Below are 52,315 nucleotides of genomic sequence, written 5' to 3' on the forward strand. Positions count from 1 at the left end.
TGTTGAAAATTCATGGTGTGCTTTAGACGATTTCTCTTTTCAATACTTACAATTAGAGATGGATTAAATATACATATATGAGCATTTTAATAGCCATTAAAATTATAAGGGTAAAATACAAAGACCCCCCTATAATGTGGAGTCTGTGACAAAGACCCCCCCACCCCCGTACTCTGTTTTGCGACAAAGACCCCTCCGTACTATGACCATGAGACAAAGACCCCCTTCTGTTAGCCTTCCGTTGAAGTCCACATTACAATATGTTTTAATCCCCATACTACCCTTGTAATAACTATTCAAAGAAAAAAACACTGTTCATCTTCCCCAACCTCATGATTCATGAACAGCAACAACGGCGGTAGCTGTTGCAGGGACGATGGACTTTCGAAGTCCTCCCTCTCCCCCGATCTCTCTTCTTCCCCTTCCCCTTTCTTCTTCCTGATTTCCCCTGTTTTTCGTTCCTTGCAGATGGAGAGAGAGAGAGAGAGAGAGAATAAACTAATAATTTGGGACCCTCCTTGATTGTGGTTTTGAAACCTTGGACCTCTTAAATGCTTTGCAGAGGGCCTTCTGGTGGGGGCACAAAAGAGGAAACATGAATATTCACTGGATTAAATGGATTGCTCTATTGTAAAAGCAAACTTGCAGGTTGTTTGGGATTCAGGCATCCAAAGTTTTTTAACAGAGCTTTGTCAACAAAACATGCTTGGAGGATTTTGAGAAATCCTGAGTTCTTATTGGCTAAGGTGTGTAAGGCAAGGTATTTCAACAATGGCGATTTTCAAGGGGAAGAGATTTTAATAAAAGGAGGGATGTGGAGAGTTGGGGATGGAAATTCTATCGATGTTTGGTATGACCAATGGATTCCTTCGATCACTGCCAAACTTCAAGGTAGGTATGGATAAACTGGCTAACTGCCCTATATCCAAAGTCTCAGATTTAATTAAGAACCAGCCCAGGTGTTGAAATATGAGAGTTCTTAGAGAATGGTTTCGGTCCTATATTCTGGCAAAGAGAATTGTGGGCTAGGAGAATGTGCACTGTCTACAAAACAAATGTGGAGTCTATAGAACATGCTCTGCTTTTGTGTCCCTTGGCCAAGAAATTTGGTTTGTCTCCTGTCTTGGGCTTAGACCTGATCTGAAGTCTTGGAGCCTAAAAGATTGGATCCTCAAGTGGATCAATGACAGTTCAATTTCCAGACCTCATTGCAAGGAAATTATTTCTCTGTTTATGAATACTTGTTGGTCTATTTGGATTAGAAGAAATAAGTTTGTTTTTGAAGGTGAAACTATTGATATAAGTGTTGTTATTGATCATGCTACCAGGTTAATGCACGAAGTCTTAACCCACTGTCCAGACCATCGTCAACCTCAAACGGCCACCTGTAGAAGTATCTGTGATCGACAAAATTACTCTATATCTCAAGTACATGAATGACTCTATATCTGGATTGGTGGTAGTTTTTGTTAGAATCAGTATGCTGGATGCGGCATTTTGCTTTACTCAGCTAGGGGATCCTTCTGTCTGTGCCCCCACGAGAAGGCCCTCTGGAGGCCAATGTCAAGAAAGCATCTGCAGCGACTGATCTCCAGCGCCTAGAGGTAATTGCTTCTCAACTGCTTTGCTCACTTTTCTTAATTTCTTGAGCAACTATATGCGCTGCTTGACAGTATTTTTCTCCAAATAGTTATTATAAGGGTAGTATCGAGATTAAAAAATATTGCAACGCGGACTTGAACAGAAGGCTAACTAAAGGGGTCTTTGTCACATATCCATAGGGATTTTTGTAATTTATTCAAATTACAATAAAATAACTTTCATACACCCTTTTAAGAAATAGCCAAATAGTAATTTACTCCAACCAAACTTCCGCTCTACATCCACACACTTTTATAATTTTATATATAAAATAGATTTGGTCGTTATGGTGAAGCAAACAGTTTCTCTAATTCTCTCTCTATCTCTTTGTGTCGTTCTTTTCTTGTTCTCTACACATTTACAGAGTTTTCATGGCGACGAAGCTATCTACATTCTTTTTCGGTGCTGACTGCCATGGACTGAATGGCAACAAGTTTAATACACGGCTGGCAGTTCGTTCTCTTCGCTTGCTGCCAATCTACTGCAAGATGCGACCAAGGAATTTGAGGTATTCGTTTCTTTATACTTTGTTGTTTGATTTGTCATTCGGTTCTCATCCATCTTTTCTATTCAAGACATGAAGATACGATTCAATCATGTCAGTTTTCACTCATTTTGGCTTGCTTTAGCTTGAATCTTGAGTTTCATTGAGCTTGGAATTCTTGTTTCTTGACGTTTTAATATTCTTTCTTCTTTAGTTTTTTAGAATTCCTATTTTTGGAATTCCTGAAAATGCTGAACGTAATAAGAAATTGTACTATTTATTTTCAGTTGTTTGATTTTTCGTTGATTTCTCTTGAATCTTTTCTATTCAACGAATGAACATATGGTTCAATCTTTTTGTTTTTCACTCATGTTGACTTGTCTAACTTGAATCTTGAGTTTTGTTGGGCTATGCTGTGTTGTAGTTAAAGGTGTTGAACGAAATAAGAGACTATACTGTGTTGTTTGATTTGCCATTTGGTTCTCTTCCATCTTTTCTATTTAAGAAATGGAGATACGATTCAATCGTGTCGGCTTTCACTCATTTTTTTTCTTGTTTTAGCTTGGATCTTGAGTTTCATTGAGATTGGAATTCTTGTTTCTTGAAGTTTTACTATTCTTTCTTTTTTTTTTTTTTTTGGAATTCCTGAGTTCTGTTGGGCTCGGAATTTCTGTTTCTTGAAACTTCACTAGTCTTTCTTTATAAAGTTTTTGGAATTCATGAAAATCCTGAATGTAATGGGAAACTATATTATTTTTCTCTGCTTGATTTTTTTGGAAGAAAAACGTCATTCATTACTGACTATCTGCTTGATTTATCATTAAGTTCTTTTCAACCTTTTCTATTTAACAAACGAAATATGGTCTAATTTTGTTGTTTCCACTGTTGGCTTGTTTAGCTTGAATCTTGAGTTTAGTTGAGCTTGGAAATCCTGTTTCTTTAAAGTTTACTAGTCCATTATGCTTTACTTGGTTTGAGAATAATTCGTATTTAATTAAATTGACAAATGAAAAGAGAAACTGGTAGTTATCAAGTAATCTTTAGAAAGGCTGCTCTTATGAAATCGAGATCATAATATATTTCATTCTTTCCCCTACCAGATGTATGGTTGATATGAAATCTCTCATTTCACTTTGTTACTATTAATGTCGCACAGGCTGACGAGCTGTGGATTTGACTGGGATTATCTGGTTGTGATGTTGTTTCTGATCTATCCTATTCTATTCTTATAATCTGTGTACCTTTAATGCTGATCTTTGTTAGGTACTGCCTAACTCAGGGACTCTTTCAAGGGAGTCTGCCTCCTTAATGTGTGTGTGTGAGAGAGAGAGAGAGAGATTGTATTCCCAAATCGATAAATCCCCTCCGAGCTTCCTTTCCTTATTTATATACTGGTTACAATTCTGTTATACCTGCCTCTCCATTGTCCAGTTTGTTAGTTAGTTTGTTCTAGTGGTTGGCTGTTAGTTGCATTCTTTAAAGGCTGGCGTGGCCTTTTCTTGTACACTTGTATTTCCTTTATTTGTGTCTCAACAGTCCCTCCTCCCTTGAAAGTGACATTGCCCTCAAGGTCAAGATGTGGAAATCTATTCTGTAAATCCAAGTAAGGTTCCCAGGTTGCATCCTCAATTGGGAGACCTGACCATACCACCAATGCCTCTGGTTCGATGTGATTTCCTTTGCGTATCCACCTGAAATCTGTTCCTTAGGTTCTTGGAAGATCATTAAGAACTTCTGAAGTAGCTGCTGTAGTTGTGTGCGACCTTCTTCGGATCTGCTTCCTTGGGCTAGAATGGAGCCGTTCTCGTGGAAGTCTATCTGCATTAAAATGATGTGGGCTGGGTCTGCTGCCTGTTTCCTTAGGGAGGCGAGACTAATAGGTCCTGGACCCTTGGACAGCTGCCCTTGAATATGCAGCTGTGAGCTGCCCACTTGAAAATCCATGGTGAGACGTGCCCAATTACATATCACGAGCCCTAGTTGCCTTAACCATTGGACTCCAAAAACTACATATCCTCCACTGATTTCCAGGGGGTGCAGATCTACCTCGAACTCATGCCCTTGTATCTTCGTCTTTAAGTCTGTGCACGTACTGTCGCATACCAGGTTGCTCCCATTAGCTACGTGCACTCGGAAGGCTGTACATGGTTGGACCGGAACCCCTAGTTGTCTGACCAATGTTTGGGTAATGAAATTGAGAGTGTTGCCACTGTCTATCAGAACTGACACATGGCGCCCTTGTACCAATCCGGTTACTCTCATAGTTTGAGAAGAAGCAAGACCGGTCAAGGCTTGTAGGTATACTTCCGGGTATTCCTTTGTCCATTGCCCCCATTCTTGGTTGTCCATTGGCTCTTCAATGTCTGTTGATTGCTCGACATATTCGGTTTCAGGTTGAAGGAAGAAAACTTGAGGGATCTTATAGCGATGGCTCGGCCCGAATTTGTCTCCACATGCATAACACCCTCTTCCCGTCGGGCTTACATCTCAGCCCAGGTTAACCTCTTGGCTGAGTTGGGGCCTGAACTAGAGTTGGCGTCCTTGCCTGTGATTCCTACTCCTGATCTGGGCTTCGGTTTACCCAAGATACATGGTTCTGGGTTCGGTATACCTGGTATGATTGCAGCTCCCAGAGGTTGATTAATCCTTCTTGCCCGATTCAGTTTGTCTTCATGTAGTCGAGCTAATGCTGTTGCTTCAAGAACGGTGGTGGGCTGCATGGCTTTTACCTCCAACTGCAATTCTTCCCTGAGTCCACCAACAAAACTGCCGACAAGCGCGTTTTTTGGCCAGCCTTGCATGCGCACAACTAATCTTTCGAATGCCATCTGATAATCTTGGATGGAGTCGGTCTGTCATAGCTTAGCGAGGCTTTCAGCATAGTTCTCAAAGGCTGAGACTCCAAATCGCATGGTTAAGGCGTCGGTGAAGTCTGCCCATGTGGCTCTTGGGTGCCGTCGCCGGTACCACTGGTACTAGACGATCGCTTCTCCTTCTAAGTGTGCAGAAGCTAATGGGACACGATTAGGTCCCTGTGTGTCGTGGTAATTGAAGTATCTTTCTGTTCGTAGAAGCCAGGATGTGGGATCTCCCCCTGCGAAGATGGGAACTCGATTCTTGCTGTTCTTGATCGGCTTCGATGACTGGTGTCACTGCGCTCTTCCTGATTCGACGCAGGTGGTGCCTGTGCCAGTTGTCAAGCAAGGATGTGAAGCTTTCTTTGATTTCTTTGATGTCAGCCGATATTCTTTGCATTTCTCCTTCTATGTTGTCGACTCTGTTCTCCACTGCGGATGACCTTGTGCTTGGCATCTTGGCTCTAATACCAACTTGTTAGGTACTGCCTAACTCAGGGACTCTTTCGAGGGAGCCTGCCTCCTGATTGAGAGAGAGAGAGAGAGAGAGAGAGAGAGAGATTGTATTCCCAAATCGATAAATCCCCTCCTAGCTTCATTTCCTTATTTATATACTACTGTTACAATTCCGTTATACCCGCCTCTCCACTTGTCTAGTTTGTTAGTTAGTTTGTTAAAGTGGTTGGCTGTTAGTTACATTCTTTAAAGGTTGGTGTGGCCTTTTCTTGTACACTTGTATTCCCTTTGTTGAAGTTCGGCCTGCCCTAGAAGTTTGTTTTGTTTGTTAGCTGAAAAGTAAAGTAAACAACAAGAAGGAAGAGAGGAAAGGAGAAGGAAGAAAGAGGAAGGAGAAGAGAAAAGGTCTGGTTTGAAAATAGGAAAAGTCACACCTAGTTTCAGCCAGACCTGTTATTATATTATTAATGTAATTGGAAAAGACATAAGTTTCCTTATTTAAGTAGGAGGCACTCGAACTAACATAATACTACACATCAGCACTCTCAACAGGTACAAAGACCGAAATATCCCTTCACTAACACTCCCCCTCAAGTTGGTGAGTATATATCATATAATCCCAGCTTGTTACATATGTAGTCCACTCTCCCCCGACTCAAACCTTTTGTAAACAAGTCTGCCCACTGATTTCCCGTATTAACATATGCAGTTTCTATCACTCCATTCAGCACCTTCTCTCTCACAAAATGACAATCAACTTCGATGTGCTTGGTTCTTTCATGAAACACCGGATTGGAAGAGATATGAACCGTTGTTTGATTGTCACAATAGAGCTTCATTGGAGTATTGATGTCATATCCTATCTCCTGTAGAAGGTTCCTTAGCCACACTAATTCACAAGCAGTATGTGCCATGGCCCTATATTCTGCTTCTGCACTGCTTCTTGCCACAACTGTTTGCTTCTTACTTTTCCACGTTACCAGGTTACCCCCCAGAAAGGTGCAATAGCCAGTGGTAGACTATCTATCAGACATAGAACCTGCCCAATCAGCGTCGGTGTATCCTTCTACTTCCAGTTTTTCGCCACTTTTGTACAGCAAACCACAGCCAGGAGCTCCTTTCAAGTACCTCACAATCCTTAGCACTGCATTCCAATGTGGGACCAAAGGTTTCTGCATGAACTGACTCACCACACTAACCGCAAATGAAATATCTGATCGAGTAATGGTTAGGTAGTTTAGTTTGCCTACAAGATGTCGGTATCTGCCAGGGTCTTCAAATACTTCACCTATATCATTGCTCAACCTCGTATTTGTTTCCATAGGTGTCTTAGTTGGTTTAGTACCCAACAAACCTGTTTCTTCCAGTAAATCAAGCACATATTTCCTCTGACACAAATTAATGCCATGCTTAGATCTTGCTACCTCTATGCCCAAAAAGTATTTCAATATGCCAAGGTCCTTTGTCTAAAAGTGTTCCTATAGGAATGCCTTCAATCTGTCAATGCTCATTTTATCATTCCCAGTCACAACGATATCATCTACATACACCACCAGTAGTATTTTGCCTATCGGAGAGTCATGACTGAAGACAGAGTGATCAACCTGGCATTGTTTCATACCCAACTTCTTGACCACCTCACTGAACCTACCAAACTATGCTCGAGGGGACTGTTTAAGTCCATATATAGCCTTCTTAAGTCTGCATACCTTACCATCCTCCCCCTGAGCAACAAACCCTGGTGGTTGCTCCATGTAGACCTCCTCGAGCAAATCACCATGCAAAAAGGCATTCTTGATATCTAGTTGATGTAGAGGCCAATTATACATAGTTGCAAGGGAGATGACAACACGAGCTGACCCTATCTTAGCAACCGGGGAGAATGTCTCTGTGTAGTCAATGCCATAGGTTTGGGAGTACCCTTTTACAACCAGCCGTGCCTTCAGGCGCTCCACACGACCATATGGCAAGTACTTAACGGTATACACCCACTTACAACCGACAGCCTGCTTCTCAGGAGGAAGAGCGGTGAGGTCCCAAGTGTGATTATGATGGAGGGCAGAGAGCTCTTCTTCCATAGCACGACACCACTCTGGAGAGGTAAGGGCTTCCTAGACATCCTTAGGAACAACCACTGAGGATAACAAAGAGATGAACTGGCGATGGGAGGCGGAGAGGTGAGTAAGGGAAACAAAATTGGAAATAGGGTGAAGGGTGCAGGTGCGTTTACCTTTCCATAAGGCAATAGGAAGATCAAAGTTGGAGGCTGGTGCTGGATCTGGAGCCGGATCTGTCGACGGTGATGAAGCCGGAGGAGGTGCAGCCGGTACACGTGGGCGATGTGTATACACGTAACGGATAAGTGGATGGTCAACGGACGGTGGCACCGGGGGCAAGGACGTAGGCACGATTGGAACCAGAGGAGGAGGATCAACCACAGGAAGGGGAAGAGGAGGAGGTGATATGGAGGAAGCAGCATCACCGGACCCCACAAAGAACGAAGTAGACTCGAAGAAAGTAACATCAGCACATACCAAAGAACGGCGAGAACTGGGATGGTAACACTTGTACCCTTTTTGAGTCCGGGAATAGCCAAGGAAGATACACTTAAGGGATCGTGCATCTAACTTGTCAGTCCCGGGACCCAAATTATGGACGAAGTAGACACACCCAAATACCCGAGGAGGAAGCAGAAACAGAGACATGTTGGGAACATGACACTAAAAGGAGAACGACCATCAAGACTAGACGTGGGCATCCGATTAATTAAGAAACAAGAGGTGAGCATTGCATCACTCCAAAAGGGTTTAGGAACATTCATGTGGTGCATGAGTGAGCGTATCGTTTCTACAAGATGTCGGTTCTTTCTCTCAGCAACCCCATTTTGTTGTGGGGTGTAGGTAGATGAAGTTTGGTTTATAATGCCATGTTGGTCCAAGTATTCTTGAAAAGATGAAGACAAATATTCACGACCATTATCAAAACGGAAAATTTTGATGTGAACGCCAAATTGATTGCGGATCTCAGCATAAAATTTTTGGAAGATGGCAAATAATTCACTTCTTTCTTTCATTAAATAGAGCCACGTCATTCTTGAAAAGTCATCAACAAAAATAACAAAATATCTGTGTCCATTATATGACATCACTTTATAAGGACCCCAAACATCTGAATGGATTAAAGAAAAAGGACTCGACACGCGGTTATCAACCCTAGAACTAAAGGGAACACGATGGTGTTTCCCAAATTGACACGACTCACAATCTAGAACAGAAAGTTGACTCAATGAAGGGGCCAAGGGCTTCAGCACTTTCAGCGAAGGATGACCAAATCTACAATGCCACTGGAGAGGAGAAATAGATGACTGAAGGGCCGTTGACGTTCTTCCACCACCATCAAGATAATACAGTCCACCGGCTTCATGCCCTCCACCAATCTTCATCCTCGTCTTGAGATCCTGAAAAGCACACATAGAGGGGTAAAATGTAACGGAGCACTTAAGGGACTTGGTCAGCTTACTAACAGACATAAGATTAAATGGAAGCTTAGGTACATATAAAACAGAGGATAGGGACACAGGGTCTAGGTCAACATTACCAACACCACGAATAGATGATGTGGAGCCATTAGCAAGGGTAACAGATTGTGATGTTGAGCAATGAGTGAGAGATGAAAACACACTTGGAGTTCCTGTCATGTGATCGGAGGGTCCAGATTCAATAATCCATGGGTTGGGTGTGGATGCCAAACAAGCCATACCCGAGTGTGCAAAGGTAGTTGTGTTCTGCTGCGACATGGATTGAACAAACCTTTCATACTCATCACGAAGAACACTCACCATCTCCTTGCCTGGACCATCTGAAGAGGTAGAAGGCATCTGGTCAGCTGACCGGATCTCCTGTCTAAAGCTGGAACTGGTGTCACTAGTCATGGCATGGTTGGCCCACGTCGAGTGTGGACCATGTAAGTCATAGCAGTAGTTAATAGTATGTCCATCCAAATCACAATGAGTACACCTCTGTAGATCCGAGCCACGTCCTCTACCACGAGCTCCCCCTGAATCTCTTCCTCCAGTACGACCACCACCACGGATATGTGTAGATCCACCACTACCACTCCGGCCATACACTGGACCACTACTGCCACCAAGGCCAGGCTGGGCTCCTCGAGCCCCACTTCTGCCACCTCGTCCTCTCGACACTGCAAATGCTGATTTATCTGAGATATTAGAGTTTTCCATAGATCCAATGGAAGTCCTCCGGAGACAAGCAAACACCTCCTCTAAAGATGGAAGGACAGATCCTGCTAGTATCTGGGCTCGTACTGGTTCATACTCAGACTTTAGCCCCACCAGAAACCAAGTCACATCAAGTTGCTCTCTCTGTTGCTGTTGAACATTGACATCAGAAGCGAGAGGATGATAGACATTTAACTCATTACGGATATTTCTCATACTGGCATAGTACTCCTCAAGGCTCTAATTTCTCTGTTGCAGATTGAAGTATTCTTGGTATAGTTGATATACCCTAGTTGTATTATCCTGACCAGAATACAATTTCTTAGCATGATCCCACACCTCTTTGGCTGTGTCAAGAAACATGAAGTTCACACTGATTCTGGGTTCCATACTGTTCCACAACCATGTGATGATTTGTGCATCTTCCTGTTCCCAGTCTTTGTACTCCTGAGAACAAGTGGGGGGTTTCTCCTCTCTTATGTGCTTTACCTTCTTCTTCGCCTTCAGAAAAACCTCTACAGACTTGGCCCAAGGGACATAATTCTCTCCATTCAGTTTAATGGAGGTCATTTGGATATTCAGGTAGTTAATAGATATCATCACACTAGGTTTACTATCACTGTTATCTGCCATTGCCGAATTCCCTTATCACTGAATCCTGAGCACTACACACTGCACACTGCACATAGACACTTCACCGAAATCTGCACACTGATTTCAGCAATAACAAAGGCTGAAAGCCGTACTTGTAACACCACAAACCCTACTCTACAGCTACCGGAAGTTTCACCATTAAGTAAACACTACTTCCCTTTGAATCACACACAAGCCAACATAAATCCTAGCATACTGCAATCTGAAAACGCATCATACGATCTATACCACACCTCTCATGTGTTCCATAACAGAAATTATGCATAAAAAATAACTCCTTACCTCATCGCCTGAAGGCCAACCACATGAAGGAATGAAACACCACTGCACCACACGCACCAGCCCTACATTAATTAGGGGAGGACTTAGAAACCACAGCAACCAATCACCAACGACACCACCGGAGGCATAGAAACCTCCAAGGGAAGAGGGCAATCACTCCTTTTCAGCCCTTTTCCTAGCCTCCAACCAACGGCTGAAAAATCCAAGAGAAACCCTAGTTCGAATGTGCAGAAAACAGAATTCTAGCAGGTCTGATTTGTTTAGTGTGGCTCTGATACCATTTTGAAGTTCGGCCTGCCCTAGAAGTCTGTTTTGTTTGTTAGCTGAAAAGTAAAGTAAACAGCAAAAAGGAAGAGAGGAAAGAAGAAGGAAGAATGAGGAAGGAGAAGAGAAAAGGTCTGGTTCGAAAATAGGAAAAGTCACACCTAGTTTCGGCCAGACCTGTTATTATATTATTAATGTAATTGGAAAAGACATAAGTGCCCTTATTTAAGTAGGAGGTACTCGAACTAACATAATAGTACACATCAGCACTCTCAACAGGTACAAAGACCGAAATACCCCTTCACTAATACCCTTTATTTGTGTCTCAACAATCTTTGACAGAAATTTCTGATTATTTGATGAAATATATGATGAATTTTCTGGAATCCCATATTTTACAGGTGACTTTTTGTGAAATGGTTTAAATTGGGGTTTGGTGCTTTGGATTAAAGTGGCATCTATATAAGTATTATTCTGAGCCCTGTATTTTATGACCCCTAGAGAAATCTTTATCTACTATTAAAGAAATAAGTAGGTTATGTCTGGTGTTCTAAATGATCCCTTCAGTATTGAGCTTGTCTTGCATTTCTAGTTCCAGACCCAGTGAAGAAGGGTTTTATTGGTTGGGTCTCTTCCAGAAGTCTTTTAGATGAACTTGTCTCAATGTTTTGACTTATGCTGAGGGTTAGATAACATGAACTTAGATAGACTGGAATAGCAGAACAGGGTTGGTGTTGTTCACTCTTTGTATGTGGAACAATGGTTGGATGATGTTCAATCTAAAGGACTTGTCCTAAGCTCTTTGATCATTGACTATAATCCCCATATGTTTCATCATTGGTAGTTGACACCTGATTTGATTAGTTTTCTTCAATGTGGTTGAGCAAAGACAATTCTGAAACTCAAACTGCACTCATATCTGTTCCATTACTGTGAACATTTTTTTAGTACTGCGTAACTAATATAGAACTTCTGTTTCTGCAACATTCATCATGACTAATAACTGAAAGCTGTAAAATCTAAACTTGTAGATCTCCCATTGCTTGGATTCTCTGCATTGATATGTCTCTCCTCCACTAGCATAATTCCAAGCCTTTTTGTCCTCACATGGACATGCTTGATATGAATATCATAGGAGAAGGTTTATTTGCATAATGCCCTCAAGAAATCTTAAAATGTAACTTCGATCATAATATTTATATTGATAGTTGTATATGTAGAAAAGTTACTCATTTTAGAGGGGTGATTTTTCATCATATTTGAAAGAAACATTTGGTTTATTTTTTAAAGGGATAATTGTAAGTCACGTTTAAAACAAACTTACTTATGGTTTAGGTTATTAAATAATTGGCAAGTCAACTTTAATAGCATATTTATTGTTTCTATTGAAATTATGACTTACCAGTCATGCTATTTTGGTTTAAAGTTTCTTAAATCTTTCTTAACCAAATAAGTTATCATTTCCAAATAAGGTAATCTCAAGCACTTATTTTACTTAACTTTTTTGTGTACTTCTTGTGATTTGTAAATACTGCATCATAACTGTTTCTTATAAGTAGCTTTGAAATGTCCAATTGTCAAGAAATTGTGATTTTTTTTTCAGTTCCCAACATAAGAGGCAACAGGAAAAGAAGTTTTCTCCTGAACGCACACCAATGGATGGGGAAATTCAGCCAAATGATGATGAAAGCAGTGAAATTCAAATTTCTACTGAAAATAGAATCTCAAATACAGATCAGGGAACCACATCTCATGCTGATGATGACACTACTATCACTGTCAAGAAGATTGACTTGGTAGATTTTAACAGTTCAAGTCTTCTGGCTGAGAATTCTTTGGTATTCATCTTCAACCAAATAATTGCAATATAGTCATTTCTGAATATATATATATATATATGTTTTCTTATTTATTGTCTAGTTATAACCATGGAAAAAGTTTTGGTCCTTCACTGATGATGGTAAAAACATTGCAATTGTTCTTTTGAAAATTATTAAAGAAGTAACATTTTTTTTATCAGCAACAATAAAATAAGCATTTATTAATATGAAGAGAAAATCCAGCCATAGAAGACCCAACACCATGTTGGACACCCCCCTGTTCAGAAGCCTATGAACAAAAGGTATGTACTTGCAAAAAAAATAATAAAATAAAAGAGAAGGGATGAATCATGCCAAACTCTGTACATTTTATAAAACAAAGGCAACATCATATCTATGAAAACTCTTGTCTTCATGCATATACTTGATAGACTTGTCTTTTTTTCTTAATATAGCTAATTTTATATATGGAAAAGCACAAGACATAGGGGAGTCTTTTATAATGTTTATTTGGAGGTTGGCTACATTTATCTTGATTCATGTTGTTTAAGTCTGCATGGATTAGTGAAAGTAAATGTCTTATGTCTCACACAGACTGTACAGTGCTTGCCATTATATTTAACACATTGCCTTTTTCTTGAAAGAACTGCATCTGTAGTTTGTGCATGCTCAAGAGCTAGGATCTTATCTCATATTTAATACAGTGTACTTTGATATATCCATGTATGGAATAGGTTCGGCTCTTTTGCTTCCTATCACTCTTTCCTTTTATTTTTCATGGGAATTCTGTTATTATTTCTTTTACCCACGCAATTATTTACTATTTTCTCATGCAGCTAAAGTTAGAGTTAAGCTTTATATATGCCAATATCATGAAAGGTCTAATATGCAGAAATGCTTGGTTTCCCTTGGGCATTTCTATATTTTAAGTTTCTATTTTGTGCAGCTTTTATTCTATTTCTCATTGCAGACTTTTATGTGTATTTGCGATTCCTTTTCTCATTGTACCTCAGAACCTCAGTTGACTTGTATATTTTGATTTCATATTTTATCTTTTCTCACCCAAAAATAATACAAACTTAATAAGGACTGTATTCATCCAACAGATGGATAAGGCTAATCATGGGGAACAACTTTTAAAAGTTCAACTTGAGGATTTGATTGGCATGATAAGGAATTCTGAAAGGAGTAGGCAACTTCTCTGCTGTCTTGCTGAAATAGTTTATTTATTCATTCCTATAAGGAAAGGCTTCTCTTTTATTGCCATCTTGGTTTTAATCCATTTTATTGAAAACTACTTTTCTTTGGTGATTGTATGTTAGATATCTTGCTTCTTAACCAAGCTCGGATTCGTGCACTTCAAGATCTTGACAAGATTATTGGTGAAAAGGAGGCTTTACAAGGAGAAATTAACATCTTGCAAATGAGGTTAGCAGAAACTGATGCCCGGATTAAAGTTGCAACCCAAGAAAAGATACATGTAGAAATCTTGGAAGGTCAATTAGAGAAGCTTAAAAAGGAACTCTCTGAAAGGGTTGGCACTGAAGGGAGTGTAACTAGTGCATATAACAATGAGAATGGCATTTTAAATGACAGAACCCTTCAATCACATGTTAATCAATTTAGTTCCCTCAGTGAGGAGCTTAGTTCCCTTAGAATGGAGAATGTGTCCTTGAAAAATGATATCTCACTACTTAAGGCAGAACTCTCTAATGTCGAGGAAACAGGTGAACGTGTATTAACACTGGAGAAAGAACGCTCATCTTTGATGGCTAACTTGAAAGATTTGGAGTCTAGAGTAGCAATTGCTCAGGATGATGTTTCAAAACTTTCCATGCTGAAATCTGAATGTAAGGACTTATGGGAGAAGATAGGAATTTTGCAAGGATTGCTTAAGAAGGCAACCAAGCAAGCAGATCAAGCTATTTCAGTGTTACAGGAAAATCATGACCTCAGAATGAAGGTTGACAGGTTGGAAGAAACACTGGGAGAAGTGGATGCATATAGGCAATCATCAGAAAGGCTAGTGCAATACAATGATCTAATGCAACAGAAAATTAGAATTTTGGAAGAGCGTCTTCAAAGATCTGACCAAGAAATACATTCTCATGTTCAACTGTATCAGGAATCTATGAAAGAATTCCAAGATATACTTAATAGTCTTATAGAAGAAAGCAAGAAAAGGGCATCAAATGAACCTGTGGATGATATGCCTTGGGAGTTCTGGAGTCGCTTATTACTTATTGTAGATGGTTGTTTGCTTGAGAAGAAAATATCATCAAAGGATGCAAAGTTTTTGAGAGAAATGGCATGGAAGAGAGATGGACGTATTCGTGATGCATACTTAGCTTGCAAGGACAAAAATGAGGGTGAAGTTGTGAAAGCATTTCTCGGACTTATTACATCACCAAAACAGTACTACTATTTCTATCTTTTCTCTCCTATTTTTTAATTGTTATTGCATCCAATTTTGTGTTCATCCCTATAGTTAAGGTATTCCATGTAAGATTCCTATATATTATCTCAATAGTTGTTGTTATAGCTTATGCTCCTTTTTGATCATTGAAGTCCAGGATTTCATATCATCCATATTGCAGCAGAGATGGCACCAGTGGCAAAGGTAAACTTATATTTGTTCATTTGTTGCTAGCATTGTTCATGTTCTTTTAATATATAAATATAAATGTAGATATGTTTTCTCTGTTTTTTCTTATTTCCTTTCTGTCCTATTTGTTATGTTTGCAATGTTGTCTTAGATCTTGGAATTATGATTTTCAAATTGTGGGTATTATAAATATGAGTTACATGGGTATCTCCATCTTCTACTTTTTTCTCTGTAAAAAAGCTGTCAAATTTCTACGTATCTTGTGCTTATATTTGTCAAATTGTTTCACTGGATAAAACTAAGATATGCTAAAAGTGAGCTGCTTGATTTACCCCAATGTGAAGGGTGGATGACTCAAAAAATAGAGGTTGCTTAGTAGCCATCAATGTCCAATTTGGTCCTTGAGCCTTATATCCAAAGTGTATTCATTGTATTATGCTTTATGAGGTTGAGTAATTGGTTCCTATTCACAAAAATTCATGAATTGCATATTCCTATTCACAAAATTCGGGCATATGTAATCTAGGTTTTTGTCATTCTTGTTTCTACATTATTTCATCATGTGAGCTTTTAACCTAGATTTTGGTTTATGTTGAAATGCCGTGTTTTTGTATGTTTAGTACCACAGGGGTACTTTAGTCCTTTCAGCATGTTTTATTTTAAGTTGTGTTGCCCTAGTATAAATAACAATAAAGCTGGCGCCACCAGCAGCTTTCTGAGACTCCAAACTTTTGTCTCTCTTCTCTCTCTCTCTCTCTCTTCCTTCTCCGCTGGATAACATGGTATCAGAGCTAGACTGTTAGATCCGAAAGAAGAGATCGAGCACACCTTCCCTGTCTTCTCCATTTGCCAGATCCAGATCCAGATTCAGATCGGACTGAAGTACTCTCTCTCCCTTCTCTTTTTTTTTTATTTTCTGGTTGTGTGCCAGAACAGAACCTGCAATAGGTTCAGACTGTTAATGTGAGGTGAGCAGTCCCTCTTCTTTCCTTTTTTGTGGGATCGGCTGATCCTTGTAACAGACTGTAGGTCAGTAATGACCTTTACATGCTGAGGCAGCAGCTTTTTGGTGAACTTCTAGGTCAGGTGATGACCTGTATATGCTGCAACAGCAGCCAAAATTGATTTGTAGGTCAAGAGAGGACCTGTATATGCTGCTACAGCAGCCATACCTGATTTATGGTTGGACAGTGATGACCTGTGAGTTCGGTAACAGCAGTTACTTTTAGTTGAAGAACTGAGTTTTAAAAGAAGGGAAAGGAGGGGAGTGGTTGTCTCTAATTCCCTAGTACAAAAATTTTTTTTGGGTGTTCGGCTGCTTCTTTTTGGCCTTCCTTGTGTTCAGTTGAAGTGTAACCTGAAGTTGTGATTATGAGTGGTGAAGACTCTGCCACATCTACAGTCTCCTTAATGCAGAACGGAACAAGTGGGGGTATAGATTTATCCTTCCCTATGTCTGTTATACCCCTGGATGGTCTGAATTACTTAGAATGGTCGAGGGGGATCAAGTTATACATTACTGCAAGGGGAAAAATAGGGTATCTAAATGGGAGAATTAAAGAACCGAATTCCGGGAGTGCTGAGTATGACAAATGGAACCAGGAAAACAGCTTGGTTATGTCCTGGCTTTTGGTGTTTATGCAACCTCAGGTGAGAAGGAACTTTATGTGGGCTGAAACGGCTTATGAGATTTGGGAGCAGGCAAAATTGTCACTACACAAAAATCTATCAGTTATAGGCAGAATCATCCACTTATAAACAGGGGGAGAGGAACCTTTCTGCATACTATTCAGATTTGACCTCCGTTTGGAAGGAGTTAGATCACCGTCAGAGTGTAGATTGGAAGTGTGATGAAGATGCAAAAGCATACAAGAAGCTTGTTTCCCAACAAAGAGTATTTGCATTTCTCCATGGTTTGAATCTAGTATATGAATCCATCAGAGTCCAGATCCTAGGCAGCAAGGATCTTCCCTCTGTCCAAGAGGTTTATGCATTGGTACAGTCGGAAGAGAGTAGAATAAATTTAATGAACAACTTCGGAGGGGATGCAGTTGTGTTGGCAGCAAAAGGGAACGCTACTACAGGTGGGGGAAATTTTTTTAAGGGGGACCCTCAAAAATGGGTGGAAGACAAAGACAAAATATGGTGCATCCATTGCTAGAAACCTCGACATACCCGGGAAACATGCTGGGATCTTCATGGGAAGCCCAAATGGGCCAAGGATTTAAGCAAGAAGCAAGGTTCAGACCTGAAAAAGAAGCTAGGACAGTAAGGTCCAAGAAAATTCACCACAACAAATGTGGCTTCTCAGGAGAATCAGCCCCCTACTACTGCTATGACTCAGACATACACTTTTGGTTTGACCCGAGGGAGGGTATTCTCAACTCCTTCCGTGACCATTTGGAACTCTATGGTAGAGCAATTCGTTAGATGGATTCTTCTCCTCCTTCAACTTCATTTGCATCTACATCAGGTAACTCTGCCAAAGTTTTCCATGTATCATCTCATCCCCCTGACTCTCCTTGGATAATTGATTTTGGAGGGTCAAAATATGACTGGTAAGTTCACTTATTTTCATACCTACCACCTCCTCTTTGGAAGAGACAAGGTGAGACTAGCTGATGGTTCATATTCTACCATAGCTAGTCAAGGAATAGTAGTCGATCAAGACTACAATCAGTCTTGAATTTAAAAGAAAAAGAATGAAGAAATTTCAGAAGAGAAGAAGAAGAGAAAGAGAGAAGAGAAGCAAAGAGATTTTGGAAAAGAGAGAGGGTTGGTCTTGACATCAGCCGACCCACTCTTAATATTTATATATGTTGACTAATTGTAAAAGGGCTTAATTGCCTTTATTGCTTACATGGAAAATAAACTAATAATAAAGCTGAAATAAAAAATTGAAGTAACTACCAACTAACACTAGCATAACTAACAGAAATATGCTGCCATACGAACATAGTGGGGACCACATCAGTGGGGTCCACATCAGTGTTCTCTACACTCCCCCTCAAGTTGGGAATAGATATTTGTCATTCCCAACTTGCATAGGTCTGCCTCTAACTTCTTCCTTGCAACAACCTTGGTGAGAAGATTTGAGAGCTGCATGCTGGAGGTGATATACGGGAGACACTTCTTGAGATGAAACCCTTTCTCTGACAAAATGTCGGTCTACTTCAATATGCTTAGTTTTGTCATGTTGTACCGAATTATGAGCTATATTAATAGCAGCCTGATTATCACAATACAACATTAAGGGCTTCTCAAATAATGACTTCAGTCATAGGATTTCAGCCACACCATTAGCCATAAATCTATATTTAGCTTCAGCACTAGAACAAGAAACAACACTTTGTTTCTTACTCCTCCAGGAGACAAGGTTACCTCCTACAAAAGCACAATATCCAGAGGTAGACCTTCTATCATCAACACTCCCAGCCCTATCAGCATCTGTATAAACCTCTATCTTCATGTGATCATTATTCTTGAATAATATACCTATACCTGGACACCTCTTCAAGTATGCTAATATCCTCTCAACTGCAAGGAGTTGAGTAGTTCTAGGAGAGTGCATATATTGATTGACAACGCTAACTGCATAACTGATCTCCGATCGTGTGAGACAAAGATAGAGGCGTTTTCCAACTAACCGTTGGAACATAGCTTTATCTTCAAGTGGCTCTCCACCCTCTGCACTGATCTTGTGATTCTGTTCAATAGGTGTATCTGCAGGCTTAACACCCAACTTTCTAGTTTCTTCCAATAGATCTAGAACATACTTTATTTGAGAAACAAAAATCTCATGTTTAGATCTAGCTACCTCAATACCCAAGAAGTATAGTAGCTCTCCCAGATCTTTCACCTCAAACTCTTGATGAAGGAGTTGTTTAAGAGACTCAATCTCACTGTTATCATTCCCTGTCACCACAATATCATCCACATATACAACAAGCAAAGTCAAGGAAGAGTTCACTCTCTTAATGAACAATGTATGGTCGAACTGGGCCTATACATAGCCAAAATTTTCAAGGGCTTGTCCGAATCTAGAAAACCAAGCCCTAGGGGACTGCTTTAGTCCATACAAGGCTTTGTTCAACCGGCAAACCTTCTTTCCTGTCTCTGCATCATAAAATGCAGGAGGTAACTGCATGTAGACTTCTTCCTATAAGTTTCCATTTTTTTTTTATGAATGATAATAAATTTATTAATTCAGAAGCAAATTTAGAGTGAGTTCATACAACATCCCAGCTAGAGGCGCGAGCTGCAGCCCCTCCTTGAACCTTACAAGTAAACTAGGAAAGAAAAGCAACAATCACAACTGAGCCCAAAATAATTCTTCCCTATTTACCCCTTGCTTAGCTAACACATCTGACAAAGTATTTGTTGATCTCCCCACCCACTGTACAATGACCAACATATTCCTTATCAACCAACTAAATTTCTTCATTTCATTCTTGTAACACCACATAGAGTCTTCAGGATTTTTCAACCAACCCACCACCACTTTGGAATCCCCCTCGATTATTAGGTGTTGTACCCCCAGCTGGTTTGCAAATTGCATCCCTTGTACAACAGCTAAAAGTTCTGCCCTGATGGAGTCCCCAATTCCCAAGGGACCTGAGTAGAGCAACAAAATCTCTCCCTTCTCATTTCTCAAAGCACCCCCCCATTCCGGATAATCCTGGATTACCCAAGCTACTTCCATCAAAGTTCAACTTTAGTGAGCCTTCGGATGGAGGAGACCAGCTTGTAATTGATTTGTCCTTTAGAGATGAACACCTCGCTACTGCTAACCAATTTCTCCAAATGTCATTAAAGGAGAATTGATGAAAGATTTCCAAGGTCTTCAGCCAAGGTATTGCCCTACTTAACACACAGTCTTTCAAATCCTGAATGCTCCTTTCCTTTTCTTGAAAAATTCTGATATTCCTTTCTTCCCAAAGAGTCCAAATCAAGGCATTCTGATATTCCTTTCTTGAAAGATTTCCTGTAAGTCTCCATTGAGGAAGGCATTTTTAACATCCATCTGGAACAAGGGCCAAGAGTAACTAGTTACAAGGGATAACAAAACTCTAATAGTGGTCATCTTTGCTACTGGAGCAAAAGTTTCCAAGTAGTTTATTCCATAAGTCTGAGTAAATCCCTTTGCAACTAACCGGGCCTTGTACCTTTCAATGGAACCATCAACATTATGTTTCACAGTAAATACCCATCTACATCCAACTGGTTTCTTCCCTTTAGGCTGGTCAACTAGCTCCCAAGTATTATTCCTCAAAAGAGCATCCATTTCAACCTTCATTGCATCTTTCCACTCAGAAACTGACAAGGCTTCCTACACTGTTCTGGGGATAGGAATATCAGCAATGGATGTGAGAAAGGACCTGTAAGAGGGGGACAAGCGATCATAGGACATGAATTGGGAAATGCAGTGAGCTATGGATGTGGTGCAATGCCGTTTGATTTTACGAACTGCAATGGGGAGGTCAAGGTCATACAAAGGAGGTAAGGGTGCAATAGTGGAAGGTATCTCAGTGGGACCTGGATCTGAAAAAGGGATTGTGGTACCTGGATCTAGATCCATAGAAGGAACTGGGGTTGGCCTAGACTGCTGATGACCGAAATCAACCTGCCTCCACCGCCTGTGATAGACTCTTAAATCCTGACACCTCTGACAACCCTCCCCATTACATCCCTCATCACTCAATGGAATAGGTAAAGGAACTTCTGATGAGTTAACCCCACTCTCACTACTCTCCCCCTGAGGAGAAACCCTAGGATAATAGGGTACCTCCTCAAAGAAAGTAAAATCCATCGAGACAAATCTCCTCCCAGAAGTAGGTTCATAGCAGCAATAACCCTTTTTAGTTTGTGCATAACCGAGAAAAATACATTTGGAGGCCTTAGGATCAAATTTGGAACGATGAGGTCCAAGAATCTGAACAAAGCAAGTGCAACCAAAGGTTTTCAGGGGAACAGTAAACAATTCTTTATCGGGGTATAGAAGGGTAAATGGAGGCTTCATGTCAAGAACCCGTGAAGGAACTCGATTAATGAGATACACTGCTGTAAGAATAGCATCTCCCCAAAAATGAATAGGCACAGTGGAGTTAAATATAATGCTTCTAGCCACCTCCAATATGTGCCTATTCTTCCTCTCAGCAACCCCATTCTGTTGTGGTGTATAAGGACAAGTACTTTGGTGAATAATCCCATGATCAAGCAAATAAGAGGCTAATGAGTTGGTAAAGAATTCTTTCGCATTATCGGATCTGAAGATTTTGATTTTGACCCCAAACTGGGTTTAAATCATCTGATGAAAGATCTGGGTCAAAGTAGGAACCTCATCTCGAGAACACATAAGGTAAACCCAAGAAAAACGGGTATAGTCATCAACAAACAACAAGAAATATATGTATCCCCCCATAGCAGTGATGTGATACGGGCCCCAAACATCAGTATGCACAATATCAAAAGAATTACTACTTCTTTTATTACTCAATGAATAAAATGTTCTACAATGCTTTGCAAGCTCACAACTCTCACATCTCAAATTGGACATCTGAATAGACTCAAATAAATTTGGAAACAAACTTTCCGAAGACCGAAAGGATAAATGACCCAACCGATTATGCCAAAGCATAACCTGACTAATAGACTGAGAAACAAAAGACTTCCTATCTTCACTATCTTCGCAATGAGAACTCTCTCCAAGCAGATAGATCACATTCGTCTCACGACCAATCCCAATCACCTTCCTTGTCTCCAAGTCCTGAAAAATAGGTCAGGGAAAAAAGTTACTGAACAATTCTGATGTTTTGTAATGCTACTGACTAAAAGCAAGTTAGTATTAAGCTTAGGAACATGCAAAACTGAAGATAAGGAAATGGTACTAGACAACTTGATGTCTCCCTTGCCAAAAATGGAAACAAGGGAACCATCAGCAATGGACACTTTATCTATGCTAGAAGATAAGTGCTAGGTAGTAGTGAATAGTGATGGCAAGCCAATCATATAGTCAGATGCACCTAAGTCTATTATCCAACAATGTTCAGTGTTACCTGGAGCTGAAGCATGATAAGCAAAGGCCCGAGTACCTAAATAAGCAAAGGCTGATGTGGGAGGAGCTAATGGCGGCTGAGATGATTGAGCTGAATTCCCAACTTCCTTTTCCAACTGAGTCAGGGCAGCCCAGATAGTAGCTAGGGTGTCTAGAGGCGTGCCTTTTGTGCCCGATGAGGATGCACAATCAGTATTAATAGCCATATTAGAATTACCCCTTTTGTTCCTGAGTTTTGCTAGAACTAGATGAGGGTGCAGCTTCCAACATGTGTCTTTAGTATGCTTAGGTTTCTTGCAATGTTCAAACACTAGATCCCGCTTATCTTCCTTCTTTATATCCCTCTCCGTATCACCCCCAGACTTAGGTTTAACTGCTGCCAAGGCTAGTGGGAAGGGCTGATGCTGCATCATGACCTTTCTCCTAGTCTCTTCACTATGCACTAAGGAGTAGGCTTGAGATAAGGTCACACTGTCCCTTGTTAGTAGTTGTTGTCTCGCAATATTAGTCATGATTCAGACCAACTAGGAATTCAAAAACCCTATTAGTTTCAACTTGTTTTCTATGAGTTTGTGCATCCTTCTAACTTTCTCACTCAAGTGTTTCTAGGTGGTCAATTTCATGCCATAGAGATTTCAAGGTAGAGAAGTAAACTGAGACTGGTTTCTCTCCTTGCTTAAGGTTGTTAACCTCACACTTCAATTCATAAGCCCTAGCAACATTAAGGGGTTTGGAGTAAGTCTCTTTCATGACATCGCAGATTTCCTTGGTTGTTTTTGCCCACAGATAGTTCCGGATGATATGTGGCTGCATAGAGTTGCACAGCCATGTCATAACCAAATAGTTCTCCTAAACCCATTTGGTATAAGTTTGGTCCTCCTTAATTGGTTCTTTCACATCTCCCAACAAGTAGCTGAGTTTTCCTCTACCCCCAATGGCCATCATGGCTGATCGAGCCCATTCTCAGACATGTTACTAGAATTGCTAATCCCAAAAACACCTTCCCCCTGATTCTTGAACTCCATTCTTGGTCAAGAATTAATAAAAAAAAAAAACTTTTTAAACTACTGTAATAGAAAAACAGCACCCAAACAACTGATAACAGCCGGCCTAGGTCATCCAAAGAATAAAGAAAACAGAATTCTGTATGAAACCAGTTCAAAATCTGATCTGAAACCAACAACAGTTTTGAATTTTAGGGTTTTCTCTCAAAACCATAAAGGAAAAAACATAGATTTTCCAGTCACACCTCTCAGAATAGACCAATATAATTTTTTTCAAAGTTATTTTCAAGAAAAAACTTACTTTATGAAAGAAAATCTCTAGCCGCCACCTTTTGTCTGATGCAAAACCCTAATCTTGAGGATCCGAAGCCTTTTTTGATTCTTCCTGACTACTGGAACTCTCCCAGCCTTCTACAATCTTCTTAGCAGCAGCCGCACACTACCAGTAACCTCCAAAAATCAGCCGATCCTCCTTCTTTGCTGAAAAATTTCTAAACCTAGGAGATTCTCATGTAGTCAATCTAATTAGACTAACATAAGAGCTCCTAGGTCGGCTCTGATACCAAGTAGTCGATCAAGACTACAATCAGTCTTGAATTCAAAAGAAAAAGAATGAAGAAATTTCAGAAGAGAAGAAGAAGAGGAGAGAAGAGAAGAAGCACACAAAGAAATTTTGGAAAAGGGAGAGGGTTGGTCTCGACATCAACCGACCCACTCTTAATATTTATATATGTTGACTAATTGTAAAAGGGCTGAATTGCCCTTATTGCTTACATGGAAAATAAACTAATAATAAAGCTGAAATAACAAACTGAAATAACTACCAACACTGACATAACTAACAGAAATATGCTGCCATACGAACACAGTGGGGTCCACATCATTATTCTCTATAGGAACCATCTCTCTTCCCTTTGGCCTCACCCTAACTAATGTCTTACATGTTCCAAAACTCCCCATTAATTTGTTCTCTGTTAGTAGTATCACTAATTCTTTAAACTACTCAATAACCTTTTTCCCTTCTCATTGTGTATTTTAGGATTTGGCCTTAGGGAAGATGATTGGTAGAGGACTTACGGTGGATGGACTCCACATGCTGGAGAATAAGGCTGGTCTTACAATCACAGAGTCTAAGAGTCAGTCTAGTACAAATCAGGTCTATTTATGGCATAGTCGTTTCGGTCGTTTGTCCTTTGAGTCTTTAAAATTGGTGTTTCCAGAGTCAATCTGATCACATACTGTTTGTGAAAAGAGGGGAAGGAAAGGTTGCAGCACTAATAGTATATGTTGATGATATAGTTATCACTGGTGATTGGAATGATGAAATTCAAAAGTTGAAGAGTTTCCTTGCTACCCAGATTGAAGTGAAGGATCTAGGTCCTCTAAGGTACTTCCTTGGGATTGAAGTGGCCCGCTCAAAAAAGGGTATCTTCATTTCCCAAAGAACGTATGTCCTAAATCTAATCTAGGATACAGGAAAATTGGGAGTGAGGCCCGTTGATTCCCCTATTGATCCTAACCGCAAGTTAGGAGACTATCAAGGTGAACCCATCAAAGATGTGAAACAGTTTCAGAGACTTGTAAGAAGACTGCTAATTCTTAGCCAGTTCATGCATGCCCCTAAGACTACCCACCTTGAAGCAGCAAAAAGAGTTCTTAGATATCTTAAGAAGTTCCCAGGTGCAGGCTTGTTGTTTCAAAAGCACGGGCATTTGAAAGTTGGAGTGTATACCGATGCTGATTGGGCAAGATCTTTGAATGACCGGAAGTCAACAAGTGGCTATTGTACTTTATAGGAGGGAACCTAGTTACCTGGAGAAGCAAAAAGCAAAATGTGGTAGCTAGGTCTAGTGCTGAAGCTGAATATCGGGAAATGTCTCATGGAGTGGCAGAAATTATGTGGTTAAAGAATTTGTTGAGTGAGTTGGGCTTTCCAGTTGATGGACCTATGACTCTTTACTGTGATAACAAAGCAGCCATAAACATCGATGGTAATCCTGTGCTGCATGATAGAACTAAGCATATCGAAGTTGACAAACATTTCATTAGAGAAAAGGTTGTCACAGGGGAAGTGTGTACTCCCTATGTCAGTTCTAAAGACCAACTTGCAGACATCTTCACAAAGGGGTACATCACTTGCAACATTATGATTTATGTGACAAGTTGGGCATGGTTGATATCTATGTCCCAACTTGAGGGGTAGTGTTGAAATGATATGTTTTTGTAAGTTTAGTACCGCAGGGGTACTTTAGTCCTTTCAGCATGTTTTATTTTAAGTTGTCGCCCTAGTATAAATAACAATAAAGCTGGCGCCGCCAGCAGCTTTCTAAGACTCCAAACTTTTGTCTCTCTTCTCTCTTCCCTCTCTCTCTTCCTTCTTCTCCTCTGGATAACAGTTTACATATCCAAATATATCATTCAAAGTTTGAGGTTTGGTGTTTTCCTCATTCCTTCTGGTACTATCTACAAACTATGCGATTAGAGCTTTATTGGCAAGCTGGAACTATTTTCTTTTCTTTACTAATTATTATCTTACTTGTGTTTCTGATACATGCAAAGACACCAAATTCTTGGTGTTGGTGTATGTGGTCACGGATATAGGGAATGGGATGACTTTCCATTTCCTAAAATCCCATACCATGCTTTCTTGTCTAGTAATCAACTCAATATTTCCATTTAACCATTAAGAAACTCACAACCTACTTAACAACTTACCACTAAAAAGACAAAACAAGAAGTCATTCATTTCATCCACATAAGCTGTTAACTTGGTATCCGTACAGTATCCAGTGTCATATTGGATTAGTATCATGTTTGACACTGGTACACTAGGTATGTACGTGTATCTTGGTATCATTCCTTATAATCTACTTATGGTCTTAGGGGTCATTGGATAATGGCTGGAGTGCTAAAATTTGAATGGCTTATTTCTTTGCCTTTTAGTGAATAAAATATTTAGGGTTTTAGTAATCAACTCAATATTCCTTTCAACCCTTAAGGAGCTCACAACCTACTTAATAACTTATCCATTAAAAGACAAAGCAATAAGTCATTCATTTCATCCACTTAAGCTGTTATTGAATTGCTCTTTGTATGATCATCTGGATAACTCTTTATACATATTAACTCTCAATGTTTAAGTTATTCAACATCCTAGTATTTTGGGCTTGTGTCTTAAACTTGGTATCCATGTCTTTGTCTCCACTCCTTGGAATGTCTGTTTATTTTTTTTCTTGAACTGTACATTTTTTCTAAATTGTTTCTTAGTTCATTTTGAGTCTAGAAAAGTTCAAACATTTTCCTGTCATTCATTCTTATCTGTGTGTATTTACTGAAATATGCTCCACCAAATGTCTTCCTTTGCCTCTTTCCAATGTGTTTGATTTGTTTAAGGAGAAACTTTTTGGTGTTAATTTTAACTTCCACAGTAGATGCTAATCTATTTATTCATTGTTTCAAAGGTTGGTGGCTTGGGGGATGTTGTGACTGGTCTAAGTAAAGCACTACAGAAGAAAGGACACCTTGTGGAGATTGTATTGCCCAAATATGATTGCATGCAATATGAGCGTATTGGTGATTTAAGGGTATGCTAATTATCTGCTGAGGTGAAAAAGTTACATTGAAGCTCTTTATATGGTTTGCACTGACATAATATATATAAAGATGAGAATATGAAAATGTTTATGTGGACAAATTTTTCATGCAGGTGCTGGATGTGATAGTGGAGTCATATTTTGATGGCCAACTATTTAAGAATAAAGTCTGGGTTGGAACAATTGAAGGTTGAGATCCATTTTTTTTATTTATTTTTAGGATCCATTTATTTCAAAGTAGAAGTGGCAATTTTTTTTTCAGTTGAAATATTTCATCTGTATTTTCACCCTTTTTGTAGAAAAGTCCTTGCTTTCCAATCCTTTTACATTAGAAAAAATGAAGCTCTAATAGGATGACATGATGGAGCATACTCACTTGAATTGTGACAATGCAGGCCTTCCTGTCTATTTTATTGAACCTCATCATCCAGATAAATTTTTCTGGAGAGGACAATTTTATGGGGAACGTGATGATTTCAAGCGTTTCTCATTTTTTAGCCGTGCAGCACTTGAGTTGATTCTCCAAGCGGGCAAGAAACCAGATATCATCCATTGCCATGACTGGCAGACAGCTTTTATTGTAGGGACAACATATTTCAGATCTTAGTTCCAGGCTTTTATTCTTTACTTGAACATATTTATTTTTCCAGTCATCTAAAGTGTCAGCAATTTTTGCATTTTCAGGCACCACTCTATTGGGATCTATATGTACACAAAGGCCTTAATTCAGCTCGAATATGCTTCACATGCCACAATTTTGAGTATCAAGGGACTGCACATGCTTCAGACTTGGCATCCTGTGGCCTTGATGTTCATTTAAATAGACCAGATAGGATGCAAGATAACTCAGCTCATGACAAAGTTAATCCTGTTAAGGTAACTGAATCAATGGTTCATCAATAACCAAGTTCAACTGATTTCTTAACTTCTCCCCATCCATGTTCATCTAGGGTGCAGTTGTATTCTCAAACATTGTGACAACAGTGTCACCCACATATGCTCAAGAAGTGCGGACAGCAGAGGTATAGATGATGCCTTGTAGAATTTAAATTTATTATTATTTATTGAATGCTTTCTTTGTCTGTTGAATGCTTTCTCTGTAATAACAAGATGGATTAACTGATGTTATTGGAACTATGGATTGAGGAACAGTGGGCTTAATTGATACTATTGGGGCTGTGGGAAGGCCCAATCCATTGCTTATCCCTAGGGAATCCATTATTAAAGAGCAGCAGTCTTTTTGTTTACTCCTGAACCAACTAGGACATTTTTTGTTAGTAGAATGTGAAAATAGAATAGGTTCAAGTCTAAGATCAGCCACTTTGTGTGGGGAAAAAAATGCTAAAGGTTAGATCTGTATACAGTGTACTCCTCCCATGAAGCAGTAGAGAAGACCAAACCTTATATAAGGAGACAACAGAGAGAAGTAATAGATCAAAAAATAAAAAAGGAAACACCAAAGAGAAAGGTACAAAAATGAAGCCCTATAACAGTAAGAAACCCAAGGGTTTAACTGTCAGTTGCATTTCATATTCAAAGGAGGAGACAATATGAGATTCTAATGGTCTATCTATCCCAAAGGATCAGATCCTGAGAATAACTTATTCCAATCAACTGTGCCTGATTAGAACCCATATAAAAAAGTATTCTTCCTGAGGGGCTAAGGACATTGCTTCTCCAATATGATGTCTCAAATGACAAGGTCATCTATCCTCGGGAGGTTGCACTTGTACATATATTTCTGTTCATATTTAATAAAATTTGTTATTTATCAAAAAAAAAAGAAAAGAAAAAAGGAAATATCATCTAGCAAGTTGGGCATCCATCCTATGACCTCCCGAGAGTCCCTTATCTTCAATTTCTAAAATCTAATAGAGAAGAGGGTAGGCTCTGGAGTCCCCTTCCTGAGTGGGCCCCAAGTAAAAGAAGGTGATATGTGATTTGATATCTGAAAGCAGGAATTGGAATTAAGTTTCACCATTTGTGCATGCAATGAAAAGCTAGCCCTGTTTGACATCCTCTAACAATTATATCACTGATACACCTAGCCATTACCCAACGATCTATTTGGGTTATCATTACCTGTTCATGGTTGAATTGTCATTTTATTAGAAATTGACGTCCAGACAGAACATGTGGATTTCTTTCACTGGCAAGCCTGGTTAGTAATGGGGTTATAAGTTATCCTTGAATGATTTAATGCAGGTGGTCATTTTTGCAATCATTTTCATGCATCAGTTTAATTATACATAGAAGAGAAATTAATTCTTTGCTCCTAGCATAAAGGCCTGATCCTTTATTCCTGTTCTCTGACCAAATTGTGTTGTTTACAGGGAGGAAAGGGTCTCCATACAACGCTAAGTTCTCACTCCAGAAAGTTTGTTGGAATTCTTAATGGGATTGATACCGATGCTTGGAATCCAGCAACTGATGCTTTTATCAAAGTCCAGTATAATGCCGATGATCTTCAAGGGAAAGTAGAAAATAAAGAAGCTATAAGGAAGCACCTGGGACTCTCTAGTGAAAACTCCAGGCAGCCATTGGTAATTTTCTATCCTCATTCATGAGCATCTCAAGAATAACCTGATGAACTACAATGTGGCAATCTAGCAGCACAGTAATGGTATCTCTTCAAAACTTATTTCATAAAGAAAAAAAAAATCAAAAGTGGACATAAAGTGATTTAAAAGTATAAACTAGATCTCATAATGACCATACAGTAAAATAATGGCTTCTATCATACTATGATTGGTTTTTAATATTGACAAGGAAAATCATTTGTGAATGAACACATTTCAGTCTGTCCTCCCAACACATTTCAGTTTGAAATTCCTTAAAATCAGAGATCTTGGCACTAATTTAAAGATTAAAACGTGTTGTATCAACTAGCTGCACGAAAATACTTGTTAAAAGGGGAGCTTCTACCATGGTTCACAATTTTTATATCAACGGACATTTCATTATATAGAGATGTGGAAACTTTTGGGATATTTCACTAATTTCCCTAAGATATTAGGAATATCTAAAAAATCAGGGAAATTTTCTAAAAAAAATATGGAATTAGTTAATAAACCTTCAATGAATTGTTAGAAGTAGTTGCACATTTAAGATTCAAAAAACCATATTAAACAACCATATAAATAAAAAAATTAAGTGAATTAAATAGGTATCATTCACTTTGTCTCCTTTTTAGTTTTTTATCCATCTTGTCTTTATTACATATGTCATTTACTTGCCATTTTAACTTTTGTCTTTTTTTTTGTTACTGTACTTTGATATGATTGAGAATCCTGTTAGTGTGCATTGTTTCTTTTCTTTTGAATTATAGTAACTTAGCAAGAGATTATATCAAAACAGTAAGCCAATCATCAAAAAACTGATTCATCATTGGTTATTTTAAGAAAATATTTAAAAAAATTATGATGATTTTAATGAAATATTGAAATTTTTTTAATAATATTCTAAAACTTTAAACCTTAAATGTATAGTCTATCAAAGAATTCTGAAATTATGACACATTGGAAACACTAGGGAACCTTTTTATTGTAAATCCTTATACAAGGCTTTGGACCCCTCTCCCCAAAACCTCATTCCATTTCCTTCCAAACCAATGTGGGAAGGCCCCTCTGCCCCTAAAGGATTTTTGTTGGGAAAGCATCCTCAACACTGATGAGATGCTTCACAGAAGGAGACTAAACTGGTGAGATGTTAGAAGCATCCATCATTTAACGTTTGCAGCAAAGGTTTGGATTCACATATTTCATTTATTTGGCTGTTCTTGGGTTGCTTCATACATCTGCCTCCACATACAAAAAGAGGAAAACTAATGTGGCAGTGTATCAGAGAAGCCAACATTTGGGGCATACAGAATGAAAGGAATGAGAGTTTTTAATGGAAAAAAGAAAGTAGGAATTGAACATCCTTATAGGGAATCTATCTTTAAAGATTGTGTTGGCTAATTGCAAGAGAAGAGTTCAAAGTAATACCAATGGACACCATTCATAGAGGGTGGGATGCTAGCAAGCTATGTGCCACGAAGACAAACCTGCTTTGATGTAGAGAGGCCAGAAAATGCAAAGTGGTAAACAGAAACTCTCAAATTAGATGGTCTAGGTAATCTGGGTAGTCTCAAATTGAAGGAGCAATCAGAAATCATGAAGGCAAATTGAAGCTTAGTTACTTTGGACTAGCTAGAGAAGTAAACTCTTTGAAGACTGAAACAACAGCACTTCAATGGGCTTGGCCAACATAATAATAGAAGGTGACTGTAAAGTTGTGATTGGATAGCTTACAATGGAAGCTCATAAGAGAAATAGAATTATTGGTATCCAGAATGAACCACTTTTTCAAAGTAGAACCGCAAGTCAGCGAACAATCTAGTAGATATGCTAGCCAGGGAGGGTTGTATAAAAACCTTTTGGACTGGGGTTTGGCCAGTCCTGGGAGGGATTTGCACCAAGCACATTCTCAACAGTTGTAATTCTATATTTTCAGAAATGAGGTGTTTGTACTAGTCCTACATTCCACTTCTTGAATGTATGTTCTTTCTGATATGAATATATTCTTTATTACTGACAAAAAAATCTTCAATACAGAATACCAGGGTCAGGATTAGAATTGTAATATTCAATCTTCTTAGCATCTTGACAGGGTAGCAGCACGCTTTTTGCTGTTTTTCTTTGCATTATGCTATCCAAAACTCTGTATAATTTATAATTTTACCTCTTTCAGTAAATAAATACTTGTTATTACTGCTAAAAAAAATCTTGAATACAGAATACCAGGGTCAGGATTGGAATTGTAATATTCAATCTTCTTAGTATCTTGGCAGGGTAGCGGCACTCTTTTTTCTGTTTTTCTTTGCATTACGCTATCCAAAACTCTGTATAGTTTATAATTACCTCTTTCAGTAATAAATACTTGTTACTATTGCTTAAAAAATTTAAGTCTAAGGTGTCGGTCCTTCATGAAGCCATCTATTGTCATTATCTTAACTAAAAGTTCTTAGATTTTTTCTGAATTAGGTTGGTTGCATAACAAGATTGGTTCCACAGAAGGGTGTCCATCTTATTAGACATGCAATATATCGGACACTGGAGCTAGGAGGGCAGTTCATACTTCTCGGTTCCAGCCCTGTATCACATATTCAAGTAATATTTTTCTATTCCAAAGACTTTAATGCTCATGTTTAATTTATAGTTACCTGTTTCAATTCATAAGACATTCTTCTGGGTTCCAGCCCTGTATCACATTGCATATTCAAATAATATTTTCCTATTCTGAAGACTTTGTTCATGCTTTGTTTGTAGTTAGATGTTTCAATTCATTTTTACATTGTCCAACTTGTTGTACTTGCCTGTATTTATGGGTAAGGGATGAATTTACAGATTGTTTCTGTTGAATTCGTTCACATGTTAGTATTCTTTGGTTCCATAAATGTAACAAAGAGGGACTGGTTTTCCTTTTGCATTCCAGTTACAATTAGTGAAACTGAGGATATTACCAAGACAACAAAAGAACAAAACAAGAACCTTAGGCCTATCCCCGAAGAGTCATGTTCTTTATGGTGAATTATAAATTGAACTAGAACATGAACAGACTCATGAAACTACAGTGGGAGTAAATCCAAAATTAGATCTAACTGGGGCGAAAATCAAGGGACAATTAGGATAAGAAACTAAAAGATGCCTCAATGTGACCATTTCTGTTAACTTTGTTTGATAATTCATAGAAAATAAGAGATTGGGAAGGATGTCAAACATAAAATTAGAGCAGGATCAACGAGGGGTGCATCTGAAGAATTTTTTTTGTCCAAGAAGACCACTTCAGATAAAAGAAAATCTTTTACAAGACATCTATAAGACAACAATATTAGAGCACAGAGTGTTAGGTAGCTATGGAAAACCATTTCCAAATTGAGTGTAGTAGAGATGCAAATATTGAAATGGATGAGTAGTAAAATGGACATATAAGATGGTTTTTCTTGCTAGGAGACCATTTATCACTCAAGTAAGAACTGATATGCTGCAAACTGATACTTCACTGAGTAGTGAGGAATTATTCAAGTGTCCATAATTTGACAATTGATACTTCACTGAGTATTGGCAAAATGGCAGAATAAGATTCATGTGGCTGACTCCATAATTTGACAATTTTGTCTGTCTTATTATAATTAACATCCAATCAGTGGTCAGGAATTGCCAGTTACTAATATTGATGAAGATAAAAGCACCCCCTTAATATGTACAGAAATTTTTTTTATTTTGGTAAATAAAATGCAGAGAAATCTATGTAGCAAAAAGCCTCTACTTGGGGGGGGGGGGGGGAGAGTGATAGGCAATGGTGGAATTCATTGATTGTCAGGTGGGGATTTGCACTTTCTTTGGACCACGGAAGCATGCCTAATATAAGGTGCAAGGCGCACTAGGTTCTTGGCTTTTAAAAGGGGTTGCGCCTAGCCTAGGTGAGGCATAGGCCTTGAAGTGCACTCCTGTTCACCTAGGTGCACTTTTTTAAATCATGGTGTGGAAAGACAATGATATACCTATTCACTTCTCTTCTTGCTTTTTGCTTGGTGCAATCTATGATACCTGAATACCTGCACATACCTAGCATACTATTGCCAAACAATGATCTGTACCCAATATGACATAAAATACTACATGGACATGTGTAATTCATAAAATTAACACTTATAAAATATGTAAAGTGGAATGTATCAATTTATTTATTACAAAGAAACAACAAATGACACTAGAAGTTTGGTTAAATTTGGCAACTGGCAAGAGGGATGATGAAGGTCTGGGGATTAGGAGGGTGAGGGTGTTTAACAAAGCATTTTTGGGGGAAGTGGTTATGGAGGTTTGGGGAAGAGAGGAAGGCCTTATGGAGAAGAGTTATTGCTTATAAGTATGGCGTGGTGGTTTTGGGAAGGTATAATGAGTTTCATTCAGCCTTATTAAATTTTGGGAAGATGATTGGATAGGAATTGGTAGATTATGTGACATCTGTCCAAGGTTCCACAATCTTAATGAGAAAAAATATATCTATTACTCAATGTTTCAAATTTAATCAAGGAAGGGTTGTGTGGTGCCCATCTTTTATAAGACCTCTATTTGATTGGGAATTGGAGAAGTATAGAAATGTTATTTTCACAGTTAAATCTTATTACAACTTTTTGGCAAGAAATCAAGTGGAAAGATCTAATATTGAAAGCATTTGGGGGAATTTGGTTCCCCAAGGGTGGAAGAGTTTGCTTGGTTGGTTGTGCTGGATAGCATTCTAACACAAGACCATTTAAAGAGAAGAGGAATTCAGTTAGTCAATAGATGTCACTTATGTGGATGTGAAGAAGATGTGCTTCACCTCTCAAGATGCATTTGGAGCTTCTTTATCAGATTACTTAGATTAGTCTTATGGAATTCTAGAAGTCCAATGGAGATTTTTGCTTGCTTGGCCAGTCCATAACAGGAATAAGAAAGCTAAAATAGTGTGTTCATGTGTTCCCTTTGTGGCCTGTTGAGAGATTCCGAAAGAAAGGAACAGAAGAATTTTTGAGAATAAGGCAAAAATATCCAAAGAGAAGCTATGTTCAATAACCGGGAAAAGAATTGTGGAATTGATTATGATTCGTCAATAGTTCTCAGGGTTGGCAAGAGAATCTTTTAGGGATGTTTTTAGTCATCTTTGGAAGTAGAAGGGGGGTTTGATGTATTGTTATTTTGTTTTTTTATTTTGGTGATTTCTCATCATCCCCTTTGATTGTACTGTGATCTTTTATTAATGAACTATTTTTTGTATTTATCTTCAAAAAAAAAAAAAGATGTCAAACAGTATGATGGTAGTGTTTTCATACTGTTGTTAACATGTCACAGTACTCAAGTTTGCTTTCTACATTGAATGCTTCAAATCTCTCTCTCTCTCTCTCTCTCTCTCTCTCTCTCTCTCTCTCTCTCTCTCGTATTGATGCAGATCATGTTCTATGCAGAGTGAATTTGAGGGAATGGCAAACCATTTCCAGAGTCACCCTCACATTCGGTTGATATTGAAGTATGATGAAGCACTCTCACATTCCATTTATGCGGCATCTGATATGTTCATTATCCCATCAATCTTTGAGCCATGTGGCCTTACACAGGTATAACCCTCATATTCTTGATTGCAACTGCATAAAGGATGATAAGCCATGTGTTCTATTACCTGGAACCTATGATACCTGGATGACTGTAAATGCCTAGCACACAAGTGTTAGATATGATATTTACTGGATACAGCATCAGATACTGCATGGACACTTCTTGATGTACTCCATAGATTTAACACTTTTAAAATATGTAAAACTGTACAATTTAAAAAATTAAACCATGAAAAGACTTTAGCAATTCAGAAATTTAATTAAATTTGGAAAGGCACAAGTCTTCAGAAATGACACTTAGCTTCAATTAGTCAATATGAAAATATAATATAAACATGTTATATGCAATAATCGTACCTGTATTTGTGTCCAAGGCTTTAGGAATGGAGTTTCATATCCATATTTCTTGTATCTGTGTCATCATCATCCATATTTCTTAAGTGCCCTTACTTATTGGGACCCTCTAAATTTTCCCAGAAAAATCGTATGATCAACAAACTTTAGATGAGACACTACTTGGTCTCTCCTACCTACTCAACACCTCTACTACAAATAGTGTCTTAAGATATGCTTAATAGCATTAACAATTCAAAATATACATGATATGTTTTAACAAAAAGCATATGTTAGAAATGGAGAATTTTATTTCTGTTTCCTTTACCCTTTATGTATCGGTATCAATAACTGGGTGTCATAAATCAAGGAGCCATGACATGCCTATAAAAACTTGAGTGTTGATGGAGGAAAGATTTTCTCATTTAAGTTCATTATATATCTAAAGCTCCCTCTAATTATTTTACAGATGATAGCAATGAGATATGGTTCTGTACCTATTGTAAGAAAGACTGGTGGATTAAATGACAGGTTTGTTTTTTCAGTGAGTGCCTCTTTTAGTGTCTTTTTCATCTTCATCTTCTTCTTCTCTCTCTGGACCGTGTTTTCTTAAGCTACCCATAAATCCTTCTTCTTGTAGTGTTTTTGATATTGATGATGATACCATTCCACTTCAATTTCGCAATGGATTTACATTTTTGGCACCCGATGAACAGGTAGTAGAGTTTATGACTATTTATATATTCTCTTTTTTTATTAATTCATTTTCACCTTTTTTTAATCTTTCAACTATCTAAAATTTTCTTCTCTTTTATTTCTTTGATTTTGCAAACATCTCGAAAGGGAGTAAACAGTGCCTTGGAGCGTGCATTTAACCACTACACCAATAACAGTGAGAATTGGCAGCAGCTTGTTAAAAAAGACATGGCAATAGATTTTAGCTGGGATTCTTCAGCATCGCAATATGAAGAGCTTTATGCGAAGTCTGTGGCTAGAGCAAGGACAGCTGCAAATAGGACTTGATTCTCATCTGGAATTTGTTTGTTTGCTTTATTACATTAGCATTCCGGTTAAGGTCATCTAATTTTTTCCAAAATCCACTCCTTGCCCAAGTGATTAATCTGGATTTGGTTGATTTTTGCTACAAAGAAAGCCCAGAGATTGGTTGTACATTTCTTACATGAGGTCAAACCATTCTTTGTTCTTGATGAACTAGAGCAGCAATGTATATGGTATTCTTTCTTTACAGTGTTGAAGCAATTTCCTGGTACCTCAAAGTAGGTATTGCTGTTTGTATCTACCACATATAGCATTTGATCCAAATGTGAACTTGTAAAATACATATAAACTCTTCATCAATACTCAGATACGAATGAAAATTGTCAATAAAATACTTGATTAAATTTTCATGTACAGTTTGTGCTTATCCTTCCCTCCTCCTTAAGGCCAAAAGATAAAAACCATTCCAAATAAATGGCCTTCTTTTGTTCCATTTCTTATCGATTCAATATTTTGCAATAATTCATGGTTAAGTTTTATCGCCAAGTAACCTGAGCAGCAGAACAGAAGATAGAACAATGAGCTGAGCTGGGAACTGCAGCGTCAAACTCTTAATTAATAAATATTAAAGAAAAGAAAGAAGATGACAAGAAGAGACCTGGATTTAAAAACCAAAACAGATGAGAAAATATTCCGTCCGCACTACTAATACACAAAATTCACATCCTTTCCATGAATTTACATCACCAACAATAATCTCGCCTTCTCAATACAGTTTCTTCCCTCTGATTCACTTTCCAGGGACAAAGTTGGTTGCGTAGGCCCAGGCGTTGTTGTTGACAGGGTCAGCAAGGTGGTCAGCCAGGTTTTCCAAGGGTCCCTTGCCAGTCACAATGGCCTGAACAAAGAAACCAAACATGGAGAACATGGCAAGTCTGCCGTTCTTGATCTCCTTCACCTTGAGCTCAGCAAAAGCCTCAGGATCATCAGCAAGGCCAAGTGGGTCGAAGCTGCCACCAGGGTAAAGTGGGTCAGTCACCTCACCAAGTGGCCCACCAGCAATACGGTAGCCCTCAACAGCGCCCATCAAGATAACTTGTGTTGCCCAGATGGCCAGAATGCTCTGGGCGTGTATCAAGCTTGGGTTGCCCAAGTAATCCAGCCCGCCCTCACTGAAGATCTGTGCACCGGCCTTGAACCACACAGCCTCGCCGAACTTGACACCATTGCGTGCAAGCAGCTCAGGAAAGACGCACCCAAGAGCTCCAAGCATGGCCCATCTGGCGTGGATGACCTCCAGCTCACGGTTCTTCGCAAAGGTCTCTGGGTCAGCAGAGAGCCCGGCGGTGTCCCAGCCGTAGTCACCAGGGAATTCACCGGTGAGGTAGGATGGAGGCTCACCGGAGAAGGGACCCAAGTACTTGACACGGTCAGGGCCATACCATGGGCTGCCAGATGAGACAGGCTTGGGCTTGGCCACAGTCTTCCTCATGGTGACCCTCCCTTGGCCAAGAAGAAGTTCAGAGGCGGCGGAAGGGGCCAACTTCACGGCCTTTCCGGCCAGAGATGGAGAGGAGAGAGCCATTGTAGAGGCAGCCATTGTGTTTAATCTTTAACGGGAGCTGAGAAAAGCCTGTGCTGTGATACAACGATGGATTGTGAGACCTTAAATAGGAGTTGAGAGTTGAGAGCCAAGGGTCCTTATCCTTTGGTATCTGTATCTCTTCTCCCATTGGAGGATTGAAGTTGGAGATTTTTTGGAGTGTTTCCCAGTTGGCACTCCCTACACCACCAGTTGCCGAGATAATTTCTTCTGCCTTTACATCAGAGAAGACAATCCCAACTGCAGATTCATTTCTCCTTGTTCGGACGAATATGGATGTTCCACGTATTGCTTTTAGATTTCATTCATCTCTTCCTCCAGTAGGATCGGGACTGAGAGATGAAATTATCTTTGCATCTGGGCTCTAGGATATCTCCCACTAGGATCATTTTGTGTGGGCCTGTTATCACCCTTGGTGGCAGACCTTGCCTCCGGATTTTCAAATTTGCCCTTGGGAGCTTGTTGTAGGCGGGGTAGGGCTTTTCTTGAGAGAATTCCTCCCATTCCACTCTCTCTCTCTCTCTTACTTGACCGCCCCCATACCATTATGGTTGGTTGCCTGGAGATGAAATTTCAGGCTTTGTTTCTAGGGTTTCTAGCAGATAAAGGGCAAAAAGTAAAAAGCAATATTTTTATAAAATAAATAAAATATGATAACTTTTTTTAAAAAATATCAAAAAAGGGCAGGGCACTGTTCCTCGTCCCGACAGTCCATCCCTCTGCTAGAAACCCTTTATAATATAAAGCGGGGATGCATCGTGCTTGGTCCGACACACATGACGAGCTCTTTCTTTCTGAAAGCAGATACCGATTTTCTAATTAATCTTTGATCGTCTGTGAAAGAAAACGAAAATGCAGGCCATGAGGGACACTGTCTCAAACATTGCCGATTCGGCCATGGCCAGGGTGGACAAGACCAAAGAACAGGTTCGTTTCGTTCCTTTTTCTATCTACGCCGTGTAATCGATAGGAATCTCAACGCTTCTTTTGATTTCTACCTTTGAATCGTTTCGGCTTTATATAAACTCTTGACAGGTGAGTAGAATGACCGGTACCGGCGATAATCAGCAACAACTGGGTGATAGTTGAAAAACAATAACAGAACAGTGACAAAAAAATGCAAATAAGATTATGCAAACAAAGAGTAATTCCACTTTTCTTGATGGATCTAGCAACACTTGAACACAACCTTGGACTTCACAAAGCTGATAATACAATCCGAATAGGGCAGAACTTCTTCGAGGTTTTGATAGCCTTCCAATAAAGAGGATATTCAGTCGGTGTATGTTATAGTGTGTTCACAGGGATGATATCATTAAGCTACTCCATCAATCGTGTGGCTTTTCACATGTCCAGTGGATTCTCGTACACGTTGAGGATTCCAAATCGAGGGCCTATGGCCACCCGTTCCAACATCTCCCACTTGGCCAGTTAGGGCCGAGATGTTTGGTTGCTTCTCAATCCCATTGACACCACGTGCCTTTTAAAATCACTAACCCCAATGGGCTTTGCCAATGGATCAGCAACCATATCATTTGTCGGCACGTGCTCTATCAGATCACATTCCGTTGGTAGATATCATGAAGATATCGGTATTGCAAGTCAATGTGCTTTCCTTTTGAACCAATTTCTCCATTCTTTTTCATCTTGATGGCCGCTTCATTATCATTGAACATTCTGATAACTCCTTCAGGTGCACATGCTATTTTTAATTCTTAGAGGAACCTTTTTATCCAAATTCCTTATGATGCTGCTGTGTTGCAAGCTATGAACTTAGCTTCCATAGTATATTTGGCTACACAACCTTGTTTTTTGTTTGTCTAAGAAATGGCTCCTCCTCCCAGAAGGAAGATGAACTTGGTATAGATTTTCTATCATCTGAGTCTCCTGCAAAATCAGCATCATAGTAATCCATCAATGCTAACTGATCACAAGAGTATGCTAGTCTATAATCATTGGTTTGTTGTAAATGTTTTAGAATTCTTTAAATGGCTGACCAATAGACTTGTTAATGGGCCGAATGGCCCAACGGGCTGGCCCAACCCGGCCCCCAGACGGGCTTGAACATGTTTATAGGCCCGCGGGCTTAAACTTGGGCCAAAAAGCCTGGCCAGCAATAAATTCGAGTTGGGCGCAGGTTTTCAAAATAGCCCGGCCCCGATCCGACCTAAAATTAGACTTAAAATGGGTTATGTGATTATGCCCATTTGAATAAATTATTTTATTTAAGAATGTAAAACTGTGTTTTAAAACATAAAAGAAAGGGGGAAAATCATCTTGTAGGCCCATTATTCATTTAAATAGGAAAAAAACCATCTGAATTTTTAAATCTAATTTGAATAGAGAAAATTGTAATTCTTTTTATTAGGTCGGGCTTCGGGCTCGGGCTTTAGGCTTTTTATCAGGGCCAGACTCGGGCTCGGGCTCGGGCTCGGGCCTAGCGTATTTCCATTAATGATGAGAAAAAGCCCGGTCCGGTCCAACCCATGAACAGGTCTACTGACCAATGTGCAGTTCCTAGATTACTTTGGTATCTACTAACAAGACTAACAGCATAAGACAAATCAAGTCTTATACATAACACTGCATACATTAAACTACCAACTGTTTGTGCATAAGGAACATTCTTCGTGTAACTTACTTCTCTTTCATTTCTGGGTGACATGTCCTTGGACATTTTAGTTCCTTTGCAAATGGGAGTATCAATTCCATTACAATTTGTCATGTTAAACCTTTTAAGTATCGTCTATAAATAATTTTCTTGTGAAAGAGATAATGTTTTATATTTTCTGTCTCTTTCTATTTTTATTCTAAATACATAGCTAGCATCTACCATGTCTTTCATTTCAAAATTAGTACTTAACCAATGTTTTGTTTCATTTATCATAAATATATTATTACTAGCTATTAGAATATCATCAAGATATAAGGAGAGTATAATAAATGAACTCCCACTATTCATTGAGTAAACATAGTGATTGAATGGATTTGGGATAAACCCAAGTTTTGTGATGGAATTATGAAATGTGTAATACTTTGTTTCATGCCTTTCTCTTATTTATCCTTCTAGTTGTGTCATATAAATTTCTTCATTTAGCTTTCCATTTAAGAAAGCTGTACTTAACCAATGTTTTGCTTCATTTATCATAGATATATTATTACTAGCTATTAGAATATCATCAAGATATAAGGAGAGTATAATAAATGAACTCCCACTATTCATTGAGTAAACAAGGTGATTGAATGGATTTGGGATAAACCCAAGTTTTGTGATGGAATTATGAAATGTGTAATACCACATCCTAGAGGATTGCTTTAGTCCATATGGAGAGTTGTTCAATTTATATACTTTGTTTCTTGCCCTTCTCTTATTTATCCTTCTAGTTGTGTCATATAAATTTCTTCATTTAACTTTCCATTTAAGAAAGCGGTTTTTACATCCATCTGACATAACTCTAAATCAAAATGTGCAACTAAGGACATTAAAATTCTAATGGAAGTAAATCTTGCTACCGGTGAGTAAGTTTCATCATAATCTATACCTTCAACTTGTGTATATCCCTTTGCTACAAGCCTTACTTTGTATTTTTCTATAGAACCATCTACTTTTAATTTCTTTTTGAAGATCCATTTGCTTCCAATTGATCTTCTATTACTAGGCAAATATATCAGTTCCCACACTTGATTTTTATTTATTGAATTTAGTTCTTCATTTATGGCTTCTTTCCATTTTTCTTTATCGGGTGCTTTCATAGCCTTGGAATAGCTTATTGGATCATCTGTTGATTCTTCATTTAAGAAGGTATAATAATCTTTCAATTTGGAAGAGGGAAACCTATCTCTTTGAATTTTTCCTAATGTATCATTCTTTGTTGTATATGTTTCTTTTTGCATATCTTCCTTTTCTATTTAAAATAATTGAGTCAAGACAATATCATTTTCATCTTTTATTTGGTCCTCTAAGAACACAACATCCCGACTTTCTATGAATTCAATAGATCCATCAGATTTATGATTTATGAATTTGTAACTTTTGTTGTTTTCTAAATATCCTATAAAGGTGCATCTTATGCTTTTGTTATCTAGTTTGTTTCTTAGTTGACTAGGAACTCTAACATAGGCACTAGAACCCCAAATTTCAATATTATATAGGTATGGTTTTCTACTTCTAATTTGTATTGTTTAAAATTTTCTAATACCTCATTTTCTTTTAATCAAATAAACATATCCAAATCTAGAGCTATCATCAATAAAGGTCACAAACTATTCCATTCCCTTGCGTGTCTTGACATTTAGTGGATCACAAACATCTGAGTGCACAATATCTTACAATTCTTCAGATTTTCTTCCTTTATTAAATGGTAATCTAGATGATTTTCCACTAAGACATGGTTTACAGTATTTAAAGTTAATTTTCACCTTAGGTATTAAGCCACTTGAAGACATCCTCATCATTTTGTCTTTATTAATATGGTAAAGTCTCATGTGCCATATATAGGCATTTTCATCCACATTATGCACAATCAAAATAAGCAAAAGAGACATTCACTTTATTAATAAATAAATGATACAAACCATCAAACTTAGTTCCAAACAATAACTCTCCCATGTTTTCCAATTGACACTTTTCCTCCTCTAAAATGAACCTCAAAACCCTTTTCATCCAAGAGGGGTACAGACGAAAGATTTCGCCTAACACTAGGCGCATACATTACATCATTTAAGATCAGATTTGTATTTTCATTGATGACTATTTTCACTTTCCCAATACCTAGTTCATCACTATAGCTATTATTTCCCATGAAGATCCTATGTTCGTCTGACTTCATTTCCTTCATCTCCATAAATAGTTCCTTGAATTTACATACATGGCAAGAAGAACCCGAATCAATGCACCAATCAACATAATCAATATCAGTAAGTAATGATTCAGAAACCACACAGATGATATCTTTCTTTGCTGATTTATTATGATTGTTATCTTTATTCTTCTTGTTTTGATAACAATTATATTTGGTATGGCCTGGTTTCCCACAAATAAAACATTTGCCTTTAGTTTTCTTGAACTCCTTTGAAAAAATAGGTTTATTATGATACTTCTTTTCTTTACCTTTTTGGTTCTCAATTTTTTCAGTAGTTTTATTAGTATCAATCGGACTAGTGGCAACTATCAATGATGATGATTGAACCTTTTTGCTCTTTCGTTCAGCTTCCAGGCCTAGCAAGTTTGGTAGGTTTTTCATATTAATGTCTCTTCCAGAAAGATTTAAGGCAACTACCACATTTTCCCAAGAGTTTGGAAGACTATGCAATATAATAGACACCTGAATCTTTTCGGGGATGGGATTCTCAGCTGCTGCTAATTCTTTTGCAATAACATTCATCTTATTAATATGATCTATCATTGAATCTCCATCTTTCATCTTACAAGCATAATATTTTTCTATTAACATTTGAACATAGGATCCAGTTACCTTTCCATAAGCTTCCTTAATTGCACCAAATAATTGTTTAGCATTCCCATATTCTTCAAACAAGACTTCAATGTCTGGTTCCATAAAAGTTAACAAGCAAGAACGGGCTGTTTTATTATCTTTTAGGTATTTCTGACAGGCTTTTCTAACAGCCAATGATGCATCATCATCAGAAACAGAGGGAACATCTTGTTCTACTATTTATTCAACATCTTCTTGATCTAATATAAGTCTGATCCTACGTTTCCAGAGAGGAAAATTACTGCCGTTAAGTTTTTCAGTTTTGCTTAATTCATTTGCTGTTGCATATCCAACCATTATGTCTATGAATAAACAAGGAAGCTTCAATCAAAAATAAAATGAAATTTATAGTGTAATGGTAAGCTGATATGATTAACTATGATTAACAATTAACTGAAAATCATATAAAGAAATCAGCTTTCTTAAAATTTGCTATGTAAGAATGAGATTAATATTTTACCCAAGATAAAGCAAAGAAAATTTGTAGAAGCACAAAATAAATGCTTAGCACACAATAGCACAGAATAGGCTTCGGTAAAGATATCAATCATACCAATCAACAAGCATTTAGGATAAAAAAAAAATTATTAAATACTACCTGAATGTTTTCTCAAAAGGGTTGAAACCCTAAGTGTAAAAAAAATTTAGAAAATACCCGGATAGATCTCTGTAATAGAGATCTCAAACCTCTTATGCTTTAACTGATGAAGGAAATTTGGCCCGACCTCGTCATTATGCAATACGTGGCAAAGGCAATAACTCGGCACAACAGCCCGCCCAAGGCGTGAGCATCAAAGGGAGGAACCAGCGGTCCGAACTCCCTACCAGCAATCCAAACTCCCTACAAGGAGCCCGAACTCTCCCTTAGGCCCCGAGCCTCACACAAGGCAATGACCCAAACTGGCCCGCCCCACAACAGTTCAAGACATTCCCCTATCCGAACTCAAGAGTTCACCTCGCTCACCACTCCAGCACTTCGCCTCTAGGATGCCAAATTGAACAACCATACCTCGCTTGACACCGAGATAGTCCGTACCCAAGGGCGGCGCACCTGACTGACCTGGGATCTGATGCTTGACAACCACACTCAAATGGCCACCTGCCACCGCCACCTGCTACCACCATCTCCAGTTACAAAGACGGCTCCGACAAAGAGAGCAGTGGTGGTTCTGTCCCAGCAGAGGTGATGACACCCGAACTGGCAGGAGCACAGAGATAGTCATACCCGACCTAACAGAAGCCTCGGAGTGAGTGCGTGAAGTGGTTATAAAAGGCTCCCTACCCCCCAAGAACAAGGTATGTGAACTTTGTGCCATCTAGTTTTATCTTGCCTTTGAGAGAATACTAACTTGAGCTTCAGAGTTCCCTCATCTTCTCCGTTTCAGGCTCCCCGTTGCTCCAGTCAGAAGCAAGGTCGTTGACAGCTAAGACCAGCCAGATTGTGCACCATCAATTGGCGCCGTCTGTGGGAACGCTTCTAAAATCCTCCCTCTAAAACTCTCATAACCTCCTCTCCTTTCAAAAAAACTCCAACACCCATGGCTTCTTCTAGCAATGCCGGACGTGGCACAGAAATGAACACCACCGGGGAACAACTCCAAGTCCCCATGGTGTGCATCGAACAGTTCACCATCCCTCTTCCAGTGGATGGGATCCCTAGCTTGAATGCGCCACAAGCAGTGGCGCCCCTAAACCTTCCTGCCCTGAACATCCCCCTTCTACTCCCTATCGAAACAACTTTTGTTGAACCAACTGTTGTCTCCCTGGAGACCCGCCAGAACCAGTTCGACGACCTGATCCAATGCATGCGGGCAATGCAAGCCCAAATGCAACAGTTCCAACAGCACCAAGTACTACACCATCTCTCTCAACATCACTATCAGCAATAGTTCCCTCAACTACCCCTGAACCAGGGTGGACGCCCTCACTGAGGAGAAGCCTCCCAACTCCAGAACCCCCCTAATAGCCAGGCCTCATTCCCAGGCCGAAGGGAAGGGAAAATCACCCCCGCCTCGCAGCTCGCAGGCGGGTCGGGAACCTCGCCCGCAAAGTCAGCACCTCGGCACTCCAAGCCTGAGTTCCTGCTCACGGAGAACCGGTTCAGCACCCTAGCAGCAGACTACCAACATTCCGGACCCATCGAGCTCAGCAACACAGAGGCCAGCAGCGCCAGTACCAGGCCCACTCAACAACGAAGGCGCTGGTGAAGTCGCCGAATTGTCGCACGTGTCCTTCCCCCTCACATCAGAACTCCTAGCAGTCCCCATGCCCAGAGACTTCAAGCTCCCACCTTTGGACAAGTACGATGGGTCCTTTGACCCCAACGACCACGTCGATGCTTTCCAGTCCCAAATGCACCTCGCTAGGGCCAGTGAATCATGCATGTGCGTGGCCTTCACCACCACCTTCAAGGGGTGGCCCGCACCTAATACAGGAACCTATCCCCAGGGTCAATAAGAAGTTGGACCCAGTTCGTGCAGGTGTTCACCGCACACTTCGTTACTAGCAAGCAGTGCCCCAGAACCGAGGAAAGCATCTTCGAAGTAGTCCAGAGGGAATGAGAATCCATCCGGGGCTACATCAAGTGGTTCAATGAAGCATGCTTGCAGATATCGCGATTAGACCCCACAGTACAACTCGCGGCAGCCAAGAGAGGAGTAACACACAAGGAGTTCAAATGGCACATGGTAGCCAACCAACCCACGACCGTGGTCGAATTCCTTAAGCTCGCGGACAAGGTCATGAGAACAGAGGAAGAAATCAACCAAAGAACCGAAGGCGGGGTCAAGAAAAGGAAAAGAGAAGGTGAGCCCTCCAACCCAGGTGACAGAAGAAACCCGGCCCAGGAGGCAAAGCCAAGCCAGCCATCCTGAGCTCCCGTAGCAATTCGGACGGATTACACGCCGTTAAACACAAGGCGGACCGAGATCTTGATGAGATCAAAGACGCCCCATACGTAAAGTGGCCACCTCGCCTAAAGAGTAATCCAAACAAGAGAAATAAAAATTTGTACTATAGTTTTCATAGAGATCACGGTCATAGTACCGAACAGTGTAATAATCTCTGGGACAAGATAGAGGGACTCATCCATCGCGAATAATTGAGAGATTTTATACAGCATAATGATATTAATAATAAGGCGGGTCGGCAAGGGCAACACGGAAAGGATGCCCCCGAATCCAGCAGTAGGCCGGCCGAAGCGTTGCAGCGACAGCCTCCAGAAGAGAGGCCAGTTCGGGGAACCATCTAGATCTTGATGATGATCAAAGAGGCCCCATCACGTAAAGTGGCCACCTCACCTAATCCAAACGAGAGAAATAAAAATATGTACTGTAGTTTTCATAGAGATCACGGTCATAGTACCGAACAATGTAATAATCTCCGGGATGAGATAGAGGGACTCATCCGTCGTGGATAATTGAGAAATTTTGTACAGCATAATGATAATAATAATAAGGCGGGTCGGCAAGGGGAGCACGGAAAGGATGCCCCCGAATCCAGTAGTAGACCGGCCGAAGCGTTGCAGCGACAGCCTCCAGAAGAGAGGCCAATTCGGGGAACCATCCATGTGATAGTGGGGGGTTCGGTGGTAGCAGGGTGTACTTCGGCAGCAGCACGAACGTTAGTTCGTGAGGCAGCTCGAGAAGAACATAACCCTCCAAAGAGGCTGAAGACAAAAGAACCGATCTTCTTCACGGAAGATGATGCGCGAGGTGTCCACTAACCCCACGATAACGCGCTTGTCATAAAACTAAGGATCAACGACTTCGAAGTCAGGCGCATACTTGTGGATTCAGGTAGTTTGGCAAACATCCTCTTCAAGTCGGCATTTGACCAGCTACAGTTGTAGAGAAGCGAGCTAAAGCCCGCAAACACTCCTTTGGTGGGCTTCAGCGGAGAGGAAGTCAGGCCCCTCGGGAAGATAACAGTATCTATGGAAGTCGGCACATGGCCTTGCGCGGTCAGACTCAACCACGATTTCCTGGTGGTCGTGACCCCCTCCCCATACAATGCCATAATAGGGCGGCCAATTACGCATATTCTGCAGGCAGTGGTCTCCACCTACTATCTGGCAATGAAGTTCCCCACAGACTTTGGTGTAGGGGTAGCACGGGGCGACCAGCTTGAGTCCCGTAAGTGTTATGTTGCCGCAATGAAGGGAAAAACCAAGGCAGTCGATGACCTTGAACTGGAGCGGCCTATGGAGCAGGGCGAGGAACGAACTTCGCCCACAGAGGAAACGGTCGCGATCCCGACCTCGGCTACAAATCCAGCTCGAACGCTACAAATTGGTGCTTCCGTCAAGGAGCCTCTATGAACCGAACTGGTGAGTTTCTTACTTCAAAATTTAGATATTTTTGCATGGTCCGCTGTCGATATGCCCGGTATTGACCCTGGCCTTATAACTCACAAACTTAACACTGACCCTGTAGTCAGACCCATTAAACAGAAGAAACGCAACTTAGCCCCGGAGCGCTGGAGGGTGGTCGATGAGGAGGTCGAAAAGCTCCTCACAACGGACTTCATAAGGGAAGTTCATTACTCGAGCTGGGTAGCCAACCCAGTACTGGTGAAAAAGGCAAACGGCAAGTGGCGCATGTGCGTCGACTACACCAACCTGAACTGAGCTTGCCCAAAAGACTGCTTCCCCCTCCCTAGAATTGACCACCTAGTGAACGCGACCTCAAGACATGAGTTGTTAAGCTTCCTGGACGCCTACTCAGGCTACAACCAAATCAGGATGGACCAGTCCGATGAGGAAAAAACCAGCTTCATAACCGAGTTCGGCCTGTATTGCTACAAGGTCATGCCCTTCGGACTGAAGAATGCTGGGGCGACCTTCCAAATACTTGTAAATAAGTTGTTTTGGCCCTTAATTGGCACGAAAATAGAATGTTATGTAGACGACATGGTCGTCAAGACGCAGTTCTCACAAGAATTAATACAAGACTTAGATTCTGTTTTCCAAATTCTGCATCAATTTAGCATGAAATTGAACCCCAACAAATGTGTCTTCGGTGTCACCTCAGGTAAGTTCCTAGGGTACATTGTCAACCGGCGCGGTATTGAGGCCAATCCGGACAAGATAAAGGCCATCCTAGATATGATACCACCCCGAAAGGTAAAAGAGGTTCAGAGGCTAAACGGCCACATAGCCGCTCTGAGCCGCTTCATGTCCAAATCGGCAAACCGTTGTCTGCCTTTCTTTAAGGCAATCAAAAGCAAAGGGTTCGAATGAACCCGAGACTGCTAGCTCGCGTTCGACGACCTAAAGAGCTACCTCACCACTATGCCAACCTTAGCCAGGCCCGAGGAGGGCAAGGTCTTAGAACTGTACCTCTTGGCGAGCGACGAGGTGGTCAGTTTGGTACTAATAAAAGAAGTAGATCGGGTCCAGCGGCCCATCTATCATGTTAGTAAAATTCTACAGGGAGCAGAGACGAGATACCCATAGATAGAAAAGCTAGCATATGCACTAGTAATTGCAGCTCGGAAACTCCGCCCATATTTCCAAGCTCACACCGTCATCGTCTTGACTGACAAACCTCTGAGGAAAGTCTTACTCAAGCCCGAGGTTTCCGGTCGGTTGACAAAGTGGGCCATCAAGCTCAGCGAGTACGACCTCCAGTATAAGCCACGAACTGCCATTAAGGCCCAAGCTTTAGCAAATTTTTTCTTCGAGTGCACATTCAGCCTCAAAGCCCCTAGGCCAGTTGATCCCGAGATCCCCAGTTCGGGTGAACCCGGAGCTCCCAAGCCAATAGAGTCTGAATCCCGTGAAGTAGCAGCCAGTGTGGCATCTCTCCTGGTTAGGCCAAGCGTGAACTGGGATGAGGAGCCCTGGATCCTTCACGTAGATGGCTCCTCGAACTAGTAGGGCAGTGGGGCTGGAATAGTCCTACACGGCCCGGGTGGCACGAAATTGGAATACGCACTACACTTTGAGTTCGCGGCATCCAACAATGAGGCGGAGTACGAGGCATTGATAGCCGGGCTAAACCTAGCGCAAAAGGTAAGAACAAAGCACATAGTTATCTGCAGTGATTCCCAGTTCGTGGTCAACCAGGTTACGGGTGAATACGAAGCACGCGAGCTCTCTATGATCGCATACTTGGAAAAAGTAAAGGAGGCTCTGCTCAACTTTCAGTCACACTTCATCAGGCAAATCCCGAGGTCAGAGAACATTGAGGCCGACGCCCTATCCCGGTTAGCCAGCACGAGTCACAACACCATGAGAATCGTGTACATAGAGGACTTACCTCGGCCTAGCATTCTCGGTGGGGCAGAGAAGGTCACTCCCGTCCTTGAAGCAGAGCTGAGCTAGATCGACCCACTTGCGAGCTTCTTGCTAGATGGAACCCTCCCTGCAGATCACAATGCAACCAAGAGGGTGTAGCGCCAAGCAGCCAAATACGTCATAATAGACAAACAATTGTACCGACGGTCCTATACGCACCCCTACCTGCATTGCTTGCGACCTGCCGAAGCCGAGCTCGTACTCCGCGACACTCATGAAGGACTGTACGACGGACACCTAGGGGCAGAGCCCTCGCCCAAAAGGCACTTTGACCAGGATACTACTAGCCAACGATGAAGGCAGAAGCTGTCGAGCTCGTCAGAAAATGCGACAAGTGTCAGAAGCATGCCAATATCCACCATCAGTCTGCTTCCGACCTTAAATACCTCACCAGCCCATGGCCCTTTGTGCAATGGGGCATCGACCTCCTGGGGCCATTCCCGCTAACAACAGGTGGGAGAAAGTTCCTAGTGGTGGCATTAGATTACTTCACAAAATGGATAGAAGTTGAACCTCTGGCAATAGTTACAGCCCGAAACATATAGAACTTCTTTTGGAAGAGCATAGTATGTCGCTTCGGGCTACCTCGGGTACTGATCTCCGATAATGGCAAACAGTTCGAGGATATCAAGTTCCAGAATGGTGCCAAAACATGGGAATTCGTCAGAACTTCACATCGGTCGCACACCCGCAGGCAAACAGTCAGACAGAAGTAATGAACAGAGTCATCCTCCGCGGACTGAAAGCACGACTAGACCGAGCTAAAGGGTTGTGGGCGGACGAGCTACCAAGTGTTCTATGGGCTCACCGAACTATAGAAAAAACCACCATGGGAGAGACCCCCTTTAACATCACCTACGACACCGAAGTTGTAATCCCAGCGGAAATCGAAATACCTACACTACGACTAGAAGCATATGACGATCAGACAAACGGAGACGAGTTACGCATTAACCTCGACCTACTAGATGAGGTAAGGGACCTCGCGCACATTCGGATAGCATCCTACCAGCAAAAAGTAGCTTGGTACTACAATGCCAAAGTAAAGAAGCGGAGCTTCCGCGTCGGCAACCTGGTTCTCCGTAAGATCATGGTGCCCGAACTCAGCATGGGCAAACTTGGACCAAATTGGGAAGGGGCCTACAGAGTAAAAAGAGCGCACGGGGGGGCATACGAGCTCGAAACCTTAGAGGGCAAACAAGTACCCTAAGCGTGGAACATCATCAACTTAAGGCGATACTACCTATAGACCACCAAACGAAGCAGACAAAATTGCTACCAGAGCCTAAGGACTTGGATACCGAGTTAACGAAGGCTCAAGCGAAGTGGGCAAGCAAAGAAAAGTGTTAGCCAAAGGCTCAGGCGAAGCGGAAACAACGAACTAATAGAGACATCGACATCTCAGAGACAGTATTAAACACCAATCGGGCGAAAGCACTTCACAGGCCTGGAGCTACTTCTTCATTATCAGTTCGGGAGAAAGAACAACCAACACTTAACCAAAAGAAAAGTCATTCCATTACAAAATAAGGTAGTGTACATTTAAAAAAAAAATTGCATTTCACAGGCCCGGAGCTACTTCTTCATTATCAAAAAGCACTTCAACGATACCCGAAGGTCCTACCTCGCCCTCGAAATCTGGCTCACCATCATCAGCGTTGATCATCTCCTGAGTTACACGCGAAGTGGATATGGCACTGATATCGAGCTTGGGGTACGTGTTCTGGATCATCCATCGGCTTAGTTTAAAACCCCTTCTGTACGAGTCCACCATCAGGTCATCAAAGCGCGGTGAGGTGATGTACTCATCGACGGCCTTCTTCTTGGCATCTCCGATGCCGTGAGAAAAGATCTGCGCCCTCTCCCTAATGTCCTCCTGAAGGTATTCAACCTGATACTGCAGATCCAGCCTCAGGTCCGCCATGTGCTTCACAACAACCCCCATGGCCTCGGCATCTCTCTAAGACCTCGTCTGCCTGGCCATAACAGCGCGAGTAGCCTCCTCAGTAGCATGATCAACTGCCTCAGCAGCTCAGGAAGTCACCTCGACAGCACGGCAAGCCTCTTCGGCAGCTCGCGCCTGCCTCGAGCTCTTCTCCACCTGGGCCACCAAGGCATGGATAGAAGAGTTCACCTACCAAAAGGAAAGAACAAGTGATTAAGAGAACGACAGCAAGAGGGATAAAAGCAAATAAGCCCGACAAGAAATCTGACTCACCACCATAGCATGAGTAGTAGCATGACAGGTGACCTGGTTCAAAGGAAGATCGGTCCATGTCGCGATCTCCTCGGGGAAGGTGGCCTCCCCACTCTTCTAAAGAGCGTAGTTCGGCGACAGCACGCTCCTGAATTCCCCTTGGGCTCCCGAGCCTGAGGGCCCAACTCGCATATAAGCGGATCCAGAGTAAGCGGGAGCACTAGAGTAGGCGGGAGCTCTCGTGTGAGTAGTCACGGCATAAGGGGCCCCTACCGCTTCTTGCATTGGAGGAGCCACCTCGGGCTCC

The 52,315-nt window shown here is 40.5% G+C and overlaps 2 protein-coding genes and 1 long non-coding RNA gene across 5 annotated transcripts; 2 read left to right on the top strand and 1 right to left on the bottom strand.

The window, feature by feature from the left end:
- Nucleotides 1-630: 630 nt before the first annotated feature.
- Nucleotides 631-36,831, top strand: LOC148862070 (putative starch synthase 4, chloroplastic/amyloplastic). 3 transcript variants are annotated; one of them, XM_088983808.1, is made up of 18 exons: nucleotides 631-891; nucleotides 1,329-1,604; nucleotides 2,006-2,149; nucleotides 12,477-12,711; nucleotides 13,800-13,881; nucleotides 14,016-15,108; nucleotides 15,262-15,313; nucleotides 26,818-26,940; nucleotides 27,063-27,138; nucleotides 27,345-27,529; nucleotides 27,634-27,825; nucleotides 27,900-27,971; nucleotides 29,283-29,492; nucleotides 31,974-32,099; nucleotides 34,937-35,086; nucleotides 35,886-35,947; nucleotides 36,057-36,132; nucleotides 36,260-36,831. In XM_088983808.1, the coding sequence occupies exons 3-18, from the start codon at nucleotides 2,013-2,015 to the stop codon at nucleotides 36,437-36,439; spliced, it is 3,051 nt and encodes a 1,016-aa protein (XP_088839934.1). In that variant the 5' UTR covers nucleotides 631-891; nucleotides 1,329-1,604; nucleotides 2,006-2,012; the 3' UTR covers nucleotides 36,440-36,831. The 3 variants fall into 3 exon arrangements, with proteins under 3 accessions (XP_088839934.1, XP_088839933.1, XP_088839936.1); XM_088983807.1 differs by lacking the exons at nucleotides 631-891; nucleotides 1,329-1,604 and having other exon boundaries at nucleotides 1,846-2,149; XM_088983810.1 differs by lacking the exons at nucleotides 631-891; nucleotides 1,329-1,604; nucleotides 2,006-2,149; nucleotides 13,800-13,881 and having other exon boundaries at nucleotides 12,574-12,711.
- Nucleotides 36,832-36,986: 155 nt separating this feature from the next.
- Nucleotides 36,987-38,057, bottom strand: LOC148862071 (chlorophyll a-b binding protein 2, chloroplastic-like). Its single transcript, XM_088983811.1, has one exon. The coding sequence runs from the start codon at nucleotides 38,013-38,015 to the stop codon at nucleotides 37,206-37,208; it is 810 nt and encodes a 269-aa protein (XP_088839937.1). The 5' UTR covers nucleotides 38,016-38,057; the 3' UTR covers nucleotides 36,987-37,205.
- Nucleotides 38,058-38,787: 730 nt separating this feature from the next.
- Nucleotides 38,788-43,433, top strand: LOC148862072 (uncharacterized). The gene is made up of 2 exons (XR_016112788.1): nucleotides 38,788-38,945; nucleotides 43,228-43,433. It is a non-coding gene; the product is annotated as an uncharacterized LOC148862072 (long non-coding RNA).
- Nucleotides 43,434-52,315: the final 8,882 nt, after the last annotated feature.

This window comes from Nelumbo lutea, chromosome 4 (genome assembly GCF_056320005.1).
Source record: "Nelumbo lutea isolate HS-2025 chromosome 4, American lotus-T2T, whole genome shotgun sequence".
NCBI classification, from domain to species: Eukaryota; Viridiplantae; Streptophyta; class Magnoliopsida; order Proteales; family Nelumbonaceae; genus Nelumbo; species Nelumbo lutea.

What these genes read in the sequence shown, in the direction of transcription:
- LOC148862071 (XM_088983811.1), bottom strand. Translation starts at nt 38,015, where the DNA reads ATGGCTGCCTCTACAATGGCTCTCTCCTCTCCATCTCTGGCCGGAAAG.
- LOC148862070 (XM_088983808.1), top strand. Translation starts at nt 2,013, where the DNA reads ATGGCGACGAAGCTATCTACATTCTTTTTCGGTGCTGACTGCCATGGA. An exon ending in GATAAGGAATTCTGAAAGGA is followed by an intron (nt 13,882 to 14,015) that starts GTAGGCAACTTC and finishes ATTGTATGTTAG; the next exon opens with ATATCTTGCTTCTTAACCAA. An exon ending in GCCCTGTATCACATATTCAA is followed by an intron (nt 32,100 to 34,936) that starts GTAATATTTTTC and finishes TGTTCTATGCAG; the next exon opens with AGTGAATTTGAGGGAATGGC.